Source organism: Bos indicus x Bos taurus, chromosome 8, assembly GCF_003369695.1.
Source record: "Bos indicus x Bos taurus breed Angus x Brahman F1 hybrid chromosome 8, Bos_hybrid_MaternalHap_v2.0, whole genome shotgun sequence".
Taxonomy (NCBI): Eukaryota; Metazoa; Chordata; class Mammalia; order Artiodactyla; family Bovidae; genus Bos; species Bos indicus x Bos taurus.
Genome location: NC_040083.1, coordinates 33,337,557 through 33,409,645, shown reverse-complemented (window position 1 = coordinate 33,409,645; position 72,089 = coordinate 33,337,557).

The following is a 72,089-nucleotide window of genomic DNA, read 5'->3' as shown; positions in this document are numbered from 1 at the left end:
GGTATGAAGTACTATCACTTTGTGATTTGGTTTACATTAATCTAATCATTAAGGATGCTGAAATATATTTACATGTGTCAATTTTCCATGTTTACCATTTTTGGGGAAATTTCTTTTTCAATCATTTGCTCATTTTTCAGTTGGGTTATTTATATCATTACAGTTATTTATTTATTCTGGCTACAGTTTCCTTGTCATATATATTATTTGCAAATGTTCTCTACCATTTATTACGCTGTGTTTTCATTTTCTTCACTGTGTCCTTTGAAATACAAAAGTTTTTAATTATGCTGAAATCAAAATTTTATCTTCTCTTTTGTCACTTGTGCTTTTCATTACTATTAGTTTGGTAGTAAGTTTTAAAGTCAGGAAATGTGAGTGTCCCAGACTTGCTCTTTGTTTTTAAGATTGCTTTCACTATTTTTCATCCTTTGAATTTTCATATGAATTTTAGGCTCATATTGTCAGTTCAGCAAAAGCAGTCAGATGGTATTTGATAGTGATTGTCTTGAATCTAGAGAATAATTTAGGCACTACTGTTATTGAAACAATACTGTCTTCTGATAAATGTACATGTAATATCTTTCCATATGTTTAAATCTTCTTTAATATTGACAGTTTTGTTATTTTTGTTTTCAACGTCCAAATCATGTACTTTTTTTGCTTCTTTCTAAATATTTTATTTTTCCTGCTATTATAAATGGAATTGATTTCCTAATTTTGGTTTTGGATTATTCATTACTAGTACATAGAACGGAGAAGGCAATGGCACCCCACTCCAGTACTCTTGCTTGGAAAATCCCATGGATGGAGGAGCCTGGTGGGCTGCAGTCCATAGGGTCGCTAAGAGTCAGACACGATTGAGCGACTTCACTTTCTCTTTTCACTTTCATGCATTGGAGAAGGAAATGGCACCCCACTCCAGTGTTCTTGCCTGGAGAATCCCAGGGACGGGGAAGCCTGGTGGGCTGCCGTCTATGGGGTCACAGAGTCGGACACGACTGAAGTGACTTAGCATAGCATAGTACATAGAAATACAATTGATTTTTGCACTCTCACCTGTACTCTAAAAGTCTGCTGAATTTGTTTATTAGTTCTAATAGTTTTATTGAATTCTTTAGCATTTTCCATAAACAAGATCATGTCATCTGCAAATAGAATTTTATTCCTTCCTTCTTTTCCAATACTGATGCCTTTTATTTCTTTCACTTGTCTAACTGTCAGGGCTAGAACTTTAGTACAATGCTAAATAAAAGTAGTGAGAGTTGGCATCATTGTCTTTTCTTAAACGTAAAGGTGAATCATTTAGTATTTACCGTTAATTATGATGCCAGTTGTGGATTTTTCATAGATGCCCTATATCCAATTGAGGAAGTTTCTTTATATTCCTAGTTTTTTAGAGTTTTTATACTGAAAGGGTATTGGACTCTTTTAAGTACTTTTTCTGCATTTGTTGATATGATCATGTGGTTTTTGTCCTTTATTCTATCAATATCCAGTATTACTCTTTTTCCAAATGTTAAACCAACAACACATTTCTAGGATAAAATATACTTGGTCATAGTATACAATCTTTTAAATATAATGCTGTATGTGATTTCCTGTTTTTGTTGAAGAAAATCACATCTAGATTCACAGGGATACTGATGTGTGATTTTTCTTTCCTGTTATATATTTGTCTGATTCTGGTATCAGAGTAACACTGGCTTCACAGGATGAGTTGGTGCTTCCTTCTCCCCCTCTTGGTGTTTCCTTCTCCTTTTATAGAAGAGTTTGTTATGGACTGGTGTTAATTCTTCTTTAAATGTTAAATGGAATTCACCAGTGAGGCCTCAGACTGGCTTTTCTTGGTGCGGAATTTCTTAATCATAATTTCAGTATTTAGTTTTTTATTGAGTCAGAATACCAAATTCTGTGCCCTTTCAGGGATTTGTCCATTTCATCTGAGCCATCTACTTTATTGGTGTACAACTGCTCACAATATTCCTTTAAATCCTTCTTATTTTGTGACATTAGGAGCAATGTCCTCTCTTGTTTTAGGAATTTGAATCTTTCCTATATATTTTTTTTCTGTCTAGAAAATAATTTATTGATTCTACTTATCTTTGCAGGAGCTATTTTTGGTTTTGTTCATTTCTTTCTGTTGCTTTTCTAGTATCTATTTCCTGTATTTCTACCCTAACTTAAAAGTTATTTCCTTTTTGCTCATTGCTTTTGTTTTAGTTTCACTTTTTTTTTTTTTTTTTAGTTTCTTAAGGTAAAAGGTAAGGTTATTGGTTTGAAATTGTTCTTCTTTTCAAATGTGTTTAAACATATAAGATGTTTATATACAAGTTATAAATGTTCCTCTAAGCTTTTCTCTATCTATATCCTACAGTTTTGATATATTTCATGTTTGTTTTCACTCATTTCAAAGTGTTTTCTAATTTTTTTTTTTTTAATTTAGGAATGTGTTGTGGAATTTCCATTTTTCTGGCCATTTCCATTTCCCACTATTTCTTCTGCTTTTGATTTCTAATTAATTCTGTCATCTTTAGAAACATACTTTTCTGATTTCAATCATTTTAGATTTATTGAGACTTGCTTTATGATCAAGAAAACGATCTCTCCTGTAAAGGGTTCCAAACATTTCCACTCTTAAGAAGACTATGTACTGTCTTGCTTTGGGGTGAAGCATTCTATCTATGTCTGCTAATGTTGCAAAGTTTATTATAACTTGCTTATCTTCTGTCTAGTTGTAAGTAGCAATGAAAGTAGGGTTTTAAGGACGTGAACTATATTGTTGACTGGTGTATTTCTTCCTAGAACTGTCAGTTTTTCTTCATGTATGTTTTGGGAGCTGTTTTCAAGTGAATGTATGTATATCTTGTAGGTTGACCCTTATGCTATTATAAAACATCCTTTTTTATCTCTAATAATAACACTTTTAAAAATGTCTGTTTTATAAGATACTAGTATAGCTAGTATTGAACTTTGAAATGGTTGCTGTTTGCAATATATTTTCCCACCTTTTTCTTTTCAAGCTTCTTGTATCTTTGAATCTAAAATGTGTCTCTAGTAGACAAAATATAATTGGATCTTGCTTTTCTATCCTGTCTGTCAGTCTCTGTCTTTGATTATACTATTTAATCCTTTCACATTTCATGCTATTATTGATAACACTGGATTTATCTCTGTTATTTGCCTTTCTGTTTTCTCTATGCATTATATCATTTTGTTCCTTGGATCCTCTTTTATTGCTTTCTTTTGTATTGAAGGAATATTTCATAATGAAATATTTTAATTTTTTCATGTTTTTCTCCAATATTTTTTGTATTAATTTCTTAGTGAGTTCTCTAGAGCATATATTTATCTTATCAGAACCCACTTCAAGTTTATACTAGATTAATTCCAATGAACTATAGAAATGGTAGTCCTTTATACTTCTGTTTCCCCTTCCCCCTGTTTTATTCAGTTATATAAACTGCATGCATATGTGTTACAAGTCCAACAATATACTGATATAATTATTACCTTCTGTAATCTTATATCTTTTTAAAAAACTGAGAGAGAATAATATTCTCATACATACATTTGCAAGTTTGATTATATTATCCTTCTTATTTACCATTTCTGATTCTCTTCATATGTTTCTGTGAAATAAAGTTAATTATCTGGTGTCATTCCCTTATTCTAATGCAGCTTTGTACGTACCCACTTCCTTTGTGCTATTATATAATTATATACACATTATATTATGCAATAGCTTTTTAATCAGTTGACAGAAGAAATATGCAATTATAATGTCTTTTAAAAGCACCACTAATTACCTTTATCAGTGCTTCTATTTTTTCATGTGGATTTGAATTACTTTCTGGTATCACTTGCTTTCAGCCTAAAGAAGTCCCTTTAATGTTTAATAAAGCATTTCTGCTAGAAACAAATGCCTCCCCCACTCCCTACCCTCTCTCTCTCTTTCTCCTCTTTCTCTCTCACACACACACACGCATGCACACAGAAACACAATCCAGGAATGCCTTTTTATTTTCCCTTCATTTCTAAATATTGAATATTTTATTTGAGAGGATTTCAGATTCATATGTAATTGTAAGAAATGAGACAATAATCTATTGTATTACCATTATTCAGTTTCTCCAGTGGCTAGGATTTGCAAAACTATAGTATAACATCAAAACTAACTATTGAAAATGATACAGTCAAGACACAGAAAAATTATTTAACCATAAATTTTGCTCATGTCCTTATGTAGCCACTCAACACCATCTCCTCTTTAACCCCTTTCAAACACTGACCCATAATCTGGTTCTATCATTTTATAATATCAAGCATGTTATATAAATAAGAGCTTTGCCATTGGTGTAGTGGTAAAGAATACACCTGAGATTGAAGGAGATGCAAGACACACAGGTTCAATAGCTGGGTTGGAAAGATCCCCTGGAGAAGGAAATAGTAACCTGCTTCAGTATTCTTGCCCAGAAAATTCTATGGACAGAGGAGCCTGGTGGGTTACATTCCATGGAGTTGCAAAGAGTTGGACATGACTGAGTGATTGAGCACACACATACACACAGATAAATACAGTCACACAGTACATAATCTTTTGAGAACATTGAGATTGGCCATTATTCATCAATAAAATTTTCTGGAGGTTATAGGTTGTTTTCTGTATTCACAGTCATTTCCTTTCACTTTATACTCTATATTGCATGGTGGTGGTATTTTAGTTGCTCAGTTGTGTCCAACTCTTGGGACCAAATGGACTGTTGCCTACCAGGCTCCTCTGTCCATGGAATTTTCCATGCAAGAATACTGGAGTGGGTTGCCATTTCCTTCTCTAGGGGATCTTCCCAGCCCAGGGATTGAAACTGGGTATCTTATATCTCCTGTATTGCAGGTGGATTCTTTACCAAAAATTATATTCTGTGTTCCATAGTAAAAATGGACCAGTTTAATTATCTACCAGAGAAAGACATCTGAATTGCTTCCAAATAAACTGCCAAAATATTTACATAAATGTTTTTGCCTAGAGATTTCAGCATTCTTTGGGATAAATGTTCAAGAATCCTATTGCTAGGCTATATATGATAGTTTTATATAGAGTTTATTAAGACACTCCCAGAGTGTTGGTACTATTTTATATTCCCATCGAAAAAGTCATGAGAGATCTAACTTCTCATTTTTACCAGCATTTGGTGTTGCTATTATATCTATTCAAAAATTATATCAACTCAATATTATGCAATATATAAAATGCTGTTAAGCAAATGCACTGTAATTTTAAGTTTGACATTTATGTTTTTATCTTCATTACTATTTTCTCTATTTTCATATAATCAAGTGCCTGCTGAACTATGGGAGTGAATGAGAAATTTTCTAAATTCTTCAGTTACTTGGATTTTAAAAAATATTCATACTAATTCATTAAGCAGGAGTCAGAAAACCATGGCCTACAGGATATATGTACTGCAGTCCATGGAATCAAAAAGGTTTGGACACAATTTAGTGACTGAACAAGAACAATGACAATTGCCCTAACATGACCAAATTCAAGCTGGGAGTAAGCTGAAGTTTTGATTCCTAGGTTGATGAAGAAACTTATGTACTCATGATTGCCAAGGGTCTAAATACCATCCTTTTCCTGACATATCTGAATTAAGATTCCTCTTCTACCTATGTTCCCAGGCAAGATTCCTTCATATTCTGGTATTAAGGGGATGAACTGATAATGAATTTTCTGGTTTCTAGAGTATCACTACTTTTTAAAATTCAATTTTAAAAATATGTTGATAATTTCAATGAGGATATCAAAATGAGCAGGAAAAGAATACAACCTTAGGTTACCATCTTGCCAGAAGTCAACAGGATATTACTGAGAGAAAAGGAAAGGAAGAGAGAAAGAGGGAAAGGAAGACGAAGAAAAAAGAAACCGCCACTTTTTCAAAGGGTAAAAAATTAAAGATCAAAAATAAAGCAATAATAGTAAATAAGCAACCCTTGAAGCAAAGTGATATCCAGGGACCTCTGAGCACATCAAAGCCTAGCACAGGCTTAACCAGGTAGGGACTGAGCTTTGTCATGCAGGGTAAACCCAGAACACATAAGAAGTGGCATCCTCTCTGTGCTTATTTTTGCATCTCTTTTGCTTCATGTCAGAGTTCATTTGACCTCAAAAGAAAAGGAAAACCCAAAGATAAATATTTATACTACACAGAAAACCAAATAAAATCCAGCTTCACAAGGCAAATCCGTTTTGTCCACTAAGGAGTATCTTCAACAATGAATGAAGCAAAAAATAAAAGTCAAGCTTGATGTATGCCATACAGGCTACCTGCAAAGCTGGTTGATTTACATATCCCAATTTAATCTCACATTATCCCAAGGCACATAACAGATTTACATACAATCATAAAACATTCACACCTGAGAAATAATCCTTATATGAATTGTTTTCAATGATTTTAGGGTCATACACCCTTTTGAGAATTTATAATGGCTATAGAGATTCATTGCAGGAAAAAAAAAAAAAAAAGCTTTTAATCTCAGGGATTTCAAACATCTTGTTGTCCAATACTTGTTCTAAAGAAATTTTGTAAAAGAGCAAAAAAATAACTAAATTTGGTGCTGTCCATATTCTCATTGCAATGTGTTTTTTTGTTTGTTTTTTTAAACAGTTGGCGTTGTTCTATAACATAATGAACCACAGAGAGATTTTCACTGATGTTTAAGTTTACTTAACAATGATGCCTGAAGTTGTTTGTTGTTAGTGTTATTTTCTATTTTAAAGCTAGACTGTCTTTCCCCACCACCGCCCCCCCCCCCCTCGTCCAGATGCCATAAAGAAACATATTACTCATTTGGTCCAGTTTTGCTGTATTTAAATTCTGACAACAGAGAGAAAATAGAAGGGGGAAACAATGATTAAATATGGTATCTAAATTAGTCCCCACATTCCAAATGAGCATGTCTCACCATAATAACTTGAAGTGGTTTAAACACTTCAAACAGAGCAGTTTGTATCTTATATATAATTCATACAAAATTGAGCTCCTGTCATTAGTTGGAGTAATCTGCCTTAGTCTTCCTTCTTTGAAATACTGTGATATTGAATTGCAGAGCTCAAACAGTAGAGGAACTTTATATGGATCTCATTTAATTCACAGGCCTAAATCACTCACACCATTTCTTTAATGTATTTCTCACTTCTACCAAAACCTTTGCTCATCTTCAGTGGTATTCTCATATCAGTCTATGATTATCTCAAACTGCTTTTGGGATAAGTTCCAACACTTCAAATATGCTCATTAATTACTTCAACACTTTCTAATTTCTTAATTTTCCAATTCCTACTGTTTCCCTAGGAAAGCACACATAAGGGGATAGAGGGCTGTCCAAAGTACTGATATATTAAAAAAGTGAAAAAGTCAATGATGTTAAGCATAACTATGGTGCCAGTCAACTCCTGTTTCAACACAATAGTCTTTTAACAACTTATGTAATGCATATTAGCCCGAATCTTGCAGTTATAGATATCACCCTCATATATAAGATAAAGGTAGTAAGACCTTACGGTGAATGGTGTCGGATTCACATCTCTGTAGAAGAAGATTTAGCTTCAGGACCAGGACCCGGCTTGATAACACAAGAGCTTTTGTATAGCAGTTTTATTAAAGTATAAATAGGGACATAGAAAGCTTCTGACATATATATCAGAAAGGGGATGTAGAGTGCTCCCCTCGCTAGTCTTAGCAAAAGAATTATAAACTTCTGAAATAAGTTTTTACAACAATGAAAAGAATGTCTCAAAGAGGTAAAAATTTTACCAGACCCACTCCCACATTTACATTTTAAGGTAACAGGATTAAAATTTAATAATAGAAAGATTTTTACCAGACTTACTCCTATAATACACATTCTAAAATATCAGGATTAGTCAGAAGGTTTTCAAGAAGGAGAAACTGTCCTTAAGAATGATACATTGTTGTTATATAATCCTTCAGTTCAGTTCAGTCGCTCAGTCGTGTCTGACTCTTTGCAACCCCAAGAATCATAGCACGCCAGGCCTCCCTGTCCATCACTATCTCTCAGAATCCACTCAGGCTCATGTCCATCGAGTCAGTGATGCCATCCAGCCATCTCATCCTCTGTCGTCCCCTGTTCCTCCTGCCCCCAATCCCTCCCAGCATCACAGTCTTTTCCAATGAGTCAACTCTTTGCATGAGGTGGCCAAAGTACTGGAGTTTCAGCTTTAGCATCATTCTTTCCAAAAAATCCCAGGGCTGATCTCCTTTAGAATGGATTGGTTGGATCTCCTCACAGTCCAAGGGACTCTCAAGAGTCTTCTCCAACACCACAGTTCAAAAGCATAAGTTCTTTGGAGCTCAGCTTTCTTCACATTCCAACTCTCGCATCCATACATGACCACTGGAAAAACCATAGCCTTGACTAAACCGAACTTTGTTGGCAAAGTAATGTCTCTGCTTTTCAACATGCTATCTACGTTGGCCATAACTTTCCTTCCAAAGAGTAAGCGTCTTTTAATTTCATGGCTGCAATCACCATCTGCAGTGATTTTGGAGCCCAAAAGATAGTCTGACACTGTTTCCACTGTTTCCCCATCTATTTTCCATGAAGTGATGGGACAAGATGCCATGATCCTCGTTTTCTGAATGTTGAGCTTTAAGCCAACTTTTTAACTCTCTACTTTCACTTTCATCAAGAGGTTTTTAGTTGCTCTTCACTTTCAGCCATAAGAGTGATGTAATCTGCATATCTGAGGTTATTGATATTTCTCCCGGCAATCTTGATTCCAGCTTGTGCTTCTTCCAGCCCAGCATTCCTCATGATGTACTCTGCATAGAAGTTCAATAAACAGGGTGACAATATACAGCCTTGACAGACTCCTTTTCCTATTTGGAACCAGTCTGTTGTTCCATGTCCAGTTCTAACTGTTGCTTCCTGACCTGCATATAAATTTCTCAAGAGGCAGGTCAGGTGGTCTGGTATTCCCATCTCTTTCATAATTTTCCAGTTTATTGTGATCCACACAGTCAAAGGCTTTGGCATAGTCAATAAAGCAGAAACAGATGCTTTTCTGGAAATCTCTTGCTTTTTCCATGATCCAGAGGATGTTGGCAACTTGATCTCTGGTTCCTCTGCGTTTTCTAAAACCAGCTTGAACATCTGGAAGTTCACGGTTCACATATTGCTGAAGCCTGGCTTGGAGAATTTTGAGCATTACTTTACTAGTGTGTGAGATGAGTTCAATTGGGCGATATTTAAGCTTTTTTTGGCATTTTCTTTCTTTTGGGTTGGAATGAAAACTGACCTTTTCCAGTCTTGTGGCCACTGCTAAGTTTTCCAAATTTGCTGGCATATTGAGTACAGCACTTTCACAGCATCATCTTTCAGGATTTGAAATAGCTCAACTGGAATTCCATCACCTCCACTAGCTTTGTTCGTAGAGATGCTTTCTAAGGCCTACTTGACTTCACATTCCAGAATGTCTGACTCTAGGTGAGTGATCACACCATCGTGATTATCTGGGTCATGAAGATCTTTTTTGTATAGTTCTTCTGTGTATTCTTGCCACCTCTTCTTAATATTTTCTGCTTCTGTTAGGTCCCTACATTTTCTGTCCTTTATCAAGCCTATCTTTGAATGAAATGTTCCCATGGTATCTCTAATTTTCTTGAAGAGATCTCTAGTCTTTCCCATTCTGTTGTTTTCCTCTATTTCTTTGCACTGATCGCTGAGGAAGGCTTTCTTATCTCTTCTTGCTAGTCTTTGGAACTCTACATTTAGGTGCTTATATCTTTCCTTTTATCCTTTGGTTTTCACTTCTTTTCTTTTCACAGCTATTTGTAAGGCCTCCCCAGACATCCCTCATCCAAGGTAAAGAGCAATGGCTGCACTTTGCTGGAGCAGCCATGAAGAGATACCCCACGCCCAAGGTAAGAGAAACCCAAGTAAGACAGTAGGTGTTGCAAGAGGGCATCAGAGGGCAAACACACTGAAACCATACTCACAGAAAACTAGTCAATCTAATCATACTAGGACCATAGCCTTGTCTAACTCACTGAAACTAAGCCATGCCTGTGGGGCAACCCAAGACTGGTGGGTCATGGTGGAGAGATCTGACAGAATGTGGTCCACTGGAGAAGGGAATGGCAAACCACTTCAGTATTCTTGCCTTGAGAACCCCATGAATAGTATGAAAAGGCAAAATGATAGGATACTGAAAGAGAAACTCCCCAGGTCACTAGGTGCCCAATATGCTACTGGAGATCAGTGGAGAAATAACTCCAGAAAGAATGAAGGCATGGAGCCAAAGCAAAAAGGATACCGAGCTGTGGATGTGACTGGTGATAGAAACAAGGTCCGATGCTATAAAGAGCAATATTGCATAGGAACCTGGAATGTCAGGTCCATGAATCAAGGCAAATTGGAAGTGGTCAAACAGGAGATGGCAAGACTAAATGTCGACATTCTAGGAATCAGCGAACTGAAATGGACTTGAATGGGTGAATTAACTCAGATGACTATTATATCTACTACTGCGGGCAGAAATCCCTCAGAAGAAATGGAGTAGCCATCATGGTCAACAAAAGAGTCTGAAATGCAGTACTTGGATGCAATCTCAAAAACGACAGAATGATCTCTGTTCGTTTCCAAGGCAAACCATTCAATATCACAGTAATCCAAGTCTATGCCCCAACCAGTAATGCTGAAGAAGCTGAAGTTGAACAGTTCTATGAAGACCGACAAGACCTTTTAGAACTAACACCCAAAAAAGATGTCCTTTTCATTATAGGGGCCTGGAATGCAAAAGTAGGAAGTCAAGAAACACCTGGAATAACACGCAAATTTGGCCTTGGAATACAGAATGAAGCAGGGCAAAGACTAATAGAGTTTTGCCAATAAAATGCAATGATTATAACAAACACCCTCTTCCAAAAACACAAGAGAAGACTCTACACATGGACATCACCAGATGGTCAACACCAAAATCAGATCGATTATATTCTTTGCAGCCAAAGATGGAGAAGCTCTATACAGTCAGCAAAAACAAGACTAGGAGCTGACTGTGGCTCAGATCATGAACTCCTTATTGCCAAATTCAGACTTAAATTGAAGAAAGTAGGGAAAACCACTAGACCATAAAGATATGACCTAAATCAAATCCCTTATGATTATACAGTGGAAGTGAGAAATAGATTTAAGGGCCTAGATCTGATAGATAGAGTGCCTGATGAGCTATGGAATGAGGTTCGTGACATTGTACAGGAGACAGGGATCAAGACCATCCCCATGGAAAAGAATTGCAAAAAAGCAAAATGGCTGTCTGGGGAGGCCTTACAAATAGCTGTGAAAAGAAGAGAAGCGAAAAGCAAAGGAGGAAAGGAAAGATATAAACATCTGAATGCAGAGTTCCAAAGAATAGCAAGAAGAGATAAGAAAGCCTTCCTCAGCGATCAATGCAAAGAAATAGAGGAAAACAACAGAATGGGAAAGACTAGGGATCTCTTCAAGAAAATCAGAGATACCAAAGGAACATTTCATGCAAAGATGGGCTCAATAAAGGACAGTAATGGTATAGACCTAACAGAAGCAGAAGATATTAAGAAGAGGTGGCAAGAATACACAGAACTGTACAAAAAAGATCTTCACGACCCAGATAATCACGATGGTGTGATCACTGATCTAGAGCCAGACATCCTGGAATGTGAAGTCAGGTGGGCCTTAGAAAGCATCACTACGAACAAAGCTAGAGGGAATTCCAGTTGAGCTATTCCAAATCCTGCAAGATGATGCTGTGAAAGTGCTGCACACAGTATGCCAGCAAATTTGGAAAACTCAGCAGTGGTTACAGGACTGGAAAAGGTCAGTTTTCATTTCAATAAAGAAAGGCAATGCCAAAGAATGCTCAATCTACCGCACAATTGCACTCATCTCACACGCTAGTAAAGTAATGCTCAAAATTCTCCAAGCCAGGCTTCAGCAATATATGAACTGTGAACTTCCTGATGTTCAAGCTGGTTTTAGAAAAGGCAGAGGAACCAGAGATCAAATTGCCAACATCCGCTGAATCATGGAAAAAGCAAGAGATTTCCAGAAAAGCATCTGTTTCTGCTTTATTGACTATGCCAAAGCCTTTGACTGTGTGGATCACAATAAACTGGAAAATTCTAAAAGAGATGGGAATGTCAGACCACCTGATCTGAGAAATTTGTATGCAGGTCAGGAAGCAACAGTTAGAACTGGACATGGAACAACAGACTGGTTCCAAATAGGAAAAGGAGTCTGTCAAGGCTGTATATTGTCACCCTGCTTATTTAATTTCCTCCTCCTCCTTCCCAGCCTCCCACCACCCCCCTGACCACCGCCCCCCACCCCCAATCTCCTGGACTTCTTATCAACCTGCCTAGAAATTGACTTTCTCAGTAGGGGGTAGAGAAAAACCACCTTCCTCCCTAGCTGTAGAACTTTATACCAATTATGATGTCAGGCCTTTGAGAGTGGCTAAAACTGAAATCAGTCAGAGACTTTTAGAACAGAACCACAAGGAGCAAATATTTAGGATTATTTCCTGATTATCTAACCAGTCTAGCCCACAAAATCCTACCTAAATTTTGTTTCTTTGAACCCAAGGACAAGAGCATATATTTATTCATAGAAATCCCATGTCTACAATCCCATGAAATCAGGTGAAGTGAAAAGTGAAAGTGAAGTCACTCAGTCGTATCCGACTATTTGTGATCCCATGGACTGTAGTCTACCAGGCTTCTCTGTCCATGGGGTTCTCCAGGCAAGAGTACTGGAGGGGGTTGCTGTTTCCTTCTCCAGGGGATCTTCCCAACCCAGGGACAGAACTCATGTCTCTTTTGTCTCCTGCATTGGCAGGTGGGTTCTTTACCACTAGCACCACCTGGGAAGAAAGCCAGGATTATCTGACACCAGTGCTTTGTATAGTGTCTACTTTGGAAGTGTCATATGTGGTGACTGAATAATGGGCATAGAGTTTGCTTAAAATGTATTTAAAAGCTATCTTTTTCCCTAGCAGCAACCTGCCCTTTGGTGTGTTTCTTAACTTGATAAGCCTCTCTTTCTCTTTTTTTAACCATTTCTTCATTGTGGGAATACCCATATCATGTGTGGATCTCTGCTCCACACATATTAGCTTCTTTCCTCTAAGTATAAAGTATTTCCCTCTTAGGATAAAATCTTTATGACCTAAAGACTTTATAAATAAAAGTCTGTGTTGGTTAAAGTCTAGTATATGATATCTAACATTCTATTAAAATAGAACTGGTAGTAACATATTTATCATGTTTAAATTAAGGTAGACTTTAAGTACTTATTTAAGAAGTCTTATATTGTACATTAAAATAATATTTTAAAACAAATGTTACATTCTAATTTTATTCTTGAATTTAATTTTTGAATTTAATTTTAATTCATTTTATAACTAAATAAATCAAACTTCTGTTGACTAGATTGACTAAAATTACTATAATACTATGTTTTGTAGTCATATAAATAAACATTCATTGATGTCTATTTTTGGTTTTTAATTTCATAATTTGTAACCCTCTATATTTTTTCAGATGGCATATTTCTCCTTAAGTGCTTGCAAATCCCATAAGCCCTGATAAATGACCTAGAATTTGCAAAGGATACAACAGCCCTGATATTAAAGATGAATTTTTTCCACTGTTACTGCAGTAGTGTAGGTTTCAATAAATGATATGAGATTAAAATTTTTGATGATTTGTTAAGTAATTATAACAGTTGATTTTCTAAAGGCATAAAATAAAGTGGGCAAAGTCATTTGGAATGTTCAATAGATACTTGGTATATAACAGAAGTGTCCTTATTTGCAGAGAATACTTCATTTTAGTTACTCCTAAATTACTGTTTAATCTTTTCCAGAGATATTTTTTTTTTCTCCTTAGTTTGTTTCTGCAGTACTCTTAAATTGGAAAGCTATATAAAAAGCATTTCTCCAACTTGTTTGCTATGGATATATTTTTTTCTAAAAATATGTGGATCTGTGATTATGTCAGTATGCTTTATGGGATTCTTAATATATATTTAATGTAATATTTAAAAAACCAAAATAGCTGGATGTCTCATTATAACTAATGATAAGATAAACTGTATAAACTGTATCTTCACTAATATAATATAAGGTAGGAGTTCCCAATCTTTTGGGCACCAGGGACCGGTTTCAGGGAAGACAATTTTCCCATAGATGGTGTGAGGGGTGGGTAGTTTCAAGATGATTCAAGAGAATAAAGTATATTATGCCGCCTCTGATCTGACAAGAGGCAGAGCTCAGGAGGTAATGTGAGCAATGGGGAGCTGCTAAAAATACAGATGAAGCTCCGCAGTCCCACCTCCTGCTGTGATGCCTGGTTCCTAACCGGGCATGGACTATTGGGGACCCTTGACATAAGGAGATTTTCTCTCTCAATGAAGTGTTTATTAATACTTGCCATACCAACAACTGATTTCTAATAGTATATTTTTGTTCCTAAGAAATAAGTGCTAATCCTAGTGCAAAACTAGGCCATTTATTTGTAGCACCTCTAAATGCACTTACGTGGGCTACTTATGTGTTTAGTTTAGTTTTTTCTTTTTTTGATTTGCTAAGCAAATTTTATTGTTCAGTTGTTAAAATACCCGAGACACATATTTTGGTAATAATTGATCTAAAAGAACTAGTTTTAACCTGTTAGCTTTCAAATAATTTGCTTTGGTAATCATTTTTAAAAGCTTATATTCATAGACTAAAATGCCTACTCTAAATTTATTGGGCCTTTTCTTATTAAATTTTAAAGCACATATTTTAGAAGAACATTTTCAGGTTTTCAAAACCCTAAATATCAATAAAATAGAAATGAACAAGTCAGTCCAACTTCAATGGGAACTTGTCTTATGAAGTATTTATTTAGATCAATGAAGATTCCAGCTAAGCTTCTAAGGAAAGAAAAATCATCTACCTGCTAGGGGATCTGCATTTCAACAGGTTGTTTATATATTTACTCATGTTTAAAAGGAGCCAAATGCTGTGGTTTTTACCTTTTAGCTGTTTCAAACAGAATTTTTTTTATAATAAAGATATATTTTAAAAGTAAGTTAACTACTGGGCTTTTTTTTTTTTCCTTTTCATATTTAAAGAAAATAGTTGTTGAATATAAAATACAGAGCAAATATAAAATCCTAAATAATATGTAAATTGGAGTAAATGATATACTCTAACATTTTACTTTCAAGGCTGAATAGAAATAAAATATGACTTAAGAAATGGAAAACTAGGTCAGTGGAGGTTTTGTGTGAGCATAGTCCCCCAATGCACATGTGATAATAGAAACACATCAAAATATACTGAAAAAAATCTTTCCTTCAATTGCTATCTACCAGAGCATCAAAAAATCAGTGGTGGACCAATAGTAGTAAAATGGTTTTCCAAGGTTTTCAATGATGCAGTGATTTGAAGGGAATCAATAAGAGAAATACGAGAGAGCCAAATGCATTCTAGCTATGGAATAAAACTTCTTAATCTTCCTTAAAAGTCTCTTGTGGTCATCTAGTAGAAGTGTAAAGCCTTCTCTCCAATACTGCAGTAGAAAGATGCATGCCTGTGTTAGCTAATTCTGATATTAACCTCTTTTACTGGAAGCCCAATATGGTTTAAAGAGAGAACATTGGAGTTGTTTAAATCTTAATTGAAATCTCACTGCTCTGAAATACTTACCTGTTTATTTTGGTTTTTGTTTGTTTGTTTTGTTTTTGCACTTAACCTATTTTGAGACTCAGTTTCCTCACCTATGGGATGATACTTTGTACATTATAAGATGGTTTTTAGAAGTATATAAGAGAATGTTTAAAAATCTATCATATTACTCAATAAATATTAGAGACTTTAACATTTAAAAAATAATATCCAAAGTATGTTAATTTTAATCAATTTATAAGCAGACTTTGCAGCAAATTTTTGCATCACCACTATCCACATATGGGGTAAATATCAAACCTTTAACTATATAAAAACTCACAATTAAAAAAAAAAGTTTTTTTAGGGGAGCCATGATAGGGTAACTTTACACCTTAGCTTGAATTAACTGATTTCTTGCAAACTGTAAAGCAAACAAAGTATAATGAAAATTCCTGTAAGTCTGGTCACATCACAAGTACTTGTCTGGTACTGTGTAAACTCATTTTAATAATATGCTTACTTTTGATTTCTTACATGAGAGCACCATAAAAGAAATCCAGAAGGAAATGTCACAACTAGATATTAGTAACCATTTCCATAAGCTAATCTAACTTTCAACATCTATGTTCATGTACTCTGACTTCGCATATCTTGCTATGATTAAACTCTCTATATTCCTAGCTAGAGAAACTTACCAACTGTGCAATAGATTTCATCACCTCTCACCTTATTAAGGCTACTGCTTCACCAGTTTCCCCTTTCATTCTCTTCTAAATCATCACACACTTCTCTGAGTCTCTAATGGATCATACTTATCATCATATGAATATCCTCTTATTTCTCCCATGCAGGAAAACAAAATATGCCTTCTAACACCAAATTACTCTCCAGCTGCTACTGTCTTAATTGTCTGCTCCCCTTTTGACAACATATTCCCCACCCTCAACACAAAATTATGACTTCCATTTGTTTTCTTAATCCCACTCTAATCAGGCTTTTGTTCCCACTATGACTCCATATCATTCTTGTCAAGGTTACCCATAAACCACACAGTGGTAAGCCCAAAAGTCAATTTTCAGTCCCTACTTTACTGCGTTCATCACCAGTATTTTACACAGTCAATCATTTCCTCCTTCTGGAAGCACTTGCTAAACTTGGCATTCAGGGAAGGTTCCTCTCCAATTTCAGTAGTCCTTGATGGCTCCTTCACTCTCTTTACTCACTTTTGAAATAATCTTGTCAAGTCACAAGACTTTAAGCACAATCCATGCTGTTGATTTTCAACTTTATTTCCCTAGTCTGGAAATCTACTGTGAATATCTCATACAACACTGTCAACTGAAGGGTAAGTTAACATGTCCCCAATGTAGCTCCCCAACTGGTAAATAAGAATTATATTTTTCTCATTTCTGCAGTTAAAAAAATGAACAAACATCGGTGTATCAGCATTTCATTCTCTTATTTTCCATCTCCCATCTTTCAGTTGTGCCTTTAGTTTCAAAATGTAGCCAAGATATGACCAACTTTCAGCATCCTGACCAAAATGTAACCACCAAAATCTAATCCCCAAAATTTCTTGCCTGGTTACTCAGTAGCCAAATAGCTCTCCATTCTTTCATCAAATCCCACTTGCATGTATTCTCAAAACAGCAACAGTGAGAATATCTGCTTTAAAATCTTATATAGATTATGGCACTGGTTCCTCAAATCCTATACTATCTTCTCATTTAATGTATGATGACAGAAAGTATATTTTTTAAATAATTGCTTATTATGTACATTATTATGCTGGAGGATGATTACGGTAAGTAATCAATAAAAACTCATAAGCATAAAAATCTTACATTAAACAAAGTTCAGCAGTGAGAAGTTAACAAAAACATATTTAAAGAACAAAATAATTAAATAAAAGTTTGTCTATAAAAGTATTTAAAGAGATGAAACTAAGTAGCATTACAAAGTTATGTAATTTTTAAGGGATAAATTATATGACATTTTATTTTAAAATGCCAACATTATAATGTATAAGAAATTGCATCCACACAATTATACTTACATTTATAGTGAAAAATGCTAAAATTCAACTTAAATATGTAAAGAAGAAACTCTGAAATTCATTTAGGGTATGTGTAAACAAAAGTGCTTGAATATCATTAATATATAAAAACACGTTCTAATTGTTAGGATTGAAAGGAACATTTGAGGACAGCAAACTGATTTTGGTAGTACCTTCCCAGCTTAAGTAATTTTAGCAAACCACTCACATGTTTCCTTTTTAAATAAAAATCAAAATTCTCAAAAAACCAAAAGGTAAGAATATGAATAAAAAGAAATCTCTATACACTATTGGTGTGAAAATAAAATCATTGCAGTCACTATGGAAAACAGTATGGATGTTCCTCAAAAATTAAAAACTGTAACTACCATATGATCTACTAATCTCTCAATTGAGTATATAGCCAAAGAAACTGAAATTAGGTCTTAAATAGATAACTCCATTTCTATGTCCACTGTAGCATTATTCACAATAGCCAAGACCTGGAAGCAATCTACATGTCCATCTATGGGTGAATGGATAAAGAAAATGTGGGATATACATAAGATGGAATATTACTTAATCTTTAAAAAGGAAATCCTGCCATTTGACACAACATCAATGTACCTGCAAGACATTATGCTAAGTGAAATAAGCCAGATACAGAAGGGTGTGCTACATAATATAATTTATATGAGAAAACTAAAATAGTTAATTTCATAGAAGCAGAGAGTAAAGCGGTGGTTGCCATGTGCTGGAGGAGGGGGGAAATAGGAGGGTATTATTTGAAGGATAAAGTATCAGTTATACCACATGAATAAGTTCTGGAGTTTTACTGTACAGCATAGCACCTGTAGATAATACTATATTATACACTTTTGAATTTGCTAAAAGGATAGATCTTATGTTAAGTGTTCTTACACAAAAATAGAGAGTGGAAAAAACTTAGAGATGTTAGGTATGTTTATGGGATAAACTGTGATGTTGACTTCACAGGTGTGTATTTGTCCACAAATTCATCAAATTGTATATATTAAATATACATAACTTTTTGTATGTGAATTGGTTTTAAAAAAATAAATTCACACAACTTCTGTGGGATCCCAGGCAAAAGTACATAACCTCCATATAATTATTAGAAATATCAGATTAAAAATGAGGACAAGTCTGCTAAGTAACTGAAAATTTTCACTTTGAAAATGCAAAAATTAAACAATAAAGACCAAGGAGTTGTTACATATTGCAGTAGACTAAGGGCATCTGACAACTAAATGTCATGTTGAGATCTTCAGTTCGATTCTGGAATGGAAAAATGACATTAGTTGGGAAAACTGATGAAATATAATAATGTTTATAGAGTTTTAATTGTATTGCATCACTACTAATTTCTTAGTTTTGATAATTAAACTATGGTTATGTAAGTGTTAACTTCATGGAAAGCTGAGTTATTGGTATAAAGGAACTCTATGTTCCATCTTCAACTTTTCTGTGTGTCTTAAATTTGTGTGTCAAAATGTGTATGTAAAACATTTTAAAAAGGACCACTGATTAACAAAACAGGGAAACACACACACACACTTTTTTCCCCTTCATTTCTTTCAAATAAAATCAAATACATGTCAGATTCTGGGTTGGATTACATACATCACACAACCTTGGAGACTGGATGCCTTCACTTAAGTTTCAGGAACATATGTTCCTCAAACTTTTCTTGAGAATTGAGATCTAACTTACCCTTTGTCTACTCTATTATTAATAATTTAATTCATTCACTAATACTAATTCAATAAATTATAATTATTTGAATAAAAAACAAATGAGTGCATTTTTACCACGTAAGACAAGATATCTCAAAATATATTCAATAGTCAACTTAAAGAGAAAGTACCTATTGAAATGTCAGATTCAAAGACTCCACCCTAGAAGGCATAGTAGTTTGGCATTAGGAATAGCTTAGCTGATGAAGAATTCACCTGCAATGATGGAGATCCTGGTTCAATTCCTGGCTTGGGAAGACCCCTGGAGAAGGGATAGGCTACCCACTTCAGTATTCTTGGGCTTCCCTGGTGACTCAGATGGTAAAGAATCCACCTGCAATGAGAGAAACCTGAGTTCAATCTCTGGGTTGGGAAGATCTCCTGGAGGAGGGCATGCAACCCACTCCAGAATTCTTACCTAGAGAATCCCCATGGACAGAGCCTGGAGGGCTGCAGTACATGGGGTCACAAGAGTTGGACAAGACTGAGTGACTAAGCAGATGCACACACATGCAAGGTAATTGTGATAAACATTAATATTTAATAACTACAATGTAAAGATTGCATATATCATTAAAGTATAAAATTTTGCTGTATTATTTTTGTATATTTAAACACTCTAATTCTGTAAGGGCTTCCCATGTAGCTCAGTTGGTAAAGAATCTGCTTGCAATGCTGGAGACCTGGGTTAAATTCTTTAAAGCAGTGGGGAAGGTTAGAGAAACATTTACAGATAAGAAGATACTGAATTGGTCTTGAAGAATGAATTTGAATTTATTAGAGAAAGCAGTGGAGAAGGAAATGGCAACCCACTCCATGAATCTTACCTAGAAAATCCCCGGTGGGATACACTCCTTGGAGTTGCAGAGAGTCAGAAATGACTTAGTGACTTGAGCACACAATGTGCAGAGAAAGCAGACTCATTCCAAGGGTAGGAAGCATCCTATAAAAGAGCATACACACTGAGGAAACCAGAATTGAAAGAGACATGTGTACCCCAATATTCATTGCAGCACTGTTTACAATAGCTAGGATATGGAAGCACCCTAGATGTCCATCAACAGATGAATGTATAAGAAAGTTTTGGTACATATACACAATGGAATATTACTCAGCTATTAAAAAGAATGCATTTGAATCAGTTCTAATGAGGTTGGTGAAACTGGAGCCTATTATACAAGTGAAGTAAGTCAGAAATAAAAACACCAATACAGTATATTAATGCATATATATGGAATTTAGAAAGATGGTAATGATGACCCTATATGTGAAATAGCAAAAGAGACACAGATGTAAAGAATAGATTTTTGTACTTTGTGGGAGAAGGAGAGGGTGGGATGATTTGAGAAAATAGGATTGAAACATGTATATTACCATATGTGAAATAGATCGCCAGTCCAGGTTTGATGCATGAGACAGGGCACTCAGGGCTGGTGCACTGGGCTGACCCTGAGGGATGGGATGGGGATGGAGGTGGGATGGAGAGTCAGGATGGGGCCACATGTACACCCATAGCTGATTCATATGAATGTATGGCAAAAACCACTACAATATTGTAAAGTGATTAGCCTCCAATTAAAATAAATAAATCTACAAAAAAAAAAAGCATAGAGTACTTTATGAAATGATAATTCAAAGAAAAAAAAAATCACATGTCAACTTTCAACAGCAGATTCAGAGACCAAACTGATTTGTTATCTTATGACTTAAAAAAAAAAGTCATCAGATGAATGAGTACCAAGTGATTTTTTTCCCAAGTTCGAATTTAAGATGTCTCTAAGAGATACAAAAGTGAGTAAAATAAATAAGAACAAGGTGCAATTCATTTTATAAAATACATTTTTTTTCAAGTGATAGTAGATTCATGAAAAGTTGAGAAAAACATAACTTCCTTACACCCTTCATCCATTTTCTCAATAACTTAGAATAAACTTGTCAAGTTATCATGCTCTAAAGTTAACATATTATATTCATGATACAATTCTTTTCCATAATCATGACACACTTGTCAAAATTTTTAAAGTTATACAGTTAACTAAAAAATGGAGCTTCCCCAGTGGCACAGCAATAAAGAATCCACCTGCAATACAGGAGACGCAAGAGATGCAGGTTCAATACTTGGGTCTGAAAGATCCTCAGAGGAGGGCATGGCTCTTCACTCCAGTATTCTTGCTGGGAAAATCCCATGAACAGAGGAGCCTAGTGGGCCAAGGTCCACAAGGTCATAAAGAGTTGGGAAAGACTGAAGTGACTGAGAATGCATGCAATTAACTAAACCACAGATTTCATTTGGATTTCCCCAGGTTTTCCATTTTTCTGTTTAGGATCAACTCCAGGATACTAAGTTACATTTGGAACAATTGTCTTTTAAAATGTCATATAGTTTATTAATCTGATGTGTTTAAAGTGAAAGGTTAAGTCTGAACAAGAATTTTTAATAGACTAATTACCAAGTAAAGTCTATATAAATATATTACCATAAAATCATAAATACTATGAAGACAGGTCAGAATGCCTAATTAAAAAAAATTATCAGTGGTGACTATTGTCACAGATTAAGTTAAAAATCAGTCAATATATCTATCCATCAATCCAAACAAAACAAATCAAGACCCATGTTACATTTCAACAATAGGTTTATGTTGTTAGTTGCTCAGTCGTGGCCACTCTCTGTGATTTCATGGATTATAGCCCATCAGGCTCTTCTGTAGCCTGGCCATGGAATTTTTCTGCAAGAATACTGGAGTGGGCTGCCATTCCCTTCTCGAAGGGACCTTCCTGACCCAGGGATTGGATTCAGAATTCCTTCATTTCAGGCAAATTCTTTACCATCTGAGCCACCATGGAACTCAGTTACACTCTAAAATGAGAGCAAATGTTAAGCCCTGCTAATATCACCATAGCTAATCATGACATTTGGTAGTAATATAAGAATTTAAATTTGAACTCCAGAATTGTAGTGATAAATGTATTTAGGTAATGCCTGAATTAGCTTGAGAAAAATAACTAAATTCAATCATTTTACAATGTGTTGTAGAACATTTTTGTGATTCATTTTGTGAAATTTAAGAACATGTGCTTTGTGAATATTTCAGACTAATACTTCTTGTTGCATTTTCTGTCCAACATAGTTTTTGATCCTGTCATTTCCTTTATCACAATTATTCTGACATTCTGATAACTGACTGGTTTTAAAATGTGTTTTAGATGTATTTTCTGTGATATCTGAATACATATTTATCATGGCCAAGATCTTATATATCACATAATTTTTTTCTTTAACACAGTGACACAATTGACAGAACTGCCTATAAATTATTTTCTTTGAAAAACAGAAAAATGGGAATTCCAGGTAATGACTATATTGCTAAGGGATACACTACAGGGAATAAAACACCAGTTTAACTCACTAACAAATGATCCATACAAAACTCAACAAGTAAACATACTTTTGATTTTTATTTTTGTTTTAAGGTATTAACTTGTCAGCAGCTCACATGTGAAAATGTTTGAAATAGTGGAGAATTGTGTTAGAACATACAGACTAAGGAATTAATATAGAAACATATAAATAAGTCTTTACCAATCAATTCTTTTTTTATTATATTGTAGTCAAATGTCCTCAAGATATTCTAACAGTGATTAACTATTCATAACTTTCCCCTCTCCCTACACTTTCTCTTTCTAATGGGTGGAAATGTGTTACATTCTCTTGTTTCCTTGAGCTTATTTCTTCAGGAATATGCAATGTAATGGACAGCTTTATGTATCATTGTATTTTATGATGCCTTTCAGTATAATATGAAAAATTAGAACACTTTCTAACACTAGTGTTCTAAAACTAGAACACTTTCTAACACCATATACAAAAATAAACTCAAAATGGATTAAAGATCTCAACGTAAGACCAGGAACTATAAAACTCCTAGAGGAGAACATAGGCAAAACACTCTCTGACATACATCACAGCAGGATCCTCTATGATCCACCTCCCAGAATATTGGAAATAAAAGTAAAAATAAACAAATGGGACCTAATTAAACTTAAAAGCTTCTGCACATCAAAGGAAACTATTAGCAAGGTGAAAAGACAGCCTTCAGAATGGGAGAAAATAATAGCAAATGAAGCAACCGACAAACAACTAATCTCAAAAATATACAAGCAACTCCTACAGCTCAACTCCAGAAAAATAAATGACCCAATCAAAAAATGGGCCAAAGATCTAAATAGACATTTCTCCAAAGAAGACATACAGATGGCTAACAAACACATGAAAATATGCTCAACATCACTCATTATCAGAGAAATGCAAATCAAAACCACTATGAGGTACCATTTCACACCAGTCAGAATGGCTGCGATCCAAAAGTCTACAAATAATAAATGCTGGAGAGGGTGTGGAGGAAAGGGAACCCTCTTACACTGTTGGTGCGAATGCAAACTAGTACAGCCACTATGGAGAACAGTGTGGAGATTCCTTAAAAAACTGGAAATAGAACTGCCTTATGATCCAGCAATCCCACTGCTGGGCATACACACTGAGGAAACCAGAAGGGAAAGAGACACGTGTACCCCAATGTTCATCGCAGCACTGTTTATAATAGCCAGGACATGGAAGCAACCTAGATGTCCATCAGCAGATGAATGGATAAGAAAGCAGTGGTACATATACACAATGGAGTATTACTCAGCCATTAAAAAGAATACATTTGAATCATTTCTAATGAGGTGGATGAAACTGGAGCCTATTATACAGAGTGAAGTAAGCCAGAAGGAAAAACATAGATACAGTATACTAACACATATATATGGAATTTAGAAAGATGGTAACGATAACCCTGTATACGAGACAGCAAAAGAGACACTGATGTATAGAACAGTCTTTTGGACTCTGTGGGAGAGGGAGAGGGTGGGAAGATTTGGGAGAATGGCATTGAAACATGTGAAACGTCATGTATGAAACGAGATGCCAGTCCAGGTTCAAGGCACGATGCTGGATGCTTGGGGCTGGTGCACTGGGACGACCCAGAGGGATGGTGTGGGGAGGGAGGAGGGAGGAGGGTTCAGGATGGGGAACACATGTATACTAATTAAATAATTTTCTATTAAAGAAAAAAAAAAAAGAAGAAAAAAAAAAGAAAAATTATATTTCTATTTCTTATTACAGTTTCTATTGAGTCTTTTTTTTTCCTTTTAGTGTTTTACTTAACATGTATACGTAGATTATTTTTCCAAAGCAACCAATATTGTTGTCATTAACTAGGATAGTTTCCCAAGTGGTGCTAAGTGGTAAGGAACTCACTTGCCAATACAGGAGACTTAAAGAGACATGGGTTCGATCACTGGGTCACTAAGATAACCTGGAGGAGGAAAAGTCAACCCACTCAAGTATTCGTGCCTGGAGAATCCCATGGACAGAGGAGCCTGATGGCCTATAGTCCATAGGGTTGCAAAGAGTTGAACACAACTGAAGCAACTCAGCATGCACAAGATGAGAAAACTATCAATACAAGTAGTACAAGGGTGGAGGGAATATCATGAATTTTAGACATAATTTTGAGGTATCTATTAGACATTCAAGTAGTAAGTAGGTAGCTGGATATGAGTCTACATCTAGGTCAAATGTTCAGGTTAGAGATAACAATTTAGAAGCCATCAGTTAACAGAAGGTATTTCATTTTTTTTTTAATTTTATTTTATTTTTAAACTTTACATAATTGTATTAGTTTTGCCAAATATCAAAATGAATCCACCACAGGTATACATGTGTTCCCCATCCTGAACCCTCCTCCCTCCTCCTTCCCCATACCATCCCTCTGGGTCGTCCCAGTGCACTAGCCCCAAGCATCCAGTATCATGTATCGAACCTGGACTGGCATCTCGTTTCATACATGATATTTTACATGTTTCAATGCCATTCTCCCAAATCTTCCCACCCTCTCCCTCTCCCACAGAGTCCATAAGACTTCTATACATCAGTGTCTCTTTTGCTGTCTGGTACACAGGGTTATTGTTACCATCTTTCTAAATTCCATATATATGTGTTAGTATACTGTATCTATGTTTTTCCTTCTGGCTTACTTCACTCTGTATAATAGGCTCCATTTTCATCCACCTCATTAGAACTGATTCAAATGTGTTCTTTTTAATGGCTGAGTAATACTCCATTGTGTATATGTACCATAGCTTTCTTATTCATTCATCTGCTGATGGACATCTAGGTTGCTTCCATGTCCTGGCTATTATAAACAGAAGGTATTTCAAATTATTGACCTTGAATGAACTCATCAAAGGATGAATAGAGTAAGGAAGAAATAAAGTAAGAATGTGAAGTCACTCAGTCATGTCCAACTCTTTGTGACCCATGGACTGTAGCCTAGCAGGCTCCTCCATCCATGGGATTTTCCAGGCAAGAATACTGGAATGGGCTGCCATTTAGGAGGGGAGTTCCAAAGATGGAGCAATAAGAGACTGAGATGAAAAGGAATAACAGACAATCATCAAGAGAACTATCAAGCTAAAATGAGGAAAGCCAAGAAAGTAAAGAATTATGTAAACCAAAGGTATTAGATCAGATCAGATCAGTCGCTCAGTCATGTCCGACTCTTTGCAACCCCATGAATCGTAGCACGCCAGGCCTCCCTGTCCATCACCAACTCCTGGAGTTCACCCAGACTCACGTCCATCAAGTCAGTGATGCCATCCAGCCATCTCATCCTCTGTTGTCCCCTTCTCCTCCTGCCCCCAATCCCTCCCAGCATCAGAGTCTTTTCCAATGAGTCAACTCTTCTAAAAAGATGGTAGAGAAAGAAAATAATTTTATTATTAAATAAATATTAAACCAAAATGTAATGATGTCACAGGCAATCCACTAAAAGATTGCAAAAACAGAATGAATTCTCATCCTTTTATATAACCAAGCAGACAGACAGACCTCTTATACACATGCCTTAAGATAAAACATATCTACTTGCCAAATAAGAGAAAGTGACAGAACCATTTGTGATATATCTATGATCCTAACTCTACCTGATAACTGGAGTGACCATTTGGGGTGGCTAATTGGCTTTAACCAGAGGAGGAACAAAAAAAAAAAAACTTTTCATCTCTTCATGGCAGAACTAGATTTGCAACTGGGAGCAGGGGAGTAGCTACCAAAGTAAGCCTCTTACTATTCCAGAAACTGGAAGATATGGGTGCTATCAGCCTCAATGCTTATACTTCAAAGAGATGGCTTTTAGGGACTTGAGAAAGACATTTCTGCATCATAAAGCTGACAAAAGTCCCCTCTAGTTTTCAGAAGGATTAATATACATTTCAAAGAGAGGAGAAAGTACTTACAAATTTTCTAAATTACAAGTTTTTGGAAGTAAATGTTCTAAGGTAAGAAAAAAGGATGAAGGGAAAAAAGTCACTTTATTTTCAACAAGAGAAATAAGTCTCAGATTTTTAGATTTTATTTGTCCTACATCAGATAATGCTCATAAGGTAAAATAAAGACTGAGAATCAAATTTTGGATTAAGGTGATTGACAAAAATGCTTTAGAGGGGCAGAAGAGGCAGACTTTTATTATAGGAATATTTCATTTTACTGCACTTAGCTTTATTGTGCTTCGCAGATATTTCATTTTTATAATTTGAAAGTTTGTAGCAAATTTGTGTTGAGCAGGTCTATCAATGCCACTTGTCAAACAGCATTTGATCCTTTTGTGTCTCTGTCAGTTTTTGGTAATTCTCGCAATATTTCAAATGTTTTCACCGTTATTATATTTGTCATGGAGCCTTGTGATAAGTGATCTTTGATATTATTATTGTAATTACTTTGGGGTACCATGAACCACTGAGTAATAAATGAATAAATGCTGTATGTGTTCTGACTGTTCTACTGACTAGTTATTTCCCATTTCTCTCCCTCTCCTCAGGCCTCCCTATTAACTGAGACACAAATATATTGAGATATCTAGATTGGCATCTACATGCTCAAGTGAAAGTGTTGTGTCTCTCACTTCAAATCAACAGCTAGAAATGATTAAGGTTAGTGAAAAACACATGCCAAAATCTAAGACAGGGCAAGAGCTAGGCCCCATGCATTAAACAGCCAAATTGTGAATGCAAAGGAAAAGTTCTTGAAGGAAATTAAAAGTGCTACTCCAATAAACATAAATAGGAAAGAGAAATTAGTGTTTTAGCCAACATGGGAAAAGGTTTAGTAGTCTAAATTAAGATGAAACCAGATACAACATTCCGTTAAGCCAAAGATTATGTTGATTCATGAGGTTTAAAGAAAGAAGACACATCCACAATATTGTTAGTTAAAATAGAGAATGGAGTTCAACATGGCAATGGCCAAAAGACAGAGAATGAAAGAAAAAAGCCAGTGATAAGGGGAAAAATCCATGGGCTGGAGTGAGAACCTCAGGTGAAACAAACACACCCCCTTCCTTGTTGTTGTTCAGTTGCTCAGTTGTGTCTGACTTTTTGTGACCCCATGGACTGCAGCACACCAGACTTCCTTGTCCCTTACCATCTCCCAGAGCTTGCTCAAACTCATGTCCATCTAGTCGGTGATGCCATCCAACCATCTCATCCTCTGTTGTCCCCTTCCTCCTGCCTTCAATCTTTCCCAGCACTGGGGTCTTTTCTAATGAGTCAGCTCTTCACATCAGGTGGCCAAAGTATTGGAGCTTCAGCTTCAGCATCAGTCTTTCCAATGAATATTCAGGGTTGATTTCCTTTAGGATTGACCAGTTTGATCTCCTTGCAGTCCAAGGACTCTCAAGAGTCTTCTCCAACACCACAGTTTAAAAGTATCAATCCTTCGGTTCTCAGCCTTCTTTATGGTCCAACTCTCACATCAACTCACACATGCTTTGACTAAATGGACCTTTGTTGGCAAAGTGATGTCTCTGCCTTTTAATATGCTGTCTAGATTTGTCATAGCTTTTCTTCCAAGGAGAAAATGTCTTTTAATTTCATGGCTGCAGTCACCATCTGCAGTGATTTTGGAGCCGAAGAAAATAAAGTCTGTCATGTTTCTGTTATTTCCCCACCTATTTGCCATGAAGTGATGAGACCAGATGCCATGATCTTCATTTTTTGAATGCTGGATTTTAAGTCAGCTTTTTCACTGTCCTCTTTCACTTTCATCAAGAGATTCTTTAGTTCTTCTTCACTTTCTGCCATAAGGGTAGTGTCATCTGCATATGTGAGGTTATTGATATTTCTCCCAGCAAACTTGATTCCAGCTTGTGCTTCATCCAGCCTGGCATTTCTTATGATGTTCTCTGCATATAAGCTAAATAAGGAGGGTGACAATATACAGTGTTGACGTACTCCTTTCCCAATTTGGAACCAGTCTGTTTTTCCATGTCCTGTTCTATTGGCTCTTAACCTGCATACAGGTTTCTCAGGTGGCAGGTAAGGTAGTCTGTTACTCCCATCTCTTGAAGATTTTCCAGTTTGTTGTGATCCATGCAGTCAAAGGCTTTAGCATAGTCAGTGAAACAGAAGTAGATGTTTTTCTGGAATTCTTTTGCTTTTTCTATGACCGAACAGAATTTGGCAATTTGATCTCTGGTTCCTCTGCCTTTCTAAATCCCCCTCCTGGCTAGCCCTAATTTGCATAGGGCAGGCTCAGCAGGGAGGAGACAAAATGTACAAAAAGATGGAGACAAGAGAGGTAGAGGCTGGTCCTTCAAGGTCGGCTAGGCTTCACACCTCGAGGGTGTGCTATCCTTTGTTTACAGAATAAAACTCTGAGCTGTAACACTGATCCATCATTTCAAATCTTTGTTGCAGTGAGACAGAACCAAGGAAATTACACACTCTCCTGACAATATAAAAGTACAAATTGATGTAGCAAAAACTGTAGCAAGTTATGCAGAAGACCTAGATAAGATAATTAAAGTGGCTATAATAAACAACAGATTTTCAATGTAGGTGAAAGAGCCTTATATTGGAAGAAGGTGCCATCTAGGACTTTATCATAGAGAGAAGAAGTCAATGACTGCCTCAAAGACTCAAAGGATAGGCTGAATTTCTTGTTGAGGGCTAATGCAACTGGTGACTATAGGTTGAAGTCAAAGCTCACTTACCATTCTGAAAATCCTAGGACCCTTAATAACTATTGTCAAGTCTACTCTGCCTATGCCTTATAAGTGGAACAATAAAGATTAGATGATACCACATCTGTTTATAACATTGTTTACTGGATATTTGAAGCCTACCATTGAGAACTATGACTCAGAGGGGAAAGAAAACTTTTTAAAACATTATTGCTCATTGACAATGTACCTGGTCACCTAAGAGCTCTGATGGAGAGGAATAATAAGTGAAGTTAATGCTGTTTTCATGATTGCTAATACACATGTAATTTATTCATTCTGCAGGTTATCGATCAAGGACTAATTCTGACTTTGAAGCACTGTTAAGAAATACATTTTGTAAGGTTATAACTGCCATAGATAGTGAAGGATAAGGAACTTCATCAAATATCAAGGGTGATAGATATCAGTGGCAGGAGGAGTTTGATTAAATTGACTTAGCATGGTTCTTTCTAAACTAGATTTTACAAGGAAGTACACAGATGGCCCTAGGAAGAGGTCCAGGAGCCTAACTAAAGTTTGGTCAAACTGACTTTATCAATATACAGATAATATGTTCTTCACCTATCATAAGCTATGCATTATCAGTCAGTTGACTGTGCTGGTCCAAGCAAAGATGTCTCCATTGTTACATTATGGTGTTCTAACACAGTTATTTGGGAAAGAAAGACACAAATAGAAAACTAATTTCTAAGAGACTAGCCAGTCTTATAAAGATTATGCCCTAAGAAGTTATCAGATATTTATAAAAGGAAGAAGAGGATAGAGGTAAAATTTTTTTCCCAAAGGTCACATTAGTTATGTTTGCATCCTATCTTCTATTTAATAAATCTATGTCTTTGTTGCATAATCATACTCCCAACTAAGAGTATACTATCCATTTTCAGTGACTTTGGTGATTGACAGAATCACACTTATGAAGCTAGATTGTCAAACCCTTGGTAACAGGATTTATACATATGCATGCATTAAAACAGAAAATAAAACACACTGACTGCTGTGCACACATCCATATGTGACAGAAATTCTATAGTGGAGTTTGGAATTATTTTTTCAAGGAATCTCTAAAATCCTTCATTCTAGTCAAACTGGTCCCAACCCAATACCTGTCTGTGTTCAACAGTCCTCTCCATTTTTATCTTATCTTCCTTTTTCCATTAGGCAGGGATGCCTTCATTTTTTTTTCTTTTTTTTTTTTTAATCTTAATCATGTTTATTCTTCCTTTTTTTATTTTTTTTATTTTATTTTATTTTTAAACTTTACATAATTGTATTAGTTTTGCCAAATATCAAAATGAATCCATCACAGGTATACATGTGCTCCCCATCCTAACACACCTTATGAGTCAGAGCCCGTATTAAGTTTTGGGGATACAGAGACACTACGACATGAGACTGACTATTGTATAGGTTAAAGTTATGGGTTTTTGTGCTACATGAACAGGTATGAGTCCTGACTCTATCACTTAACTACATCACCTACCCAAAATATTAATCACTCTAAGCCTGAGATTACTTTTTGTAAAATATGAAGAATCATGGCATTTACTCATAGGGCTGTAACAGTCATAAAATGAAATGAGTTTGCTTATTAGATAAGTATTTCTAGTAGCAACAGTTAGAAATAGATCTCAAAATGACTCACATAAAGGAAAAGTCTAGAATGAGCTTTTATAAACATCTGGATCTAAGGCCCTCAAATTATGCCATTAGATTCTTTATCCATCTTTGGGTTCTGCTATCTTCTGTGTAGCCTTTACCCCAAGAGTCTTCTTCATATGGTGAAAGTTAAAGTGAAGTCGCTCAGTCATGTCTGATTCTTTGGGACCCCATGGACTGTAGCCTGCCTGGCTCCTCTGCCCATGGAGATTTTCTAGGCAAGAATACTTTAATGGGTTGCCATTCCCTTCTCCAGGGGATCTTCCTGGCCCGGGGATCAAATGCAGGTCTCCTGCATTGCAGGCAGATTCTTTACCATCTGAGCCACCACGGAATCCCTCTCCATATGGTGGCCTCCACCAGAACCATTAGGGTTACATTTTCCTCTGATACACTAAACAAACCAAAAATATTTCTTTCTTCCCAAGTGTTACCAAAAAATTATGGGACTGATACTCATTGGATACTCCTCTGTGTAATTGTTGACCCAAAGACCACAGCCATTGGGAATGCATGTATTGACAGCTAGAACCTGATTCACAGGGCAACCCAGTGAAATGACATGGATTCCAAATGGGCATGGTAGGTGGCTGTCCAAAGTAAAATCTGGGTGCTGTTACCAAGAGGAGAGGAAAACAGATGCCAGCAGGTAAAAATAAATTATGTTCACCAAAGCATGTTACTAAAGCAGCTGATACAGAATATATTAGTATAGTGTGTGCTGTGTACTGAGTTGCTTCCGTCATGTTCAATTCTTTGCAACCCTATAGACCATAGTTTGCTAGGCTCCTCTGTCCATGGGATTCACCAGGCAAGAATATTGGAGTGGGTTCCCATGCCCTCCTCCAGGGGATCTTCCCAATCCAGAGATTGAACTTACATCTCTTATATCTCCTGCATTGACAGGTGGGTTCCTTACCATTAGTGCCACCTGGGGCACCCGTGTTAGTAGAGTACCTGGTGTATATTACCTTGAAAAATGATTTTTAAAATGCATGTACATGGTTTTCCATATTAATGGAGAAAACAAACTATAGAGTAACAGTCTGAAAGGAAAGAGTATGAGTGACTAAATGAAGTGTTCGGTTTTTTTTTTTTAAGGATTATTTGCTCTTTAACAGTCCCTGAAAGTGTCACCGAATGACAGTACAGGACAAAAGATGATATTCTTAACTATATCTACACAATCATTGTACATTGTAACTACATATATGCTTTTGCAAAGGTGGGTTTTTAGATTTTCGAATATTTCTGTCCCTGTCTAGTAATTTTTTGGATATTTAAGTGAGAAGGTTGACAATGCTTCACCAATTCTCTAAGAAGATCAGATTATAGACATTCTTCTGTATTTCTTCTGTGTCCTCTTCAGTGGCTAAGACACTTGTAGATACCGAGTAGTAAACTCCAAGTGCTTGCTGATAGTTTCTAAGATCAATGCAATAATGTAAGTATATTCACAAATCTGCTAAGGGTCGTTTACTAATTTACTTTCATTTTCTCAGGGCATTACCTAGAAAAAAACAAAATATGCTCTCTTTTCATTTCCAATTTTGAGTAACACATTCAGAGGAACCATATCTTTATCCAATCTGAATTAACTAATTTCTTGACACACACATATTTTAATGTTTATTATTTCTTGCCATACTATTCAAAAACTTTTCATTCACCTGTGTGTATGCATGGTTATTCCCATGCACTTTCCAAAGTTTTTGTGGGGATGTTGGGTAGAGTTTATTATATGGTGAAACATCAGGTAAGTGTACCATTTGATCAATTTTGAAAAAAAAAAAATGTATACTTACATAACCAATTCAATTCATATATAAAATATTTCTATCATATTAGAAAGTTCTCTAATGTTTTCCTAAGGCCATCTTCCACTATAGCAACCATTATCATAAATTTCATCACATACCTTGGGTTTGCCTATTCTAGTACTTCATATAAATGGAATTGATACAATATTTATTTTTGTGTCTTTCTTTCTTTCACTTTACTTTGTGTTTTCTTTCACTCAGTATAACACTTTCAAGATTTATCCAGGTTGTTGCACTTGTCAGTAATTCACTTTTTTTTTTTAGTTGCTGAGTACTGTTATTTCTGATAGCATTCTATTATACATATACACCAAATAATTTTAAATAATTCTTCTGTTTAGGGACATGTGGCTGTTTTCAGTGTTTAGCTACTATGAATAAAGTATTTATAACACTCTTGTCTAAGGATTTTTCCATAAATATGTTTTTATTTCTCTTGGGTGAATATATAAGATTGACACTAGTGTGTGTCAAAAGATAGAATTTATTTTACTTTTTATAGAAGTGACACAGATTTTCAAAGTGATTTTATCATTTTACACTCCCACCAGAAAATTATTAACTTTGGCTTCTAAAAATCTTTGATATTTGGTGTTAAAGTTTAGAAATAAGGTTTTATCACTGTAGTGCTAAGGTGGGTGTACTTATTATAATTTTAACATGCATTTCCTAGTAACTGATTTGCAACAATTTTTTTTTCATGACCTTATCAGTCATTTGTATATTTGGTGAATTATTTGTTCTTCTCTTTTGTATTTTCTTTTTTATTGTTGGTTGTAATTTTTGTTATAGAACTATAGAAACATTTTATACATGTTAGATATCAGTAATTTTGTTACATGTGTTGTGAATATTTTTCCCTAGAATGCAATTTCCCTATTGATTTCTTAATGGTATCATTTGATGAAGATATTTTTAAAATTTATGAAGTTTAATCTGTTAATTATTTCAGTTAGTACTTCTATGTCTCTCTGTAAGAAAATTTTACCCATTCCCAAATGATAAAAATGTTCTCCTACATTTTTTTTTCTTGTGGTAAAAGAATCAGATAAATCAAGTTGGCTGACAGTATTTGTTCGGATCTTCTACATCTTCACTGACTTTCTGTCTACTGATTGTATTGATTACTAAGATTCCTGGAATTGTCTACATTTCTTTTAAATTCTAAAAGCTGCTGCTTAGTAATCTGAATACCTGTTACAAATATATAAACTCTTAAAACAGTCATGTGTTCTAGATTATTTGATCCTTTTATTACTATTAAAACTCCTCATAGTCATGGTAATATATGTGTCCTAAAGTCTATTTTGTTTGATATAAATATCATCATTTTTACCTACTTATGATTAATGCATGATATATCTTATTTCTTCCTTTAACTTTAAATCTATTTATGCCTTTAAGAGGCTTCCCAAGTTGCCCAAGGGCAAAGAATCCACCTGCCAATGCAGGAGATGCAGGTTCAACATCTGGGTCAGGAAGACTCCTTGGAGAAAGAAATGGCAACCTACTCCAGTATTCTTGCTTGGGAAATTCCATAGACACAGTAACCTAATGGGTTATAGTCCATGGGGTCACAAAGAATTGGAAATGACCTAGTGACTAAACAACAACAATAATAACTTTATAGTTCAGTTCAGTCGCTCAGTCATGTCCGACTCTTTGCAACCCCATGAATTGCAGCACGCCAGGCTGCCCTGTCCATCACCAACTCCTGGAGTTCACCCAAATTCTTGTCCATCGAGTTGGTGATGCAATCCAGCCATATCATCCTCTGTCATCTCCTTCTCTTCCTGCCCCCAATACCTTCCAGTATCAGAGTCTTTTCCAATGAGTCAACTCGTCGCATGAGGTGGCCAAAGTACTGGAGTTTCAGCATTAGCATCAGTCCTTCCAATGAACATCCAGGACTGATCTCCTTAAGGATGGACTGGTTGGAACTCCTTGCAGTCCAAGGGACTCTCAAGAGTCTTCTCCAACAACACAGTTCAAAATCATCAGTTCTTCAGTGCTCAGCTTTCTTCACAGTCCATCTTTCACATCTATACATGACCACTGGAAAAACCATAGCCTTGACTAGACGGACCTTTGTTGGCAAAGTAATGTCTCTGCTTTTCAATATGCTGTCTAGGTTGGTCATAACTTCCCTTTCAAGGAGTAAGTGTCTTTTAATTTCATGGCTGTGGTCACCATCTGCAGTGATTTTGGAGCCCAGAAAAATAAAGTCTGACACTGTTTCCACTGTTTCCCCATCTATTTCCCATGAAGTGATGGGACCAGATGCCATGATCTCTGTTTTCTGAATGTTGAGCTTTAAGCCAACTTTTTCTCTCTCCTCTTTCACTTTCATTAAGAGGCTTTTTAGTTCCTCTTCACTTTCTGCCATAAGGGTGGTGTCATCTGCATATATGAGGTTATTGATATTTCTCCCAGCAATCTTGATTCCAGCTTGTGCTTCTTCCAGCCCAGGGTTTCTCATGATGTATTTTGCATATAAGTTAAATAAGCAGGGTGACAATATATAGCCTTGATGTACTCCTTTTCCTATTTGGAACCAGTCTGTTGTTCCATGTCCAGTTCTAACTGTTGCTTCCTGACCTGCATATAGGTTTCTCAAGAGGCAGGTCAGGTGGTCTGGTATTCCCATCTCTTTCAGAATTTTCCACAGTTGATTGTGATCCACACAGTCAAAAGCTTTGGCATAGTCAATAAAGCAGAAATAGATGTTTTTCTGGAACTCTCTTGCTTTTTCCATGATCCAGCGGATGTTGGCAATTTGATCTCTGTTTCCTCTGCCTTTTCTAAAACCAGCTTGAACATCTGGAAGTTCACGGTTCACGTATTTCTGAAACCTGGCTGGGAGAATTTTGAGCATGACTTTACTAGAGTATGAGATGAGTGCAATTGTTTGGTAGTTTGAGCACTGTTTGGCATTGCCTTTCTTTGGGATTGGAATGAAAAATATGCAGCAAAAGTTGGGTCCTGAAAGTTTCATTTTATCTGTTTTTCTGTCTTTTATTTGACACATTTATAATCAATGTAATTATTTATATGTTTGGATTTAAATCTAACATTGGGTTATTCTTTTGTTATTTGTAATCTTATTCTTTGCTCTTTTATTCCTCTTTTTCTGCCTTCTTTATCTGTGAAGTTTATTGAGATGTAGTTGACATAAAATCTCTGTTTAGTCGCTAAGTCATGTCCGACTCTTGCAACTTCATGTACTGTAGCCTGCCAGGCTCCTCTGTCCGTGGGCTTCTCCAGGCAAGAATACTGGAGTTGATTGTCATTTCCTTCTCCAGGGGATCTTCCCGACCCAGGAATCGAAACCAGGTCTCCTGCATTGCAGGCAAATTCTTTACCAACTGAGCTATGACATACAATAAGTAGTACATTTTTAAGATGTACAATGTGGTGTTTTAATGTTAAGTGTATACTTATTAAACCAACACAGTTAAAATACTGAACATCCGCAAGTTATGAGGTTCTCTTTTATATTTTTTCCTTTTGTTCTCTTTCATATGCTGTTTTTCCCAGGCAAACATCAATCTTCTTTCTGCCCCATCAGTTATTTTCCATTTCTATAATTGTATATAAAAATAATAATGCAATATGTATTCATTTTAGGGAAGGAGCTGGCTTCTTAGCACAATGATTTTAGAGTCACATATTTGGTAGCACATATCAAGAGTCCATATTTTTTTCTTGCTGTATAATGGTTATACGGTGATGAGTTTTAAAAGACATAGAGATTCTTTGAGCTTTTTATGTTGACGGACATCTGGGTTACTAAGATTTTTTAAGCTATTGAAAGCTAAAAGTTCTATAAACATCTGCATACAGGCTTGTGCATGGACCTAAGTTTTGATTTCTCCTGGAGATATATATATATATATATATATATATATATAAATTTTGCCTGGAAGTGCTGTGTATTTATTAAGCAATATTTATTTTCTGGTCAGTAAAGCCAGTATGATCAGAAGTTACCTTTGTGGAAAGGTTTTGAACTAAAATTCAACTTTTAAATATATATTGGACAATTGAGCTCATGCATTTCTTCTTTAGTAAGTTGTAGTTTTTATCTTTCAAGAAACCTATCCTTTTCATCTGAAATAATGAATTTATTGCTACAGTTGGTTCAATATATTCCCTTTATATTTTCTCTTTAACATAAGGTGAATGTGTAGTAAGGCCAACTTTCTCACTTCTGTTGGTAATCTGTATCTTTTTTTCTGCTTATTAGAATTTCATGAAATTTATTTATCTTAAAGTGACTGCTCTTGATTTAATCATATATTGTTTTGCTTTGATTCTGTTATTTATTTATTTGTTTGACTGTGTCAGATCCTCAGATCCTAGTTGTGGCATGCAGCATCTCTGTTGCTTCATGGAGGATCTTTCATTGAGACACAGACACTCTAGTTGTGGTGAGCAGCCTCCTGAAATAGCAGGTCCAGTAACTGCAGTGCACGAGCTTAGTTACTCCACAGCATGCAGTTCCTTAGTTCCTGATCAGGGATCGAACTTGTGCCCACCACACTGCAAAACAGATTACTAACCACTGGACCACCAGAGAAATCCCCTGTCTCTTTATATTGTATTTTTTCCTTAATCTTTATTTTCTCTATTTTCCTTCCTTTGAATTTAATTGGCTCTTCTTTTCTAGTATCTTATGCTGGATACTGATATCAGTGATGTGAGTTCTTTCTTCTTTCTTGAAGGCATGTACTAACATCATTTTCTCTTAAATTTTGGTTTATCAATGAATCATTCCAAATTTCCCCTTTCATTTCTTCCTTAACCTCTGTATGGGTTTTCTCTGACCTTCACAAGAACTGAACATTATTTGTTCTCTAATTTTGCATTTTTAGCTATATATATGTTTTTTTGTTTAGTAACTATTCTATAGTTTACTGAATGTAACTTTAATCATCACCATTTTTATTTGCATAAAAATATGCAGTATTATACATTTGTTAGAAGATTTCAATAATATAATTCATTTCTTCCCAAACTTCTGTGCTATCATAATACATTTAAACGTACAAGTTTTAAACACAAAAATATATACATTTTATTAAAACATTCAATTATTTTTGAACTCAGTGTTTAATCAGAAAAGTAACTATTTTACATTTTATCATATATTTACCATTATTAACATTATCATTCTTTTGGGTAGACAGAATTTTTATTCTGGTATAATTTATTTCTGCTTAAAGAAGTATCTTTAGCATATCCTTTAGTGCTCATCTCCTAGCAACAAGTTTTCTGAGCTCTTCTGTCTGAAAATACATTTTTTTGGCCTAAATTTTCTAAAGATATTTTAGGTGGGTTTAGAATTCTAGGTTGCACTTCCTCTCTCTCTCTCCCTCCCCACTTTCCTAAGCCTTCTGCCTTCTTTCTCTCTCTTTCCCCCAGTCTATCTCTCCCCTCAGTACATTAAAAGGCCATTTAAATATCTTCTGACTTGCATAAATTCTAATGAAAAATCTGCTGTCACGTTAGTCTCCCAGTATGATTTGTGTTGTTTATTTTTCTGTTTCTCTTCACCATTTGAAATTTGCAGCTTAATTTTGATGTGTCTTATGGTAATTGGCGCTATGTTTACCCAGCTCGGCATGGATGACATTCTTTGGTCTCTGAATTTATAGTTTTCAGCCACAGTTGAAATAATTCAGCCATTATTTCTTTCAACCTATTATATTTTCCTCTGGGATTTCAATTGCACATATACACCACTTGGTATTCTCCCAAAAGTCATTAGTATACTTCTTTTCTGCTTTTTTTTGTCTCTGTTCTTCCATCTAGGGATATTGCTATGTCTTCAGGTTCACAGATTTTGTTTTATACTGTGTAAATGTAGTCCAATTTAATACATTATTTCTAATATTATATTGTTCACACCTATTAAGTATTTAAAATTTTTTGTTATGTCTTCTATTTCTCTCTGTGTGCCAGCTTACCTTTAAATCTCTATATTTTTAATATTTACAACAGCTTATTTTACTGCTTTCCTACTAATTTCATTTTCTCTTTTATTACTTGACCTGTTTCTATTGACTGATTTTTAAAATAATTATTGGTAATATTTGGTTGCTTCTTTCATGTATAGCAATTCTTTATTGAATCTTAAGTATAACATCTTTTGTTTTTGTATTATAAATTTTCAAATCTTGGCATTTTCCTGATGCCTCAACATCCCCATGAATAAGATATGAGCACCCTGTCGAAGCGTCCAGCCACAGCAGCTTGATAATTCTGGTCTCTACCACAAAGTCCCCTTCCTGTTTTTTGCTGACTGTGACCTAATGACATTCAAATGTATCAATGAAATCCCCTCATACCTTTTGCTTGTGTACCCTACCCTTACCCTAATAAAGGCACTGGCCCATGGGTGTTTGCTTTCCCCTAGATCCCCACATGCTTGGTTGGGCCAGCTCTCTAGCATTCTTCCCATAATATCCCCTCCTGGCATGCTGTGCCTCCCTCTTCTAAAAAACATGACTATAATAAATACTTTAATTTTATGTGATTTTCCAAGTATAATATCTGCAGTTGTGCTGAGGTGATCTTTAAAGATCACACAAGGGAGACTTACTCCATCATCTCAAATACATTGTTGTTGTCTGATGAATATTTCCCACTATCTTAAAGGAGCATTTAAGTTACTTATAGATCACACTGAGCTTTTTCAAGATTGCTTTTGGTTTTGTTTTGCTTTTAAAAGTTGTGTCTAGAAGAATTACTTTCATTCAGGACCACTGAAATCATACTATTATGATACTATAATGTTACCCTTTTGAGGTCTCTCAAGAATATCTCATATATTTGACTTGTGTTTGGTTGCTTCAGCTGTGTCTGACTCTTTGCGATCAATCCCATGAACTGTAGCCCCCCACAGGCTCCTCTATCCATGGGATTCTCCAGGCAAGAATGATGGGATGGCTTGCCATGCCCTCCTCCAGGGGATCTACCCAATCCAAGGATCAAAGCCAGGTCTCTTATACTCCCTGCAATGGCAGGCAAGTTCTTTACCACTAGTGCCACCTGGAAAGCCCATATATTTGATGAGGCTATCTCTATAAAGCCCTGGGATTTCTTTGGAGGGAATGATTCTGAAGCTGAAACTTCAATACTTTGGCCACCTCATGCAAAGAGTTGACTCATTGGAAAAGACTGATACTGGGAGGGATTGGAGGCAGGAGGAGAAGGGGACGACAGAGGATGAGATGGCTGGATGGCATCACTGACTCGATGGACGTGAGTCCGAGTGAACTCCAGGAGTTGGTGATGGACAGGGAGGCCTGGCGTGCTGCAATTCATGGGACTGAGAAGAGTCGGACACCACTGAGCCACTGAACTTAACTGAACTAATCTCTATAAACAGAATGACAGAAACTTGAACAATTCTCTGTTCTTTGTGAACTCTAGGAATTGTTCACATATAGCTTTCCAGAAACGATCTTTTCCTGTCAATAGTTCTTTTCTAACCTTGTGAATTTTTTTGTGTGTGTGTGTGCACATTGGTATACAGTCCAAGACACAAAAGGCTCTTATACAGTTTTCTGCAACATGGTCTCTTCAAAGCTACATCCTCTGTGGCCCTATGTCCTCATGCTCTGGCCACACTGGCCTCCCCATACTCTGATCTTTTGATTATGATATTATTTTCTTCTATTAAAATGATTCTTTTTGAAAGAATTTTGATTTTCCTATGTGTATAGAACAAATGTTCCCCAACAATTGTTTACATTTAATTCCTGACTGAAAATTACAGTGATCCTTGCAAGGAATATCCTATGGGAATAGACAAAGTGGTCTGAACTAGGGATGGAGTGATTTGTAAAAGTAAATTAGAAAAGAAATAAGTTATATGAAATTAAATTGTAGAAAACTTTGAGAGAATACACCAAAGTCATGAAAGAATAGATAACTGTTTAGAATATTAGTGGATCCTGTATTGGAACATTATGACTGAAGAATAAATGAAATATTTATAAAATATAAATTAACTATTTTATGGAGGCTTTAGAGAGTATTAATTAGAACAGTTCAACTTGTGTTAATGTAGGATCTATATTCAGCATGTGCCAGGGACTCTTGGCTGATAAATAAAATTGAATAACGCCTATTATGTGCCAGAATTAATTTCAAGTTTTTTTCACCTTTTTCAATTGTTTTACTGCTCCACATGACACTATGGAGCTTCTGCTATTATTTTTAATATGGCTATTTACTATTCCTGAAAATTATAGCTAAGAAAAATTACTAATATCAACTCATTAAACATTTATTGATCAACTCCAGGAAATCTGACATTATAAAACAAGAGCAGACTTTGTGTAGAGAAGCATACACTGTTTGTCCTTTGTTAAGTTACTTAAATTCTCTGTGATTCAGCATATTCAACTTTAAAATGACTGTGATTTTAATACCTCGGTTGGTATAAATATTAATGATCACATATATAAATGTCTAGTACACATTGTCTCAAGCAGTTAATCCATACTAGATATTCTAAATGCAGTAATGGATATATCTATTACTATTATGACAATTTGTCAGGCACTATATGCGATACCTTCTGTTTATTATATTATTTAAATGAACCCTTCTATTTCTGATAAATTGGGATTATTACAATATGAAGAACACAAATCTCAGAAAGTGAAAGTAACTACACTTTTTTTTTAATCACTATGTGTAGCATTTATGGAGTTCTTGTACATATTAAATACTATGCAAACTTTTTGGAATTCAAAGATTAATAAAGTTAATGATGAAATTAATGGGTAGTAATATATATAAATGTATTTGTATTTCAACCTATACCAAAGATATTGAAATTGGTAGAGGACACTGTGTTTTACCAGTGATTTCACATATATTATCTTATTTTATACAGTTAGATAACTAAGATAGGGTTGTTACTTTAAAATCATATAGAAACTGAATTATTTTCTAATAGTGTGTGACTCAAAGTTAGAGATTATAGCTATTATGCATGCTGGTAATAGAGAAGAAATTGCCATGAGAATGGGCAGAGTGGGGGTTTGGAATAAAGTATTATTAATTATCTATTGTATCTGTCTTTGTCTAACTTATCAACAGTTGGCCTCCATTTTACACCAACTTAATTCCCAAATAGTTTTTTTTTTTTTTTTTACTTTGCAGAAAATGCAACAAGATAAAGGTGAGGCATTATATTTTGATTCATGGAAACAACAAAAAAATCATTAAATATTTATTTTCCAATACTTGTTTGTATGTGATAACTCTCATTTATAGTTATTCCTTTAATATTTGATTATGACAACTGTTTTCAAAAGTAAGTTAAAATGACTAATATTTATAAAGTAACCAAAGACCAAAAAGTAACCAAGTAACAAGGACCAACTGTAGAGCATAAGGAGCTCTACTCAATATTTTGTAATAACCTATATGGATATATATAACTTAAACACTTTGCTGGACACCTGAAACTAATACAACACTGTAAATCAATACTACTCCAATACAAAATAAAAGCTAAATTAACAAAATAAGTTAAAAGTTATCTTAAAGGAAGTGTAAAATGTTGGTTAAATATGTCTTTAAATCAAAACATGATATTTTAGGACTTTCATAATTAAACAGACTATTTTATATTCTTGCAATTTAATTTGTATTTGTATTATAACAATATGAACAAATGTATCTTAAAATTCTTTGTGTGAATCTATGACAAAGTATAACTGTCGATCTAGATATTTATATTTTTGCTGCAATTTTACTCTATAGTGGCTTTAAACTTTAAACTTTAATAGTGTTTCAAATTTGATCACTTTTGTTCTGCAGAAGAATATAGAAGTATGCTTATGCTTAAGTTGGATATTACATTTTCTAGAGGCTGTATTTTTTCTTTATTTTTATCTACTGGGGAAAAAATAGGTTGAAATATATCTTTTATAGACTATTTTGGTTTAATCTTTTGAGAGCTACAGCTAAGTTCTTCCACTGACTTCTCCTAGTCTCTTTCCAATATGGCCTGGTCTCTAACGTTAGAAAAGGAATGGTATACCTGGTTTCACTTAAAATTTTAGATTAAGAAAATTTATGGCCACCTAGTCTATGCAAGGAGATCCAACCAGTCCATCCTAAAGGAAATCAGTCCTGAATATTCATTGGAAGGACTGATGCTGAAGCTGAAACTCCAATACTTTGGCTACCTGATGCGAAGAACTGACTTATTGGAAAAGACCCTCATGCTGGGGAAGATTGAAGACAGGAGGAGAAGGGGATGACAGAGGATGATATGGTTGGATGGCATCCCTGACTCAATGATCATGAGTTTGAGTAAGCTCTGGGAGTTGGTGATGGACAGGGAGGCCTGGTGTGATGCAGTCCATGGGGTCACAAAGAGATCGACATGACTGAGTGACTGAACTGAATTGAATCTATGACAAAGAAGACAAGAATATACAATGGCAAAAAGACAGTCTCTTCAATAAGTGATGCTGGGAAAACTGGACAGCTGCATGTAAAAGAATGAAATTAGAACACTCTCTAACAGCATACACAAAAATAACCTCAGAATAGATGAAAGACTTAAATGTAAGACAAGACACTATACAACTCTTACAGGAACACAGAGGAAGAATACACTTTGACAGAAATCACAGCAAGATCTTTTTTGACCCACCACTTGAGTAATGAAAATAGAAACAAAAATAAATGAGACTTAATTTAACTTAAAAGCTTTTGCACAGCAAAGAAAACCATAAACAAGATCAAAAGCCAACTCTCAGAATGGGAAAAAATATTTGCAACCAAAGCAACTGAGAAGGAACTGATCTCTAAAATATACAAGCAGCTCATGAAACTCAATATCAAAAACAAACAACCCAATCAAAAAATGAGTAGACAACCTAAACAGACATTTCTCCAAAGAAGACTAACAGATGGCCAAGAGGCAAAGAAAAGATGCTCAGCATCACTAATTATTAGAGAAATGCAGGTCAAAATTACAATGAAAACTACATCTCACACCAATCAGAATGTCCATTGTCAAAAAATCCTCAAACACTAAGTGCTGGAGAGGGTGTGGATCTTGCTTTGTTGGTTGGAATGTAAACTGATGCACAGTGACAATGGAGAGGAATGTAGAGACTCCTTAGAAAACTAACAATAGAACTATCATTTGACCCTGCAGTCCCACTGCTGGGTATATATCTTGAGAAAACTAATTTTAAAAGGCACATGCACCTTAATTTTCACTGCAGCACAATTTAAATAGCCAACACATGGAGGCAATCTAAATATCCATTGACAGATGAATGGATAAAGAAGATGTGGTACATATGCACAATGGAATATTATTCAACCCTAAAAAGGAGTAATTCTGGGTCTTATAGAGATGTGGATGGACCCAGAGTATGTCATATAGAGTGAAGTAAGACAGAAAGAGAAAACATCATGTATTAACACATATATGTGGAATCTAGAAAAAGGAAGAGCTGAACCTATTAACTGGGCAGGAACAGAGACATAGTCATAGAGAATGGACATGTGGACATGGAATGGGTAGGATGAACTGGGAGATTTGGGATTGATGTAGGTGGAGTGACATGTATAAAATAGCTAGCTAGTTGAAATCTGCTGTATAGTGCAAGGAGCTCAGCTGAAGGTTCTGAGGTGCACAGATGGATGGAAGTCGAGGTGGGAATGGGAGGGAGGTCCAAGAGGAAGGAGATGTGTGTACCCGTATAGCAGATTCACATCATTGAACAGCAGAAACAGAATAGTTATAGTTGCTGTAAAGCAACTATCAGATCAGATCAGTCGCTCAGTCGTGTCTGATGCTTTGCGACCCCATGAATCACAGCACGCCAGGCCTCCCTGTCCATCACCAACTCCCGGAGTTCAATCAGACTCACGTCCACCGAGTCAGTGATGCCATCCAGCCATCTCACCCTCTGTTGTCCCCTTCTCCTCTTGCCCCTTCTCCTCTTGTCCCAATCCCTCCCAGCATCAGAGTCTTTTCCAGTGAGTCAACTCTTCACATGAGGTGGCCAAAGTACTGGAGTTTCAGCTTTAGCATCATTCCTTCCAAAGAAATCCCAGGGCTGATGTCCTTCAGAATGGACTGGTTGGATCGCCTTGCAGTCCAAGGGACTTTCAAGAGTCTTCTCCAATGCTACAGTTCAAAAGCATCATTTCTTCGGCACTCAGCCTTCTTCACAGTCCAACTCTCACATTCACACATGACCACTGGAAAAACCATAGCCTTGACTAGACGAACCTTTGTTGGCAAAGTAATGTCTCTGCTTTTGAATATGCTATCTAGGTTAGTCATAACTTTCCTTCCAAGGAGTGTCTTTTAATTCCATGGCTGCAGTCACCATGTGCAGTGATTCTAGAGCCCAGAAAAATGAAGTCTGACACGGTTTCCACTGTTTCCCCAACTATTTCCCATGAAGTGATGGGATGGGATGCCATGATCTTCGTTTTCTGAATGTTGAGCTTTAAGCCAACTTTTTCACTCTCCACTTTCACTTTCATCAAGAGGCTTTTTAGTTCCTCTTCACTTTCTGCCATAAGGGTGGTGTCATCTGCATATCTGAGGTTATTGATATTTCTCCCTGCAATCTTGATTCAGCTTGTGTTTCTTCCAGTCCAGCGTTTCTCATGATGTACTCTACATATAAGTTAAATAAACAGGGTGACAATATACAGCCTTGATGAACTCCTTTTCCTATTTGGAACCAGTCTGTTGTTCCATGTCCAGTTCTAGTTCTTGTTTCCTGACCTGCATACAGGTTTCTCAAGAGGCAGGTCAGGTGGTCTGGTATTCCCATCTCTTTCAGAATTTTCCACAGTTTATTGTCATCCACACAGGCAAAGGCTTTGGCATAGTCAATAAAGCAGAAATAGATGATTTTCTGGAACTCTCTTGCTTTTTCCATGATCCAGAGGATGTTGGAAATTTCATCTCTGTTTCCTCTGACTTTTCTAAAACCAGCTTGAACATCAGGAAGTACACGGTTCACATATTGCTGAAGCCTGGCTTGGAGAATTTTGAGCATTACTTTACTAGCGTGTGAGATGAGTGCAATTGTGCAGTAGTTTGAGCATTCTTTGGCATTGTCTTTCTTTGGGATTGGAATGAAAACTTTTTCCAGTCCTGTGGCCACTGCTGAGTTTTCCAAATTTGCTGGCATATTGAATGCAGCACTTTCACAGCATCATCTTTCAGGATTTGAAATAGCTCAACTGGAACGCCATCACCTCCACTAGCTTTGTTCATAGTCATGCTTTCTAATGTCCACTTGACTTCACATTCCAGGATGTTTGACTCTAGGTGAGTTATCACACCATCATGATTATCTGGGTCATGAAGAACTTTTTTGTACAGTTCTTCTGTGTATTCTTGCCACCTCTTCTTAATATCTTCTACTTCTGTTAGGTCCCTACCATTTCTGTCCTTTATCGAGCCCATCTTTGCATGAAATGTTCCCTTGGTATCTCTAATTTTCTTGAAGAGATCTCTGGTTTCCTCCATTCTGTTGTTTTCCTCTAGTTCTTTGCATTGATTGCTGAGGAAGGCTTTCTTATCTCTTCTTGCTATTCTTTGGAACTCTGCATTCAGATGCTTATATTTTTCCTTTGCTCCTTTGCTTTTCACTTCTCTTCCTTTCACAGCTATTTGTAAGGCCTCCTGAGATAACCATTTTGCTTTTTTGCACTTCTTTTCCATGGGGATGGTCTTGATCCCTGTCTCCTGTACAATGTCACGAACCTCATTCCATAGTTCATCAGGCACTCTATCTATCAGATCTAGGCCCTTAAATCTATTTCTCACTTCCAGTGTATAATCGTAAGGGATTTGATTTAGGTCATACCTGAATGGTCTAGTGGTTTTCCCTACTTTCTTCAACTTAAGTCTGAATTTGGCAATAAGGAGTTCATGATCTGAGCCACAGTCAGCTCCCAGTCTTGTTTTTGTTGACTGTATAGAGTTTCTCCATCTTTGGCTCCAAAGAATATATCAATCTGATTTCTGTGTTGATCATCTGGTGATGTCCAGTGAAGAGTCTTCTCTTGTGTTGTTGGAAGATGGTCTTTGCCATGACCAGTGCATTTTCTTGGCAAAACTCTGTTAGTTTTTACCCTGCTGCATTCTGTATTCCAAGGGCAATTTGCCTGTTACTCCAGGTGTTTCTTGACTTCCTACTTTTGCATTCCAGTCCTCTATAATGAAAAGGACATCTTTTTTGGGTGTTAGTTCTAAAAGGTCTTGTAGGTCTTCATAAAACCATTCAACTTCAGCTTATTCAGCATTATTGATTGGGGCATAGACTTGGATTCCTATGATACTGAATGGTTCACCTTGGAAATGAACAGAGATCATTCTTTCATTTTTGAGATTGCATCCAAGTACTGCATTTCAGACTCTTTTGTTGTCTATGATGGATACTCCATTTCTTCCAAGGGATTCCTGCCCACAGTACTAGATATAATGGTCATCTGAATTAAATTCACCCATTATAGTCCATTTTAGTCTGCTGATTCCTAGAATGTTGATGTTCACTCTTGCCATCTCCTGTTTGACCACTTCCAATTTGCCTTAATTCATGTACCTGACATTCCAGGTTCCTATGCTATATTGCTCTTTAAAGCATCAGACCTTGCTTCTATCACCAGTCACATCCACAACTGGGTATTGTTTTTGCTTTGGCTCCATCCCTTCATTCTTTCTGGAGTTATTTCTCCACTGATCTCCAGTAGCATATTGGGCACTTACCGACCTGGGGCATTCCTCTTTCAGTATCCTATCATTTTGCCTTTTCATACTGTTCATGAGGTTCTCAAGGCAAGAATACTGAAGTGGTTTGCCATTCCCTTCTCCAGTGAACCACATTCTGTTAGACCCCTCCACCATGACTCACCCATCTTGGGTGGCCCCACAGGGCATGGCTTAGTTTCACTGAGTTAGACAAGGCTGTTGTCCTAAGTCGGAGAAGGCAATGACAACCCACTCCAGTACTCTTTCCTGGAAAATCCCATGGACGGAGGAGCCTGGTAGGCTGTGGTCCATGGGGTCGCTAAGAGTCAGGCATGACTGAGTGATTTCACTTTCACTTTTCACTTTCATGCATTGGAGAAGGAAATGGCAACCCACTCCATTGTTCTTACCTGGAGAATCCCAGGGATGGGAGAACCTGGTGGGCTGCCATCCATGGTGTCACACAGAGTCAGACACACTGAAGCGACTTAATAGCAGCAGCAGCAGTTTTCCTAGTGTGATTTCATTGACTAGTTTTCTGTGATTATGGTTTCAGTGTGTCTGCCCTCTGATGCCCTCTTGCAACACTTACCATCTTACTTGGGTTTCTGTTACCTTGTACATGGGGTATCTCTTCACCGCTGCTCCAGCAAAGCTCTGCCGCTGCTCCTTACCTTGGAAGAGGGGTATTTCCTCACCACCGCCCCTCCTGATCTTGAACGTGGAATCGCTCCTCTAGGCCCTCCTGTGCCCGCGCAACCACCGCTCCTTGGATTACCAATTAGTCACTTCCAAATATTGATAATTTTAAACTGCTTGAGGCCTGTGGTCCTGAAAAGACTGGTAGATAAAGAAATCCCCTAACTTCTGTGTTCCTGGGAGGAGTATTTTGTGAAGAATCCCTCTTCCCCATATGATTTGCAGATGACCCCTTGTTTACCTAGGGGTCATCTGCCAATGACCCCTTGTTTACCAGATATAAACCCTCCAAACTCCTATTATTTGCCTCCTAAAATTACTAGTTGGATTGTACCCACTGACTAATCTGGACTAAACATATGATCTGACCAACTTTTATCTATTTCTCTTCTCTTAAATCCCTGTATTTTAATCCACCTTCACCTTAGCCCAGCATATATCCTTTCTACTGATCTCAGAGAAAGAAAATTCCCAATCAACTGTTCCATCACAGGACCCACCTCTTCTCACTTTCCCCTATCCCATTCTTTCTTTGTTTACCCACCTTTATAAAAGAAAAGCCCCTTTTCTCCCCTGTCATTGAGATACTTGCAGATCTTGTGGTGGAAAATTTCACCCCATTGCATAGTCTCCCATCTCTTTACTTTAAAAATTATTTCAAATGAATTATCTTCTTGTTTGGCTCTGGATTCATTTTAATTTAACAATATAAAGAAACACATTAAAAATTCAGATTTTTAAAAATATATTTCTCATCAGAATAATGAATTTTTAAAAATTTTAACAAAGTATTTGATACCCAATATTTCAAAATGAAAAAAGAATAATAATGTTGTATACCTAGTATCAGCTTTAACTATAAATATTTTAGAATATTTATGTCAGAATTCTTTTTTAAGAGAAGTGCTAGTTAATGTCTTCTATATATCTCTCACATACTTCATTGCTTTCGGATGCCACTCAAAGGTAAAACCATTCTGAATTTGAGGTTGTTTTTTTAATGTTTTTGCATTTTAACTGCATATAATCCACATAATCTTCTGCAGTGTGAATTTTTAATTCATAATATATATTTTATACATAACATACTGATAATAGACAGCTCTAGGCACTTTATTTTCACTGTTATTGTTTCATAGAAACACATGTTTATTCCTTTATTTTCCTATAAAATAACATGTAGGTTTCCCTCAACATTTCCAACATTTCCCATATTTTAAAGTGTTGCAATGATCCTTCATATATATGTTTCATTATATAGACTTACATATAAATTTGCTCTTAGTGTTACATTTGTTATGTACTTTAGATGGAATAGCAGGACAATAAGGACTGGACTTCTATACATGTCTTCAATTTTATTAAATATCAACTAAATATGTCTTTCCAAATGACATTCATGAGATAAGTTCTACTTGATTTCAATGCACTTTAATACACTATGGAATTTATCTTCCTATTATTTTATTTAGCATTTTGCATTCATGTTCATAAATCAACTTTTAATAATATTTTGAGGTCTTGTTCTCTTCTTGCTTGTTTTATTCTACCTTCATAAGATGAATTGGTAACACTCCCAGCAACTGTTCAATTTTAATTCCTAAAATGTGCTATAAAACATGAGGATTAATTGCACTTTGGAGATTTGGTAGAGTATAGTTTAAAACAATATGTATTCAGTGACTTTCAAAAGGGGATAGGGAGTTTTTATAGCTGTTAAAATTTTTAAAGTGGTTTTAAAAATTACTTATCTGTTCTTGGACAAATTTGCTAATAAAGATTTCTTCATTAAAATGTTAATATTTCCTATGTTCCATATTTATAGTCATCTATTTGTTTACAGTATTTTCTAATATTTAACACTTATAACTGAATCTTTTTTTATAACTATTCCTTTTTCCCATCTTTTTTAATGTTGATAATACAACTGTGCTTTAAATGTCAAGCAGTGGGATATTGATGAATTCATGACAATCAGATTAAGAGTTTTACATATATATGTATATACAGATATTATGTAGATATACACATTTTCTTCATTCACTTCTAATTAACATAGTCAATGTTGTAGGTTTTAATGTTAAGCACATTAGATTTATCACACAAATTTTGGTTTCCATTCAGTTCATAATATTTTCTATTTCCCTTGTAACTACTTTTCTGATTCATCAATTATTTAGAAATGTGTGTTTACAAGTGTCAGATTCTTTGTGACCCCATGAAATGCAGCATATCAGGCTTGCCTGTCTAAACATTAGAGTTCTTCATATATTTTGGAGTTCTATTTGTTGGCTCACTTTCAATTTAGGGTTGTTATATAAATATATATATATTATATATAACATTATATAATATATATATAATGTACTTTTACCACTCTTTGTTTCTTATTATTTCTCTCTATTCTCTCTATATATTATATATAAATAATATCAATATATTACATATTAATATAAGATTAATAGTATATATTAATATATTCTAGATTATAGAATAATTATATTATATAATAATTACAATATTTAATGTTATATATTATATATTCTTTATAATGTATAATATATAAATAATATTAATGTATTGTGCGCTAATATATTAAATAATATTATATATTATAAAGATATATAATATATATAATGTGTACTATATACATATAATGTACTTTTACCACTCTTTGTTTATTATTTCTCTCTATTCTTACTCTTTCTTACTTAAGTTTTTCATAAACTTACTGCCTAGGTCTCCCACTTTACAATACCTTTTTCTATTTTTTGAAGACGTTTGAGTTCCTATCTTCTTTTGCCATCACAGATATAGCTCTATTTAATGGGCTTCTTGGTTCATATTCTTCAGCCAAGGTTGTTTAGATGTGGTCCTGCCTTTTCAAAATGTAGAGCCTCATGTAGGTCTACAGTCTATGATTGGGCTGGAACCTTTATTCACCCTCTGTTCCTTAGCAAGGCAGAAGGGGGCAGGGAGGGGAAGCCTCATCCTAACCTCAGATTTCAAGTATTAATCTTTTTTTTTTAATTTTGGAATGTAAATTTTATTTTATTTTTTTTTATTTATTCTTTTTTTTTTTTTTTTTTTTTACTTTACAATATTGTATTGCTCACTAGTGTACTATTTTCAGCTCTTATTACCTCCAAGGAATCAGTATCTTAGACACGGTTGCTGATTCTTCATAAAGCGCCCAGGATACCTGTGAATTCACCTTTGCTTTATTTTTCTATTTGTTTTTAGCTTATATGGTTTTTGACCATATTTTATAACCATGTAATTTTTGTTTTAAATATTTTCAAATTTACCTATTATTTATATATATTTGGAGCAGAACATGTGCAATGGAGCACAGACTTATTGAACTGTGCTGATTGTAAGCCCAACAATATAAAAATTTTAAATTTCTATATTGGATAGCAAACTATTATTCTTTCAGTTTTAATATAGGAATTCTGACTCAGATAAAACATCCAAAATCAAATTAGACTTGATACTGACACAACACTTCTTTAAACTGAGGCTATAAAAATTACCTTTATTATTCTATTTTTGTTTCAGTCCCAACTCAGATGGATGTCATAGTTCTTTTCGGAGATCACACACCTCTTGCTTCACAGAGGAAGGACTAAAAGGAATTATGGACTTCCGTAGGTGGGTCTTCAGTTCAGTTCAGTCGCTCAGTCATGTCCAACTCCTTGTGACCCTATGGATTGCAGCATGCCAGGCCTCCCTGTCCATCACCAACTCCCAGAGTTCATTCAAACTCATGTCCATTGAGTCGGTGATGCCATCCAACCATCTCATCCTCTGCCATCCCCTTCTCCTCCTGCCTTCAATCTTTCCCAGCATAAAGGTCTTCTCAAATGAGTCAGTTCTTTGTATCAGGTGGCCAAAGTATTGGAGTTTCAGCTTCAACATCTGTCCTTCCAGTGAATATTCAGGACTAATTTCCTTTAGGATGGACTGGTTGGATCTCCTTACTGTCCAAGGGACTCTCAAGAGTCTTCTCCAACACCACAGTTCAAAAGCATCAAATCTTCAGGGCTCAGCTTCCTTTATACTCCAACTCTCACATCCATACATGACTACTGGAAAAACCATAGCTTTGACAAGACAGACTTTTAACAACAAAGTAATGTCTCTGCTTTTTAATATGCTATCCAAGTGGATCATAGCCTTTCTTCCAAGGAGCAAGCATCTTTATTTTCATGGCTGCAGTCACCATCTGCAGGGATTTTGGATCCCCAAAATGTAAAGTCTGTCAGTTTCCACTGTTTCCCCATCTATTTGCCATAAGGTAATGGGACCAGATGTCATGATCTTAGTTTTCTGAATGATGAGTTTTAAGCCAACTTTTTAGTCTCCTCTTTCACTTTCATCAAGAGGCTCTTTAGTTTTTCTTAACTTTCTGCTATAAGGGTAGTGTCATCTGTGTGATCTGAGATTATTGATATTTCTTCCAGCAAATCTTGATTCCACCTTGTGCTTCATCCAGTTGAGCATTTCTCATGATGTACTCTGCATATAAGTTGAATAAGCAGGGTGACAATATACAGCTTTGATGTTTTCCTTTCCTGCCTTGGAACCAGAGTGATATCCAGTTCTAATTGTTGCTTCTTGGCCTGCATACAGATTTATCAGGAAGCAGGTTAGGTGATCTGGTATTTGTATCACTTTAAGAATTTTCCACAGTTTGTTGTGATCCACACAGTCAAAGGTTTTGGCATAGTCAATAAAGCAGAACTAGATGTTTTTCTGGAACTCTCTTGCTTTTTCTATGATCCAGTGAATGTTGGCAATTTTCTTTCTAGTTCCTCTGCCTTTTGTAAATCCAGCTTGAACATCTGGAAGTTCATGGTTCATGTACTGTCGAGGCCTGGCTTGGACAATTTTGAGCATTACTTTGCTAGCATGTGAGATGAATGCAACTGTGTGGTAGTTTGAACATTCTTTGGCATTGCTTTTCTTAGGGATTGGAATGAAAACTGACCTTTCCAGTCCTGTGGCCACTGCTGTTTTCCAAATTTGCTGGCATATTGAGTGCAACACTTCACAGTATCATCTCTTAGGATTTAAAATAGCTCAACTGGAATTCCATCACCCCCCCCTAGCTTTGTTCATAGTTATGCTTCCTAAGGCCCACTTGACTTTACATTCCAGGATGTCTGGCTCTAGGTGAGTGATCACACCATTGTGATTATCTGGGTCATGAAGACCTCTTTTGTATAGTTCTTCTGTGTATTCTTGCCACCTCTTCTTACTTCTGTTACGTCCATACCATTTCTTTCCTTTAATGTGCCCATCTTTGCATGAAAATTTCCCTTGGCATCTCTAATTTTCTTGAAAATATATCAAGTCTTTCCCACTCTGTTGTTTTTCTCTATTTCTTTGCACTGATCACTAAGGAAGATTTTCTTATCTTTCCTTGATATCTTTGAAACTGTGCATTCATATGAGTATACCTGGAGTAACAGGCAAATTTGGCCAAGATTACAGAATGAAGCAGGGCAAGGGCTAATACAAGTTTGTCAAGAGAACACACTGTTCATAACAAACACACTTCCAACAACACAAAAGAAGGCTCTACACATGGACATCACCAGATGGTCAATACCAAAATCGTACTGATAATATTCTTTGCAGCCAAAGATGGAGAAGCTCTATACAGTCAGTGAAAATAAGACCGGGAGCTGACTGTGGCTCAGATCATGAACTCCTTTTTGCCAAATTCAGTCTTAAATTGAAGAATGTAGGGACAACCACTAGATCATTCAGGTATGACCTAAATCAAATTCCTTACGATTATACAGTGGAAGTGAGAAATATATTCAAGGGATTGATCTAATAGAGTGCCTGAAAAACTATGGATGGAGGTTCATGACATTGTACAGGAGGCAGTGATCAAGACCATCCCCAAGAAAAACAAATGCAAAAAGGCAAAATGGTTGTCTGAAAAGAACTTACAAATAGCTGTGAAAAAAAGAAGTGAAAAGCAAAGGAGAAAAGAAAAGATATACCCATTTGAACGCAGAGGTGGGTCTAGATCTATCAGATTAATCCAAATCTAGTGATGATCAAAACAGAGTCAAGTCTATTGCCAGACTGAAGAAAATAACATTTGGCAATTAATGCCTTTATAATTCTTGAATATAGGGCAAGAAAATCTATATTCTCCTAGGGAAATCTCTCGTCTAAAAGGAAAAGGATATAAGAACTGAACATTACAAAGCAATTCAAATCCTAGAATTTTTATAGCCAGATAAGAAAGAGAAATTGTGTTTTCTAGTTATGTGCAGAATTTGAAATAAGAAAATCCAAAAATTATTATTTGATTTGTAAAAGTTTTATATGGCAATTGAAATGAATGCTTATCTCTGCATTGATTAAACTAGTGTCTCCTTTTTGTCTTAGTAAAATTGTAGTTGGTACTTTAAATTAGAGTTAGCTTTTTAACTGTGTATCTGAAAAGAAGCCTTTTGCCTTTTTAGTATGATACCTACAAATATTTCTTACATTGTAAAACTTAGATGTAAATTCTATAATTCTGTATGTACAAAAAAAACTGTATCTAGAGTTGAATATAAAATAAAAGATGTACGCTTAGAAAAGTAAACATAATTTGAAAGCTCAGATATATTAAATGAAAATAATTGCTTTGAAAATTGACTCCACAAGTTTCTACTAAGCACTTTAGTACAACTATTTGGGGTCTCTTTCTCACATCAAAATGGTAGCTCATGAGTTGCAAATGAAATAAATGAGCTCCCCGAAATAACCTAGTTGCTACGTCTACATAGTGCATAGAAAATCATAATTATTGGTAGAATGTGGGTGGTAGGCACAGGCAATCTATAATATTCTAACCAAAACCTTACTTTTCTTAATATGATCTTATTTATTTGGATAAAAGTGCAAACAGGGGAGTAGATCTTAGTGATGGTGATGATTAATTAATATAAATATAGTAAAAAATAAAAAACCAAAAAACAGAGACATCATTTGGCCAACAAAAATTTTAAAAAAATGTAACTTATTATCTAGTTATTATTTATATCTTTATAATACTGATGGGTATATTCTTGGGAAAATGAAAGCAAAGAAGCTATCTATATTCGAATTCAATCTTATGCTCATCATCATCGTAAGGAACTGATGGAAAACGTTCTTCATCAATTTTCATTAGTAGAAAAATTAAAACTTTTATTTGTATGTCTATTTGGGGAACATTAATACTTGACAATGCTTTATGTATGTTTTTTTGTTTCCCAAAGGGCAGCGCTCTGCCCTAATCATTGAGTGAGAGCTTAATACACTTAATTAACTGGATTATGAATATCTGTGCTGTCACTTTTGTTCATTTACCCAAAATTCCCTTTTTATTCTAGTCAGCTTAGAAAATGTCTAATTAACTTTTGACACTCATATATGTTTACTAATCATCCCCTCATGCAAAACTGATCACTCCTTCCTCTTTTTAGTATCAAGTTTACCACAAATGTCTCTCCTGCAGAAAATGTTTCTCTAATTCCACATTCACAGAAAGGCTGTTGGCACAGTAGACTTTTCTAACTGGGAGATAAGCAGTAAAGCAGGGGAATTTTGGTTGAGAATTAGCTATATACTCAGAATTGACTAAACGATAATTTAAAAAGAATCTACTGTTGTTTGAAATCAACCAAATATTAATTTTTACTGGTTTGCATTTAAAAATAAGTATGCATATAATCATAATTTAGATACTGGTGGGATTAAATGTAATGTCAGTAAAAGTCTTACACATGAAAACTATCTTAAAAGTAATGGCATACATATGTGTGATACATACACCATGATTTTTTAAAGTTTATACAGTCACATAAATACAGAATACTTCCCTTTTTGAGTGTTGGAAAATCTGTATTTTAAAAATTGTATTAGAAGCCATGATTAGTAATTATACATTATTGGAGAAATCACAGAACCTTCTGAGTTTCTCTTACTTATCAATTTCTAGGGCTACTTTTAGTATTTAATGCATATGGACACTATTTTTCAAATGTTATAGCTATCATAATAATAATGACTTCATTTATTTATTATTAAATTTATCTATAGTTAATTGAAAGCTATTCATTATTTTATGTAACATTATTTTTAGTGGTATTTTATGTTCATATAATCAATAATCCTTAATAAGCAGTTAAGATAAATTAGTTTCAGCATATTCTTTTTTATTTTATTTTATTTTTTTAAATTTTATTTTATTTTTAAACTTTACAATATTGTATTGGTTCTGCCATATATCGAAATGAATCTGCCACAGGCATACATGTGTTCCCCATCCCGAACCCTCCTCCCTCCTTCCTCCCCATACCATCCCTCCGGGTCGTCCCAGTGCACCAGCCCCAAGCATCCAGCATCGTGCATCGAACCTGGACTGGCGACTCGTTTCATATATAATATCATACATATTTCACTGCCATTCTCCCAAATCATCTAACCCTCTCCCTCTCCCACAGAGTCCAAAAGACTGTTCTATACATCAATGTCTCTTTTGCTGTCTCGTACACAGGCTTATTGTTACCATCTTTCTAAATTCCATATATATGCGTTAGTATACTGTATTGGTGTTTTTCTTTCTGGCTTACTTCACTCTGTATAATCGGCTCCAGTTTCATCCACCTCATTAGAACTGATTCAAATGTATTCTTTTTAATGGCTGAGTAATACTCCATTGTGTATATGTACCACTGCTTTCTTATCCATTCATCTGCTGATGGACATCTAGGTTGCTTCCATGTCCTGGCTATTATAAACAGTGCTGCGATGAACACTGGGGTACATGTGTCTCTTTCAATTCTGGTTTCCTCAGTGTGTATGCCCAGCAGTGGAATTGCTGGATCATAAGGCAGTTCTATTTCCAGTTTTTTAAGGAATCTCCACACTGTTCTCTATAGTGGTTGTATTAGTTTGCATTCCCACCAACAGTGTAAGCGGGTTCCCTTTTCTCCACATCCTCTCCAGCATTTATTGCTTGTAGACTTTTGGATTGCAGCCATACTGCCTTTTATAAAATGACATTTTGGAAATGCCCTCTAAATACTGTTTCAGTCAAGAATGTATTCCTAAAATTATAATAATTGATCTCTTAATATTTTCTTAAATTTCTTCTAATTTAGAAATACAAAAATGGAAACTCTGAAATAGTTTTCTCCTGGCATTTCTTTATTGTTCAAATTCTTCACTTTCTTTCTTATATTTCCATGTTCTCTACATAACAATAACCTAATCAGAAATTTTAAGTAGTTGACATTTTAAATAGGGAATGGAAAATGATAAGTGAATGTATATTCTGTATGATTTAAAGACACTTACAGATAGTCCCTTTTATGCTGGAAGGTTTTATATTTGAGAGTGTTTCCAATTAAAGTGTTAAAATCAGTTTGCTAATAATTATTGTTTGTATATACTTGATTATAATTTTATTACAGTATTTACTCAAGGTAGAAGAGAAGGCTTTTAACATATTTTATTAGAAAGGTAAGTTTAGAATCTACAGATGTAGCGTTAATGTAACAATGACTTATTTTTTCCATATTTTCTTTGTACAATATCAACAGCATTATTTTCTAGAGAAGAGAAAATTATATTATTTGGAAAGGAGCCTCTATTAATATTTATTGAATATTATCCCCATGTGTCATTATAGTTTTAAACTTTCACATTTTATTTAAGTCAGTGTTATTTCAACATCACAGTAGTATGTTATATTGCTCCTACATGTTTACTCACTACATTTTACAGTGTTGATTACCAAACTGCTTTTGTCAATAGAGAAAACACCAAACGAATACAAATAAAGAACTAGATTAGCTCAAGCAATTTGAATTCAGATGTAGAGCAGGCTTTCTTCAAATTTAATTCAGACAGAATGATTCCATTTCTCTAAAATGTTCTGGGTCTCTCCGTTCTCTATATCACCCATCTCTTAACCATTCCGGTAGTAAAATGACTTTAGCTTTTCTAAGTTTTTATTTGCATAAGGCAACATCTAGCAAATTGAGAACAACTTCTTTCTCTGGGCTTTTTTTTTTTAATGGTGAGAATTTTTATCCATGAAGCTCAAGTATGCTTGCATTTACTTGTTACAAACTCCAATTTTCTCATATACCCATTTATGAGCTCACCCATCAGGCTTAAGTCTGGGTTGCTAACAGATCGTCAGCAAAGAAGATGAATGGCCATGATTCCCTAGGTCTAACTATAAGCCATGTCTTGAGCTTGGACTAATTCCTCAAAGCATAAGACAGCTAAATAAAGGAGAGGGACACAAAATACTATGGTGATGAAAAATGTAAACTGTTTACAAAATATTTCAACATATATTACCTTATATTAAATGGATTCTTTGAGGGCTGCTCCATTTGCAGTAGACTTGGTACATGTGTCAACTCTTCAACACTACAAACACTGTCAGAGTTATAATCTATATAGTAGTCTCAAATATCTTGGAGGTCCCAAGAAGTAACAATGCAGTTTGACAAAGGGCAGGCATCAATAGAAAATGTATTTCTGTATTTAGTGAAAAATAGCTGAAGGAAAAAAAATTATTCTCTTATTTTTTTCATATTTTTTTAGTTCATGAATAATACATTAATTCATGTTATACTCTCCACTTTTTAAAAAATCCATTGTTCTAATATCCTAAGGCTAGGATGCTATATGCCAAATGACCAGACTGAAGTAAATCTTATTTAATCGTTGGAGTCATGTGAAAATTTGGACAGATTTCTACACCATTCATCTAGTTGCTAGATGTGTTTGTTATGAGAATAGACCAAATGGCAAAATCACCTGTGCAATTTTCCAGATTTATAGATGTAGATTAATACTTGTTTTCAGGATTTTCATTTATTTGCTATTTAGTCATTTGAAATCATGCCTTTTATTTTACTTTTTTAAAATATTTTGAATCACTGCCAGAAACAAATATCTGCATTATATCATAGGTTTTGCTTGATTTTTTTTTTTAAATAGTAAATTTTATTAAAGAATACATACTCCAATTTTGCAATCTGGCAAAAAAAAAAAAAAAAAACAGTCCATTTTTGGCTTTAGGGAACCATATAATTCTATGCATTACTGCCTTATTATATAAAAAACCAAACAAATAGCAACAACAACAAAAAAAAAACATTTAGTTGTTGCTGTTTTGTCGCTCAGTCCCATCTGATTCTTTGCTACCCCATAGAGCCTGCCAGGCTCCTCTGTCCATGGGATTCTCCAGGCAAGAGTACTGGAGTGGGTTGCCATTCCTTTCTCCAGAAGATCTTCACGACCCACCAATAGCCTTCTATATTTGCTTAAAATGATTTAACTACCTACAGGAACTTAAAATCACACCAATATTCAAGCAGTAAATTCACATCAATTATATTCACATGAGAAGAGCCAGAGGTTAGAAAATTATCATACTAACTCAGTGAGGAATATTATTTTTTAAAGAATGGGTATAATCGCCTTTTTCTCTTGCTCACATAATTAACACAGTTGTCCAATAAAAGTCTTACATATGTGAGATTAAAAGAGAAAGACAGATGTTAACACACTTGAAAATTCAATGGGAACAAATATTCTTAACATGCACAATATGTATATAGCAAAGTGGCGGTATATTAACAAACATCTATCATCACATGCTTTGATGGACAATAAATAGATTAAGGACTCGGGTTAACATACTGTTTATACTCTTGTGCTGAGGCTTATGTTCTATATGAAAATTACCAGTGAATAAGCTGACCAGCACCTTCCTGTTCCAGGGTCTTGAAGGAAAGGAGTAGAGCTGCAGGGTAGGTCAATCTCTTCTGTTTCTCTCATACTACATTAGGAAATGGTTGTATAACAACTGGACTAACTTGGAAAGGTGGCTGTAACTCCAACTGTTCATTCTGGCATTTATAACACCTTTTTACAGTGGTGGCTGCTTCTGTTAGCAGCCTGACTTATAACATCATCTGTCAGCCCCCATGGAAAATAGATGGCTTGTTTCCACACAATGTGTGGCTGTCATCACCCTGCTCAAACATTTTTGTTGTAATCTATGTGATTCACAGCTGAATGTTTTTTAGTTCTTTAAGAGATGTGTTTGCACGCCAGTGATTTCCAATTCCAGTATTTCTCATTTCATTGGAAATGGTCATTGTTGGTGTCAAGTACCTGGGCTAAACGTAGAAAAACTGAGAATAAAATAATGAGGCTCCATACAAGAAACTATATGACTTCCAAGAAAAAGACTAGCCATATTGTTTCATAAACATGGTTAATGAAATTCCACACTATAACTTATAGAAAAATGTACATGTCCAAGTTCAAGTTTATATTTGCAAAAGGTATATATAGACATACTTGACCCCTTTCCCTCAATCTTTGGGTTTACTGACAGAAAGATGAATATATTATCCCTAATGACAATATCTTTGCATATTTTTTGTAAATAAGAGGGCTTCTTGTGTTTTTGTTGTTTTAGCTTTGTTATTTATCACTTTTCCTGGTCTTTGGGAACATTTTTTTTCTGCTTCTCATATATTATTAAAGTCGTAGTTCTCTATTACCAGTATATTTAGGGTTCAAATAGATTCATTCATGATTAAACATTTTTTAATGCTTCTATTTTAAAAAAGTGAGTGCAATTTTGCTTTTTAATATTGTTTTCTGATTGTATTCAGCGACTATAGTTCTCTTCCTTAGTTGCACTAAATATACAAGACATAAAAGTTAAGTAACATTGACAGTATGCAATTCTTCATAAATCCTGAGCAAAGGCATAGACCTCTGTGCTTCTGACATACTTTGCCTCACAGAGACCTGTAGCCAACAGATGTCAAACATCTGTGCCTCAACTACTCACAGGTGATACTGAATATGTTTTTGACATTCAATATGTAAAATGCTGTTAAATAATAGAAAGACATAAAAGATTGACTTTGAAAAATCTTGCCATTAATTTTATAGTTTCACCAGAGAAAGTACCAAGAAACTTGACAAATAACAGCTCCAGTTAAGGTAGATTAGCTACTGAGCTAATTTAATTATTATTATTATTATTTTTTTTACTTTATAATATTGTATTGGTTTTGCCATACATCAACATGCATCCACCACGGGTGTACACGTGTTCCCCATCCTGAAGTATACACATGACTCTGGTGAAAAAAAACAACTCTGAGTCTAGTTGAGCAAATATCTATTTAGGACACTGGAATTTTGGAGTGAGTAGACTATGATTTGCCTAATATCTACTTTAAGGATAAAAGTGAGATCCATCCAAGAAAAAGTTTAATGAATAAGATTATATAATTTTTGAAACAATAGACTAAATAGTTAAAGTAGAACTATCATTTAAATTTGTTATCTAATTATTATCAAAGTCATTTGGAGCGCAGAAATAATTGCTGGAACCAATTACATTGAGTCAGTGAACCAATGAGCCAATGAAAATTGGTTCATTGCTGGAACCAATTACATAGACTCAGGCAAGTGAAATGGATTCAAACCACAGGAAAAGGTGGTACCAACACTCATATCATATAGTAAATTTAGTATACGTAGATCCTGGTTAGTAGGTAGAGAGTATACTTAGTAAATATAGTATGTATAGATCCTGGTTAGTAAGTAGAGAGGCCTTTTTTCTTACTAAGTCACTTCAGTCGTGTCCGACTCTGTGCGACCCCATAGATGGCAGCCCACCAGGCTTCCCCATCCCTGGGATTCTCCAGGCAAGAACACTGGAGTGGGTTGCCATTTCCTTCTCCAATGCATCAAAGTGAAAAGTGAAAGTGAAGTTGCTCAGTCGTGTCCAACCCTCCGTGACCCCATAGACTGCAGCCTTCTAGGCTCCTCCATTCATGGGATTTTCCAGGCAAGAGTACTGAAGTGAGGCCTTAAGTAACTACTAATAGCTCTACTTCCCAAGAGCTTATTTTTGGTGATATCTTCAGGTGATAGAATAATTCTGAGTAGGCTGATTTCATTTGACCCACACATATCTGATGTTTTGCTGCCATTTTCAAGTTAGAAGTCAGATAAAAAAGTAAACATGGCAAAATGTGATGATGGTCTCCGAATATATTGCTGAGAATGGTTCAACATGTAGCAAGAAAGAAACCACTAATTTGATTATTAAATAATCATTATCCTTGTTACTCGGCAGATTATAAGAAAGGACATATATAAAATACATACAAGGAATACACTGCCACCACTCATCGCACACAAAACATACAAACAAACATGCACACACATGCACGGAAATTAATACAGACATGTCAACAAATGCTAATTTGGATTAAATTGTCAAATTGTAAATTATGACCTGCTCAGGCAATTCTTAGAAGTATAATATTTCACCTACCTTTTAAAGTCTTCAATGATATTTGTATTTTGTGTTTAATTCTGCTCTTTGTTTGATTCAGTACTCTTTGACAGAAAAACTGTACTACAGTCAAGCCAATTCTCCAATAGTTATACAAGCTCAGTTTTCTCATTCCAGCTTGTGTTTTTTGTTGTTTCACCTGCTGCAAACTCATGAAATTTCTTCAAAAATCCAAATGACCTATCCAAGCCCTACACATAATTTTAAGACCTGTTTTTTTTAAGATCCTACTTTTCTTATGAATCCTTCTCTTCCAACATTTTTTTCTAGCCATCATGTATGTCAGATTACTCTTTCAATTTTCTAATTATGCTATACTGCCTTTGTTTCTGGAGAAGGCAATGGCACCCCACTCCAGTACTCTTGCCTGGAAAATCCCATGGACAGAGGAGCCTGGTGGGCTGCAGTCCATGGGGTCATGGAGGGTTGGACACGACTGAGCAACTTCACTTTCACTTTTCACTTTGATGCATTGGAGAAGGAAATGGCAACCCACTCCAGTGTTCTTGCCTGGAGAATCCCAGGGACGGGGGAGCCTGGTGGGCTTCCATTTACGGGGTCGCACAGAGTCGGACATGACTGAAGCGACTTAGCAGCAGCAGCCTTTGTTTATGTACTGTCTCATTATTTGTCATATTATTTCCAAATAGAGATTCAATTTTTAGAGAATTGGGATATGTCACAAAAGTGTTTTACATCTTCTCATGGTGCCTCATAAAGTGGTGACCACATAAAAGACAGGATATAAGAGCATCCTTGGATGATTTACTGACTGATAAATACTTATCCATCACATTTAAACCAGTTGTGTTAGCAGTATGTTAATAATTTGCATTTGGCCATGAAATCGTAATAAATTTTATACTCAATCACAAAGGGCAGATTGGAAAATCTCCTTGCAAAATTATAGACATCTGGGTTGTTATCACATAAGAAACCCTAACATACTATGGCTATCTTCTGATTATTAAATTTAATGACAGTGAGCTTCCTTTCACCTGCAAAAGGAGGAAATGTAAACAGAGCAGGGAGTTCTTTTTCTCTGCTTGCTATACTGACTGATAGATATTTGCCTAGAAAATGAAGAAGAAGGAAAAAAAGGGTGCCCTTAATTCTGTGGGTAGTATCAGATTAAAATATCTTGAATGATTGATGTCATGGATAATATCAAAATTCAAACTAAAATCTTATGACTTACTTTTTGACACTCAGTCCTCTTCATTACTATTCACAGTTTTTACCTTACACATTAACATGTGTCTGTCTTGAAACTGTTATACATAAATGCTGCTAAAAATGCTCCTTTATTCAAATATTCTCTTACATGTGTTTCAAAACTTTATCTCTACTGTGTCTTTCTATCTTTCAGTTTCTTTTTATCTTTTATTTATCTTTTTTTTTAAATTTCTAATGGTCATTCATTTCCTTTTCAGTCTCAAGTTTTTCCTTTAATATTACATATTAGAAAACTGTTTAGTGCAAATCCTGATGTTAAACTTTGAGATGCTCCAATGTCAATTTATATAGATTCTGCCCTTGAGGTACTTACTGTCTGGTAAGACAGATGGCATACACATAAATTAAATATAATACACATTACAAGTGATAAATGCCATGAGAGAATTACTGATAAAGAATTTCTCGTATACAAGCCACTCTTCTCCAACCTTTTAAATCATAAATTCAGAATCTCCTGTTTACTAAATGATTTATTAAGCTTTTTTATGTATTTTACAGAGAATTCTATCCACTAGTGTTAAGTGAAAATTGCTCAACATTTACTAAAGCATGGAGATTCATAGAAGGTTTAAGAATAAAGCCTTGAAAGACCCACATCTGATCTATGTAAAATAAGCTAGCATCTGTATTGAAGATAATTTCAGTTAGAAGGAGAAATCCCAGTTCAGAGGCTATTACAGTAGTGTAACAGAAATAAACAAGTAAATGAATAAAAGCATATATTAGTGAGACAGAAGAATGAATTGAGGTTGATTTGAATAATATATATAAAAGAGAGCTATTTCCTTCTCATCCAACAGCAAAACTTCTTAGACAGAATAAAAATAGATGAGATATGACTGATTATGAGCCAAAACTTTACAAATAGGAGTAGCACAAATCAGCAGAATAGTGGGAACATAAGAATGTCGGTGAATCCACCGTCTCTGCCAAATAAGCCCTCTCACTTGACCCATGTGATAACTGTACAGCTACTATCTTCAAGTGATGAATCTTACCTAAATAACCACGTTAGATATGTTTGATGTGTTTGATGATGAGAAGCTCAACCAAGTTAGGCCAAGATCTTCCCTGGTGATTAGTCCCAAGTAAAAGTGAAAGTGTTGGTCACTCAGTCATGTCCAGCTCTTTGCAACCCCAAGGTCTGTCCATGGAATTCTCTAGGCAAGAATACTGGAGTGGGTTGCCATTCCCTTTGTCAAGGGATATTCTCCACCCAGGGATAGAACCTGAGTCATCTTCATTGTAGGCAGATTCTTTACTACCTGAGCTACGAGGGAAGCCCCAGTCCCAAAAATATGTCCCTATCCTAATCTCTTGATCCTGAAAGTGTTAACTTATTTGGAAAAAAGGATATTTGTCAATGTTATTAAGAGGACTTTTAGATGAGGAGATGATATTAAATTATCCTGATGGGCCATATATGACATCACATGTATCCTCATAGGAGAAAGGCAGAGGGAAATTAGACAAACATACAAAGGAGTGGCAATGTGAAGACAGAGGCAGAGATTGGAGTGATGTGGCCACAAGCCCAGAAATGCTGCCTCCAGAAGATAGAAAAGCCAAGAAGTAGATTATATTGTAGAGCCTCTGGGTGGAGTGGGGGTGGGGGATATGATCCTTTTGACACCTTGATTTTGTACTACTGGCCTCCAGAATTGTGAGAATATAATTCTGTTGTTTTAAGTCATCAAATTTATGGCGATTTATTATAGCATCTACAGGAAAATAATCCAGCTCCTTCCTAACCTAACTTTGACACATGAACATCCTACATTCCTTTGTCAGTGTTCTCAGTTAAAAGATGGAGCCCTGGAATCTAAAGGAGTAACTGTATAAAAGATAAACTGCTAAATATCTGAGTATGGTGAAAATGACTATTGCCAACTCATGATCTTTCTTTAAGTAGAGCAGTAATCAAATGTCCTTTCTGGATAAATATATAAACATACACACATCAGTATATGTATTATATGTATACAAGGGCTTCTCACGTGGCTCAGTTTAAAGAATCTGCCTGCCAATGCAGGAGATGCAGGAAACATGGATTCAATCCCTGGGCTGGGGAGATTCCCTGGAGGAGGGCAGGGCAACCCACTCCAGTATTCTTACTGGACTGTGCAGGCTATAGTCCATTGGGTCTCAAAGAGTTGGACATGACTGAGTGTCTGAACATGCACACATGCATATGTATATAAGTATTATATACTTATTTAGAGGGAGCAAAAGAAGACATTTAGTTTTAACTCTTTTAAGTCAAATTATAAAATACCATCCTGACAGTTTCTAATTTCTCTGTAACTTCATCAATCTATGCTAAATGAAAGGGAACTTAGAAAAGTGAACTGATATATTAAGAAAAGCATTTCCCTCTCCATTTCTAGATGTATTGAGACTTAAAAGGCACTGCAGTAAATAAAACTATCTACTCTTGTCACCTAAGCACTCACAAGTTAAGAGGAATTACAAGCTACAGGCTGCTTGAAAGAAAGGATTCACCTAGAATGAACATTCCTAAGAGAAGTGTGTACAGTGTAGTTAAGCACCAGACAGATTATAATGAATATTTTCATAGACACCCTATATGTCTCAGATATGTTACAAAAGGGACATTTCAAACACTCGATTGTATTGTACTATTTTTCTATCTCTGTAGATGCCGTAAATATAATCTTCACTGAGATTTTGTTGCTTTATATAAAAGAAACACACAAACTGCAGGTCTATTATCATAAAGCAAGGCTGAAAGCCGGATTCTACCAATCATACAACCAGCAGCATGTCCTTCCTTCAATTTGTAAAGAATTCAAAGCATATAACTTAAAATTTTTTTAATTTCCATTTCATGGCTATGAATAGTTAGAGAAAAAAGTGAAGGCATATAAACACACGACAAGAAAAAAAATAAAGAAAATTAGCAATGTCTTTATTTTCATCTCAATGCTAAAGCAAAGACCACCTGTGCTGTCAGAAATGCCCACATTCTTAACAGACTGGAACTGTGAGAAGTCACACAGGTGCTGAGGAGAAAATAGTAAAGAAAAAAAAAAAATTCCAAAAATAAAATAAAACCACTTATTTTCAAATTTTGACATCCTGTTTATTTATCTTCCTATAAAGTTATAACAAGTAAAACATATATTGCAGAATTACACTTTTCAGAATAGGCCCTAGGAGACCATAGAATAGTAACCTATAGAAAATGCCAAGAAATAGATAAATCAAAGTTTTGGAGGGTTTTCAGGTTTTGTTTCTGCTTTAAAGACAATTCCAAAAAGGAAAAAAGAAATTTCTCATCAGGTGCTTATGTTCTTGGAAACAAGAAGATCACAGAAATTATCTAGCAAGTGGAAAATCCTACAGGTAAAATGATTAAAAGAGTTAAAGAAACCCTGGTGTAGCCATAGAGTGAAATGGGTGCTTCAGGGATAGTCATAGTTTGGTTAGTTATAAACCAAGACAACCTCTCAAGGCACCTCTAACTAAAATGAGTATCACCTTTTAGGACGGATACTAAATGCAGGATTATAAGATATTCAAATAAACAAATAATATTCTAGCAAAACTATGTCCCAAATATTTCATTATCCTGTATTTATACTAAAAACTTGCTTTTTGTTTTATCTGAGTTTCAAATACAACTAGGTGTCCTGTATTTTTATTTGCTAAACCTGTCAACCTTAATAAGGTGACTTAGAAACATCGTTACCAGGAAAGACTAGAAGAGGAACTGGAAATTCTATAGGAGCAATGCTGTTTTTCTCTGTGTCTTTCAATGACCTGACTCTCTCTCTGTCTCACACTCCACCTTTTCTCTCTTTTCTCCAGAACTAAATAATTGCCAATTTTATTCTCATTTTCCTCAATATAGAATAATTTTCTCTTTATTTTTTCCTCAAAATTGGAAAATGAATATGTTAAGGCTGTATACTGTCACCCTACTGATTTAACTTATATGCACAGTACATCATGAAAAATATCAGACTTCATGAATCAGAAGCTGGAATCAAGATTGCTGCGAGAAAGAACAATATCAGATATGCAAATAATTCCACTTTAATGACACAAAATGAAGAGGAGCTAAAGAGCCTCTTGATGAAGGTGAAAGAGGAGAGTGAAAAAGCTGGCCTAAAACTCAACATTAAAAACACAAAGAGTAAGGCATCCAGTCCTATCACTTCATGGCAAATAGACTGGGGAAAATGGAAACAGTGGCAGACTTTATTTTCTTGGGCTCCAAAATCACTAAAGAGGGTTACAGCAGCCACAAAAGTAAAAGATGCTCTTTGGAAGAAAAACTATGACAAACCTAGACAGTGAATTAAGCAGAGACATCACTTTGTCAAAAAGGTCTGTATAGGCAAGGATACGGTGTTTTTCAGTAGTCATGTATGGATGTGAGAGCTGGACCATAAAGAAGGTTGAGTACCGAAGGACTGATGCTTTCCAATTGTGGTGCTGGAGAAGTCCCCTGAGAGTCCCTTGGAAAGCAAGAAGATCAAACCAGTCAATTCTAAATGAAATCAACCGTAAATATTCATTGGAAGGAAGGACTGATGCTGAAGTTCCAATTCTTTGGCCACCTGATGCAAAGAGCTGATTCACTGGAAAAGCCTTGATGCTGGGAAAGATTGAGAGCAGGAGAAGTCGGTGACAGAGAATGAGATGGTTGGATGGCATCACTGAATCAATGGTCATGAGTTTGAGCAAACTCCAGGAGACAGTGAAGGACAGGGAAACCCAGTGTGCTGCATTCCATGAGGTTGCAAAAAGTCAGACATGATTGAGAGACTGAACAACAATAACAACTCAAATAAAGAAGCAGGTTGGCCCAGCTCTGGTGATAATCTGCTGCTGCTGCTGCTGCTGCTGCTGCTGCTGCTAAGTAGCTTCAGTCATGTCCAACTCTGAGACCCCATGGATGGCATCCCACCAGGCTCCCCCATCCCTGGGATTCTCCAGGCAAGAACACTTGAGTGGGTTGCCATTTCCTTCTCCAATGCATGAAAGTGAAAAGTGAAAGTGAAGTCTCTCAGTTGTGTCCGACTCTTAGTGACCCCATGGACTGCAGCCTACCAGGCTCCTCCGTCCATGGGATTTTCCAGGCAAGAGTACTGGAGTGGGTTACCTTTGCCTTCTCTGGTGATAATCTACCTGTGGTCAAATCAATACTCAACAGGGTTTCAAGATCACATGGCCCAGTGTCTTCTCAATAGACGTAAAAGTACAGACTCAAAGAAATGTTAATCAAGCAGGGAAATAAATAACAGTCTATTGAAGCCATAACGACAAGTCATGTCTTTAAAGAATACTAGCGTATGAATCCCTGGAGAAGGGAATGGCAACCCAATCCAAGTATCCCTGCCTAGAGAATCCTCATGGACAGAAGAGCCTGGCAGGCTACAGTCCATGGGGTCACAAAGAGTCAGACACAACTGAGCAACTAAGCACAGCCTCTGAATAGCAAGTTGCAATATTAATTGAAAATATGAGTAAGTATATAAAATCATCTGTACTGTAAAACACTAATTTTGCTATATATACACAAAGGTACACATGCAAACATAACTGTTGTCACTGAAATTTAGAAAAAAAAAAATACATATATACTGAAAAATATTCCCAAGGATGGTGCTACTATGACTAAAATTAATTTCATCTTTTACATATATGTTTCTGCTTCCATACAATTTTTTCCCAAATTTTGTACAAATACCCCTGATTATTTATATAGAGTCATAATATTAAAAATTGATAAAGAAAAACATATTTCTAAGAACTATGAATTATAAGAGGGCTGTTTAGTAACCTAATAGATTAACAAAAATTTTCTTAAATATGAACTGCAAGCTTTTCATGTTGAGAAGCTGTAAAAATCTCACCTGAAATGTAACATTTTGGAGGGCAAGAAATCTTAAAAGGACAAAATCTAAGAAACCCTAAGATAAAAATAACACATAAGGAAAAATTGAGCTATTTATGCAAAAAATGCATTATTTTGACTGTTCTTTAACTTTCAAATGCTTTATAAATATAAATAAGACCAAAAATTGGTAAGTATGTTCTCAATGAAAAATTAAATAATTTAAAAACTAAAAAATATTTAACATTACATAAGATAATGAGTCCTACAACCTTTCATTAGCAACAACCTTATCAAATACATTTGTTATCATCTTTGGGAACATCTATAGTTTCAACTTTCTGACAACCAATTTCTTTATCTATCAGAAATATTTTTTATTTTTTATTCTAAGGATCCATCTCTAGCTGCCATTGATTGGTTCTGGTTCTGTCTCTTAGTAAGTATTTACACTTACCAGTGTAAGCACGTTTTTACACAGAAGTCCCTCTTAAATTTGAAGATACATGTTTCTTTCCATTTGTCCAATCCTCAGTGAAAACCTTGCCCTGCATTTTCACTTTGACCTTCTAACTTTTGTCAAAATAACAATTTGTCTAGGCATTTAGACTAAAACTTGCAGCTCACAGTGAATGAATCATCAGGCTCTGTCAACTTTTTTAAATGCAACCTAACTATCAGTGTTTATCTCTGTTTCAGCTGCCACTACTTAGGTAATTGTTTTATAATTGTTTTATTGGCTTCATTAAAAAGTGATCTTTCTGATTCTTGTTTTTTTCTTTATTTATAAAATGTTATGAAAGATTGTTACCTAATAAATCTGAAAACACCTCTTTGTGTATAATCAGCTATACCCCCAACCATCTATGTCCAATACAAACAAGGGAAAATTCTAACTTATAATTAATTTTTATTACTTGAAATCCAAAATAGAAATAATAAGATGTGTTTTAAAATTCAAGAGACTGTCCTTTATTAGCTAGACTACTAAAATGATCTTTATTCCATCCTAACTTCTTGAAATCTATATTTTCATTGTAGTCAGTTCAATTTGATCTCTATACCACCTTTCCTGAAGTCTTAAATCACAGTGGTTATTACATCACCATCCATGGTGTAAGTACAGAAACTCTTTACAATCAGGTTTTAAGTCCTTACAATATAAAGGGCAGATTTTGATTAAAGTTTCTAAGAAGCCAATATAAAGAAGAAAACATAGATAAAATTTCCTTATACTTTATGAGCTAAATTTAGTAAATGTTAAGAGTGAGCAGTCATCTTATAATCTGGGAGCACATGAAATCAACATCAAGGAAAATAATGCTCTAACTTTCATACAGGAAACTAACAGCTTTCTCTCATATTTTAAAAAGCAATATTTAAAAAGCTTTTAAACATTATAAAATGTATAACTACAAAACACACAAAACATTTTCAGAAATAAAAGTTTTTTTTTAAAAAATAGAAATTAATATTTTCTCTTTTAAGAAATACTAATGCCAACCACTAATACTGAAGAAGCTGAAGTTTAAATATGTCTTTTTCATCCCAGGGGACTGGAATGCAAAAGGAGGAAGTAAAGAGATACATGGAGTAACAGGCAAGTTTGACCTTGTAGTAGAAAAAGAAGCAGGGCAAAGGCTAAGAGAGTTTTGCCACAAGAACACACTAGTAATAGCAAACACCCTCTTACAACAACACAAGTGATTACTCTGCACATCAGATCAGATCAGATCAGTTGCTCAGTCGTGTCTGACTCTTTGCAACCCCATGAATCGCAGCACGCCAGGCCTCCCTGTCCATCACCAACTCCCGGAGTTCACTGAGACTCACGTCCATCGAGTCAGCGATGCCATCCAGCCATCACATCCTCTGTCGTCCCCTTCTCCTCCTGCCCCCAATCCCTCCCAGCATCAGAGTCTTTTCCAATGAGTCAACTCTTTGTATGAGGTGGCCAAAGTACTGGAGTTTCAGCTTTAGCATCATTCCTTCCAAAGAAATCCCAGG